The sequence below is a fragment of the Miscanthus floridulus genome, chromosome 8, assembly GCF_019320115.1.
Source record: "Miscanthus floridulus cultivar M001 chromosome 8, ASM1932011v1, whole genome shotgun sequence".
NCBI lineage: Eukaryota > Viridiplantae > Streptophyta > Magnoliopsida > Poales > Poaceae > Miscanthus > Miscanthus floridulus.
In genome coordinates this window covers 206,540,147-206,610,495 of record NC_089587.1, presented here as the reverse complement: position 1 = coordinate 206,610,495, position 70,349 = coordinate 206,540,147, and the positions used below count along the sequence as shown (strand labels likewise).

The following is a 70,349-nucleotide window of genomic DNA, read 5'->3' as shown; positions in this document are numbered from 1 at the left end:
AAAATATGCAAATTGACGAAGTCGCCGAAAAGTAAGTAGATGCAAACAGGAGTAAAAATTGGTTTTGATATTGATTGATATATCCTTACATTGCCCCTTACTCCTATTTATACCCTGATCTAAAGAGACACAACCAAACACAATTAGGATACCAATCCCATATCTAAAGAAACACGTGACTCTTACATGAATCATACTCTAACTAATATATAAAAAAGGAAATCAACTTCTATCTATCTCCCTGTCTGCCTCAATTACGATGGAAATCTCACCGTCCTCCTTCCCATCGGCATACTCCCTATCTCATCGGCAGTAGTCTTCAAGCCTTCCTTCATCGGCATATTCCTTGTTTCATCGGCAGTAGTCTTCAAATCTCCTCTCATCGGCATCGACAATAACACCTCTAACTTCATCGGCAACGCCCGAATCCAAACCAACCTTCCCATCGACCATCACCAGCTATCGGCAACTATCTTTACAAGCTGGCTTCCATCGGCTATCAAAGTACACAGTAACCTTCCCCTCACCGATTAATCCACCCCGATTACCATCACGTACAAAAAACGGTGTCAACACATGCCCCCCAATTTCGGAATATAAAACCATTAATGTTCCGAAATTTACTCCAGATAACACTTGCCTTTGCCCGATTATCGCAACTCATTCTCCAAGCCAAAACTTGATTTGTTATCAAATCCAATCAAATCTAATCTTGATTTACGCATTTCAGTAAATATCGCACAATCGCCAACCACTCTTGCCTTGATTATGGTTAAGATACCGAAACAATAACCCATCGGTAAGATCTTAACATGATAATGCTGCCATTTTCAGAATTAAAATATCCTGAATCGATATCCCTTCTAAGTCACGATTACTTGTCATCAACTCATCTGTACAATCCCCTGATTATCGCGCGAACAGTTACTATATCCTTCTGAACTGTCTCGACCTATATGCGCGCGACATAGAGATAAGTCCAAAATACCCTCACTCCGGGCGGCTTATAAATAGATTTCTCCGGAACCCTCATTTTCTACCTTCAGCCTCCAATCCTTGGCATTTTCTCTCTCCGGCGGCGACTCCGACGAACAACCGCGCGACTTCAACCAAGAAGAACTCTTCTCCGGTGCTAACTTCAAGTTTCCTCAAGACCATGGCCATCAACTTCAACGTCCCCGCGGTTCGCTCCACTTCCATTACCCTTTACTTTGATCTTTTCGCAAATTCATTCAGTTGGTGATTTTCCCTTTTTTTCTATTCTCTGGATTCTATAACCTTAGGAACTGCGCAACAAATTAATTATCCCAACCGATCAGCCGCACGTCCAATGCCTCGGACCAATGGGCAACCCAGATCCAACCGATCTGATCAATGCAGAGGTTAACAGAATCCCCTTTAGAGCCCAAAATTTCTCTCTGAATTTGTGGAAAGACACATTCCGATCTTGGCCCAAAACCACCAAGGGGTGGAAAGACTGGTACTTGAGAGTTAATAACTCGATGCAAGTATACTGGGCAGAACGAAGATTAGACCAATGTATCAGGCTCTCTATTGCCGATATGCAGAAAAATGAATCAATGATAATTGCAGCTGCTTATTTCTGGTCAGATACAACCAATACTTTTATGTTTGGACATGGCCCAGCTACTCCTACCCTTGCCGATGTCCACATGCTTACTGGCTTGGACATCTCAACTGCCGACGAAGGCTCCATCTATGGTAGAAAGCCTGAATATAGAGTGAATACCCGTAACATCGGCGGTTGGACAGGATATATTCAAGAATACCAGAAAACCGGGACACCTAGCCAGAGGGAACATGCCACATTCCTGAATATGTGGTTAGAAAAATTTATCTTCTGTGGTCGATCAGTAGGACCAACCAACGCCTTCCTCCCTGCAGCTGAACTTCTAGCTAATGGCGCAAGGTTTCCTCTTGGCCGATACCTTCTGAGCTCCACTTATCATCTTCTTCACCAAGTGTCTCAGAAGCTTCTGCTTGGCGAACCCATCGGCAACCTGGGAGGCCCGTGGTGGTTTATCAACATGTGGCTGAATGCCCATATGCACAAACGTTTGCAATGGGACTTTTTTGCTCAACAATTCCCACGAGAAATTGCTGAAGATTATGTGCTCGGGGATGATGAATCGGCAACACGCTCACCCCTCAATTTTGGTGAAGCCATAATCGTCCTCCCTGGAACAGAAGCCAACGAAGACCAAATCGGCAGATTCTTTCAAAGCTTCTATAATGGTCTTTCTCGTGATCATAGGGCCTGGGTACCTTATATCGATGAAGAAAACAGATTCCCCCTTCTTTTCAACTTTGCCGATGACACTCTGAATCAAGATAATGAGCTTATGATGGCTATCATCACTCCCAGGGCAATTCCAGTAAACACATTCGGCAGCGGGAAAAACACCAACATTACATATGAATTTTACAACCCATCGGCAGTATCCCGCCAATTGGCTTTTGGGCAACTGCCAATCAAACTCTGCTTTGCCGATGTGATCAAACCCAGGGAAACAATCACCTGCGGAACAGACTGGAACAAGGTAGTACAACTTTCTCCTGATGCCGATACCACAGATGTCGATATATCCACCTGGACACCAATATCTTTCATCACCGAGTCATACAAGCAATGGTGGCGAGAGTGGAAAGAGCAACTGTTCGCGACTTCTGTTCACACATATCGGCACATGATCGATTCTGAATATGCCATCCCTAACGACGCGGTAAGTTTCCTTTGAACTCCCTTCTGCTTTTCCTTTCATTTATCAGTAACTGATTCCCTTGTAACAGGTTAATAACCCAGCACCATTGGTGAGCAAAAGTGGGAAACCCTTCAACCTCCGGCCTGTTTCCCCAACATCGCCGATCGGCTACAACGCTCCCACCTTAGCCGCTTTGACCCACCAGAAGATTCGTACTAAGACCATCACTTCTAAGTCCAAATTGGCTACATCCAGGGCTACCCCATCGGCCGCTGCCACAACCTTGGTCAAAGCCTTTAAGGTAACAACCTTGTTCATTTTCACTTATGCCGATCACAAACTATATTAACCTTAATCATCAGGGGGTAAGAGCTGCTACGGGATCGTCATCGGCAATTCCGCCGATATCAAGCACCACTCCTTCAGAGGTAGCTTCTTGACTTTACATTTTATCTGTTAAATATCATATCTTACACTTGTTTTGCAGCAACAATTGGGTACATCGGCAAACGTACCAGATGCCCAAGCTTCACAATCAAGTGTCGATGCCCCCCAGCCAATCGTTGCCGATGTCCAAGCAAAGCGCAAAGCTTCAACAGATACTGAAGCACAGCCAAAACGACAAAGGTCTATGCCGATCCCTACATCCGCCCCAATGTCATCGGTCATCATACCTCAAGAGCCCACCACCGATGAAGTCATAGAGGATATCCCATCGGCAAGCTCAGCTGATCCACACGACATACTCCAGGTTGCTTCCTCCAGTCAAGCACAGGAAATTGCCTTGAAACAGGTAAACCGATTAACCTATCTGATTTTACAATACTCATACCTACCCCTGATTGATCTCCTTGTCTTTCTTTCAGGAACAAGATTCTCCGAACAGCCTATTTTCCTTTGCCATTGACATTTCTGACGACGATGGAGAGGAAACAAGTTCTTCCCTTGCACTGGGAACAATATCGGCAGAGACTAAATCCAAGTTGGAAACCCTCCTGAACTTGCTACAGCAAAGTACCGCCCAACTGGTAGATGACTCGGACCCCGCAAAGGCAATTTTCAAAACAATTCGTGGCCAGGTCCCTGCCGATGTTGAAGAAATACTCTTCCCAGCAGCTCACTTAGAAAGCCATCAACTGCAATATCAACGGGCTGCTCAGCGCATTGCCGATAGAGCAGCTCAAGCTCAACTTAAAGGAGAGATGCTACAACTGAAACAAATCGCTGATGAGAAGCACAAGGGCATCGTCAACTTGCAGACTTCGGGTGCTGCACTTAAGCAGAAAATCTTGGATCTATCGGCAAGGAAGGCAGCTCTATTGGCTGAATTGAAAGAAATCGATGCAGCCTTAACTCATGCTCAACAAGAAGAAAGCCAGCTACCCAATGCCGTCAAAGCCCTTCAGCAAGAAAGAGATATCCAAGCTCGCAAAGCTTTAGCCATGAAGAAGAAACTCAAGCCTGTGGAGGGTGCTGCCGATGACGATATCAAAGAAATGGAAGAAGCCGACCAGATTCGCCTGCGTGCGATATTAGCTATCCAATCCTTGCTGAACGTGTAATCTTATTTATTGTATCGGCACTTTATAAGACATTGATACTCTTGCATAATTCTAGCCGATAGTACTGTTATCGGCACTTATACTCTTATGCATCTGTCCAGATACTAGGGTAATATTTCTTTAAATATTTTCCATTTAACGCTCTGGGAAACACAACCCCTTCGAGGGTTTCTAAAATATATGCATTACCAGGAATAGACTGATTTATCCGATATGGACCTTCCCAATTAGGAGACCACTTTCCAAACTTTGAACTTTTAGTCCCAATCGGTAAAATCAATTTCCAGACCAGATCTCCATCGGCAAACTCTTTTACTTTCACCTTCTTGTCATACCATCTAGCTACTCTTTTCTTATTTTCTTCAATACTAACTAAAGCCCTTAACCGATGACCCGCCACATCTTCCAACTCATCTTTCATAAGAGTATTATACTCATCGGCTGTCAGCTGATTTTGAGAACGTATTCGTCTAGAGCCAACCTTAATTTCCCAAGGCAACACTGCATCGTGTCCATATACTAACTGATAAGGCGTTACTTTGGTTGCACCATGGCATGACATCCGATATGACCACAAGGCTTCATTTAATACTGTATGCCACCTCCTAGGATTTTCTTCAATTTTGCGCTTAATGAGTTTGATGATCCCTTTGTTAGAAGCCTCAGCTTGACCATTAGCTTGAGCATAATATGGAGAAGAATTTAAAATTTTAATTCCCATACCCACAGCAAACTCATCAAATTCTCCTGATGTAAACATAGTGCCCTGATCGGTAGTGATAGTCTGAGGAATACCAAATCGGTAAACAATATGCTCTTTCACAAAATCAATCATATTGACCGATGTCACCTTTTTTAAAGGAATTGCTTCAACCCATTTTGTAAAATAATCGGTAGCAACCAGGATAAATTTATGTCCCTTACTCGATGGTGGATAAATCTGACCAATGAGATCAATAGCCCATCCCCGGAACGGCCATGGTTTGATTATAGGATTCATAGCCGACGCAGGCGCTCTTTGAATATTACCAAACCTTTGACACCCCTGGCATCCCTTAAAATATTTAAAACAATCTTCAAGAATAGTCGGCCAATAGTACCCATTCCTTCTGATCATCCATTTCATCTTGAAAGCCGATTGATGTGCCCCACATACTCCTTCATGAATTTCACCCATCAAGCTTTTCGATTCATCATTGTTAACACATCTGAGTAAAACTCCATCTATAGTTCGATAATATAATTCATCATCGAGGAGCACATATTTGGTAGCTTGGAACCTTATACGTCTCTCAACCTTTCTACCTGGATCCTTTAAATAATCGACAATCTCTTTCCTCCAGTCATCGGTATCAACTGCCGATGTTAGCACTTCCTGAATAGGCTGATACCCTGAAGCATGCTGAGCTAGTCGATTAGCTTCCTCATTATGCAATCGAGAGATATGTTCAAGACGAAAATCTCTAAATCCTTTCAATAATTGCAAACACCTTTCATAATACGAAATCAAGGCTTCACTTCGGCATTCATAACTTCCAGCCAATTGATTTATAACTAGCATAGAATCACCAAAGATTTCAACAACATCGGCACGTATCTCCTTCAGCAATTCTAACCCTTTTATCAAGGCTTGATATTCAGCTTGATTGTTTGTTGCTGTAGCAACAATCGGCAATGAAAACTCATACTTCTTCCCTTGAGGTGAAATTAACACAATGCCGATACCTGCTCCTTCACCACATGTGGACCCATCGAAGAAAAGTGTCCAGGGAGCAATCCCCAGAGAATCCACCGTGTTACAATGCTGAGTGACAAAATCAGCCATCACTTGCCCTTTAACTGCCTTAGTTGACTTGTAGCGTAGTTCAAATTCTGATAATGCTAAAATCCACTTGCCGATTCTACCACTTAATATCGGCATCGACAACATATACTTGACCACATCGTCTTTGCATATGACCGTACATTCGGCAGATAACAAATAATGCCTTAATTTGATACAAGAAAAGTATAAGCACAGACACAATTTCTCGATAGCCGAATACCTTGTCTCAGCATCCACTAATCTTCTGCTCAAATAATAAATAACACGTTCTTTCCCTTCAAATTCTTGAATAAGAGCTGAACCGATAACTGCATCATCAGCTGACAAATATAACCTGAAAGGCTTCCCATGTTGAGGTGGAACTAGCACTGGAGGATTTGATAAATATTTCTTAATTTCATCAAGGGCTAATTGCTGTTCAACTCCCCATACAAATTCTTGATCAGCTTTCAATCTAAGTAATGGGCTGAAAGCCTTGATCTTACCCGACAGATTAGATATGAATCTTCTAATGAAATTAATCTTACCGATCAAAGATTGTAATTCAGTCTTATTGGCAGGAGCAATCACCTTGTTAATTGCATCAATAGACTTCCTACTGATTTCAATGCCCCGCTGATGCACCATAAAACCCAAGAATTGTCCTGCCGATACACCGAATGCACATTTATTAGGATTCATCTTCAATCCATGCTTCCTTGTGCACTCTAGTATCTTTCGCAGATCGGCTAAATGTGCTGTGATATCTCCAGACTTAATTACTACATCATCAATGTAGATCTCCACTAATGTGCCGATGTACTCATGAAAAATAAAGTTCATAGCCCTTTGATAAGTAGCACCGGCATTTTTCAAACCAAACGTCATGACTATCCACTCGAACAACCCCACATGTCCTGGACATCTGAAAGCAGTCTTGGGAATATCCTCCTCAGCCATGAATATTTGATTGTAACCTGCATTACCATCCATGAAGCTAATAATTTGATGTCCAGCCACAGCATCAATCAACCAATCAGCAATCGGCATTGGATAACCATCCATTGGTGTGGCTTTGTTGAGATTCCTGAAATCAATACAAACACGAAGTTTTCCATTTTTCTTATAAACAGGAACCACATTAGAGATCCACTCTGCGTATCGACATTGCCGAATAAACTTTGCTTCAATTAATTTAGTTATTTCGGCCTTAATGTCAGGAAGTACATTAGGGTTGCATCGGCGCGCTGGCTGCTGATGTGGCCGAAATCCAGATTTGATAGGTAACCGATGTTCAACTATCGATCGGTCTAATCCAGGCATCTCAGTATAATCCCAAGCAAAACAATCTTTATATTCTTTTAATAAATCTGTTACTCGCTGCTTACACTTGGAATCTAACTTAGCACTAATAAAAGTAGGTCTTGACCTATTACCATCACCAATATCTACTTCTACTAAATCATCTGCCGATGTGAACCCTTGACCTAATTTCCCATCATCGGCAAACCTATCCATTAAAACTCCTCTTCAGAACCGACTGCTTGGATCGGTGGAATTTCATAATCAGCAACTCTAAGGAACTCTTTTTCCCAAGCTTCTCCTGATATGCATTTAGTTCGCTCATAAGTATCTGATTCTGCCGATGCGATGATATAAGAAGAATCACCAGGGACGATCTCAATCTTATCCCCAATCCACTGTACGAGGCATTGATGCATTGTAGAAGGAACACAACAATTAGCATGAATCCAATCCCTCCCTAGAAGGAGATTATATGCACCCTTGCCGTTGATAACAAAGAACGTCGTTGGCAAGGTTTTGCTGCCGATGGTCAATTCCACGCACACTGCCCCTTTAGCCGGTGACACATTGCCTTCAAAATCTTTCAACATCATATCGGTTTTGGTCAAGTCTTGATCCCCCTTACCAAGTTTCCGATACATCACATAAGGCATAATATTAATCGCAGCCCCTCCATCAATAAGTACCTTAGACACAGGCTGCCCATCAACTCTGCCCTTCACAAATAAAGCCTTAAGATGCTGTCTTTCGTCATCGGTAGGTTTCTCAAAAACGGCCATCATTGGATCTAGTGTTAACTGAGCTACTTGATCAGAGAGAACAACTTCTTCCTCATTATCAGATAGTGCCAAAAACTCCATCGGCAACATGAATACCATATTAACATCTGCCGATGGACCCTTATTTTTGTGTTTTACCTGCCACTGCTGATGACCAGGCTTTTCATTGGAGGAATTTTCCTCCTGGTATAAATCCTCCTGACGCTCACGTTGCATCCTCCTCCTCTGCGTCTTTGTCAGACCCTCTGGGCACCATCGAGGAAACTTGGTTTTCCAAACCGGCTGATAACAAGTCCTAGTTAGTTCTACGCGACGTATATTAGGGTCCCTGTAGAATATCTCCTCATCGGGAACTCTTGCGTTTGCCATCTCCTCAAGCTCCTCTTGATTCCTTGGAAAATATCCAGCACGTTTACCAAGCCTCTCATGTACACTAAGTCTGCCCCCCAGCCGATCATGCACTGATGCTCTGCCTCTGATCGGTTCGTTGATAGACAAACCCTGATTACCACGTTGAAACATCCTTTCTGAACGATTGACTCCGTAATAACCATTACACTCAGGGCAACTTTCAACAGTTGGCAATTTAATACCTTCTTCCCAGCAATGGATGAAGAACGGACATCTCCAATGATCTTTATGTCGATTCCACTCTTCCTGACGTCTCATTTCTTGCTGTTGCCGATATCGGTCATTACGTTGACGCCAACCCTCCTGCTGCCTTCGATGAGTAATCACAATGCCAGGTCGAGGAGGTTTTTTGGAACTACTGCTTTCCCCTAGCAAACCCTTACTCTTTGCATCATCGGTAGTTATCCGATGTTGGGGGTCTACTGACGCGTTTTTCTCAGCAGCTTCTGATGTCAATACCTTGGTCTTTCCTTTGGCATCCAACATATTTGCTGGAAAAGGGTGTTGATCAATTTTCATCGGCTTCTGGGTCTTGGAAGTACCAAACTTAATTCTCCCAGATTCAATAGCCGATTGTAACTGTTGCCTGAATACCTTGCACTCATTTGTACTGTGTGAAGTTGCATTGTGCCATTTGCAGTACAAAATCTTCTTCAACTCTTCTGCCGATGGAATCACGTGATTAGGTGACAGCTTAATTTGGCCCTCTTGAAGCAGAAGATCAAATATTTTATCGGCCTTGGTGATATCAAAGGTAAACTTTTCTGGCTCTTTTTGACCAAAGGGACATGATATCGGCTTTTTATTCTTAACCCACTCAGCTAAGCCGATCACTGGTTCTTCATCAGAGTCAGAATCTCCTACCTCTTCAACAAATGATACCTTTTTACTCCAGTTCTTTTTAGGTTCAAAAACCCTAGTGTCCTGATCAGAGATCCTTTGCACAAGATGACTGAGGCTTTCAAACTCCTGAGAAGCATATCTGTCCTTAATATGTGGCAATAACCCCTGGAAAGCCAAATCGGCAAGCTGCCGATCATCCAGCACCAGGCTGTAGCACTTATTTTTTACATCTCATAGCCTTTGTACAAAGCTTTCTACCGATTCATCATTACGCTGTCTCAATTTTACTAAATCGGTAAGCTTCTTTTCATGGATTCCAGCAAAGAAGTACTTATGGAATTGTTTTTCTAGATCAACCCAAGTAATAATAGAATTTGGTGGTAATGAAATGAACCATGTAAATGCTGATCCAGACAAAGATGATGAAAATAATCGAACTCTTAATTCATCTCTGTTAGCTGCCTCTCCACATTGAATAATGAAGCGATTGACATGTTCCATTGTTGATGTATCATCTTGCCTAGAGAACTTAGTGAAATCCGGTACCTTGTACCGATTTGGGAGAGGAATTAAATCGTATGCAGGAGGGTACGGAGTCCGATAAGAATACGTATTGACCTTGGGCTTTATCCCAAACTGATCCTTCATAATTTCTGCTATCTTATCGGCCCAAAAAGCATCAGCTTCCTGCTGACGAACTGGTTGAACTTCTACCGGAGGTACCTGCTGACATCCCTCCACATATCTTTGTGGCCCACGATCTCTAGCAATCGGCATATTTGCCGTTACTTGTGGTCCATTAGCCTGTTGGAAAGGATTCATCGGCTGAGCTGCCGATGCTTGATTCTGGAAACCAGCTTGCATATGACCTTGTTGAATCCCTGCCACCTGCTGATTTCGCTGAACTGTATGTTGAACAGGTAACTGTCCTAACCAATCATTATTAGAACTCATCGGTACAAAACTTACCGATGGCTGGTAATTTGCCGATATCGTTGGATAATTATAACTGGTTTGAGGCATGAACTGAACCCCAGTTTGACTCATAGCAGGGGCTTTCTGCTGCATCGGCAGTAAGCTCGCCGATGGACTTGAATTGAATGTTTGAACCATAGGCATCTGGAAACCTCCTGGAGTTGGTTGCACAGAAGTAGTTGCGGCATATTGAGGCACTTGAGCCATCGGCGAAACGGCCGATGATATAGGCGCTCTTCCTGCTGCATCAAATACTTGAGGTAATCTAGGATTGAAAGCAGATGACTCTGGAGGCATGCCATATCCCCACCAATTAGTAGGAATCTGGTTATTCTGAGACACAGGGCCTGACATAGCTGATGCCGATAGATCTGTATTAAGCTGAACTCGCCCTCCTGGTAACACCTGATCTGATTGTATCGGTGTAGATTGTATATTAGGTGAGCCTGCCAATACTGGAGGGGAAGTAACTTCTGTACCCGCAACTGCCGAAGGAACCGATGGAGTTTTTACAGATGCTGGCTCTGGTTGATGATAGGCAGGCCCAACGTAATGTGGTGCCGCTTGTCCTTCTTTGAGAGTTCGAACCACAGCATTATGAACAGTATTGGACAACACACTGGAATGATTAATCAAAGCATGATTTACTGCAGAATTAACCATCTCTTGAAGTTTACCAGGATTGGAATCAAAGGTAACCTGCCGAGGTAACGGCAAATCTTGCTTCTGGATGACTTGTCCACTCTTGTTCAAGCTAAACGATCTCAGACAAAGCTGCTTGTATTCTTCTACAGCCTTTTCCATAGCTTGCCTCTGTTCTTCCTTGAGATCTTCTTCTGATACTGCGATGATGTTCCCCGAATCGATCTCGGAATTGAACATATTGATTGATTGGTCCCACCGAGCGTGCCAAAAGATGTGTTGATGCAAAAGTAGATCTGCAAACACAAAGGGCTAATACCCGAATCGATATCCAAAGCGTGCCAGTCGATTTGACCTGCTAATCGACAAGGATGAAGATACGAACACTTTGGTCCTGACAACAGCGATACGCCCGGAAGTCACGGCCAAGAGGTGTTCACGCGGAACTCGAGAATCGCCGAAGGTCGTACTGAAACGATGCAGCTCGCCGAATCAATGAGAACTCGTAAAAAGAAAGAAAATATGCAAATTGACGAAGTCGCCGAAAAGTAAGTAGATGCAAACAGGAGTAAAAATTGGTTTTGATATTGATTGATATATCCTTACATTGCCCCTTACTCCTATTTATACCCTGATCTAAAGAGACACAACCAAACACAATTAGGATACCAATCCCATATCTAAAGAAACACGTGACTCTTACATGAATCATACTCTAACTAATATATAAAAAAGGAAATCAACTTCTATCTATCTCCCTGTCCGCCTCAATTACGATGGAAATCTCACCGTCCTCCTTCCCATCGGCATACTCCCTATCTCATCGGCAGTAGTCTTCAAGCCTTCCTTCATCGGCATATTCCTTGTTTCATCGGCAGTAGTCTTCAAATCTCCTCTCATCGGCATCGACAATAACACCTCTAACTTCATCGGCAACGCCCGAATCCAAACCAACCTTCCCATCGACCATCACCAGCTATCGGCAACTATCTTTACAAGCTGGCTTCCATCGGCTATCAAAGTACACAGTAACCTTCCCCTCACCGATTAATCCACCCCGATTACCATCACGTACAAAAAACGGTGTCAACAGATAGGTTGGTATATGTAGGTCGGGGACCTGCATATGTCATGTGGTCTGGAATCCCCAGCTGGGTTTATAATCGGTTCGAATCGTCGTTGCTCCTCGGTTATGGAGACTCAACTCACTGTTCATCATCGTAGTATTAATAACTAGAACTTGAGAAAAGTTTGCGAAAGAGATTGATATGAAGTTCATGACCTCATTACGGATCATGGCAGATTCATATGTGGTACTTATAAAGTTTTACCTTTGAAGTAAAGAATTTTGTTAAAGAGCTTTTACGCAAAAGAACTTTGATTATTGTTAAAGTCATACCTTGAATCCCATGAGCCGGCATTCCTGAGTTCTATCAGTTTTATTTCGGTTAAGTCTTGTTGAGTACTTTTGTACTCAGGGTTTGTTGACCCCTTGTTGCAGGTGAGGCTCATGAGCAGATCTGTTTTGGATCGTGCTGCATGACGATTGTTCCTTGTGATGACGATGAGAAGTAAATGTGTGGCCCTTGGGCAGGGCAGTTTCATTATGTGTTTTGTATTATATTATAATGCCACTCCATTATTTCATTTTGTAATAATCATCGAACTTAGTTATGAGGTTTGAAACTACTGTTTTGTAAATTATGTTATTGTAAGACTTCCGCTGTTTTTACTCTGGTGTAGATATTTTAATAAATATTGTAATACTGCAATGACTCTGTAACATGATCCTGTTCGGAAATCGTAGATGATTCGGGGTTCCCCGAAGACACCCGACAGTCTTCTTAAGTTATCGAAAACATATGCACAGATGTCAAAGGTCGTCGGACAGTGACAGGTGCATGTGGGCCCTATAATTTAGGAGGTTCTGCCATAGATATGGTATGGGTATTGGTGGGTGTAAGAGGTTGTGTCCCTCGGCCAACGGGACATAGCTTGGTTACACTTTTTTTCCCTGTCCATGTCGGTTAAGGACTGGTCGTTGCATTAGATTCTAGTCAGGTCACAGACTTATTATCCTGAGCACATACTTATTTATGGGAGCAGGGAAGGCTCGTTGCTCTCTTATCGTGGGTTCTGACTCTTTCCAAACCGACTGATTGGAGACAGGGATGGTGGAGGTCTAAGCAGCACACTGAGTCCCGGAGTCAGGTGTGGGGGCTTAGAGTCTAAGTTTGGACGGAGACCTGAACCCCTTGACAGAAGAGTGATGGGTTGGTCCTTCTTGTGCCTGGGATACAAGCGGGGCGTTCTTTTTGGGGTACCCAGCTGGGCACATTGTTTTGTAAATCACTGGGTAATCCGGTACGACTTGTCTATAATCTAGCATCGTAGTAAGAACTGAAAAATGAAAAGTGGTGAAATGGATCTATTTGCTCAACTCTTGCTTGAAAGTAGAACAGGTGCTTACCTAGAATGGTTAGATAATGAACTAATCATGACTGCTAATAAGAAATATACATAAGGATTCACTACTAGTATTGCTTTCCGTAAAAAAAGAAACCCAGCAAACCAATAAGCCTATCATATCCTTTGGAGTTGGGAAATTAATCCCACTAGTCGGATAAGTCTTGCGAGTATATTGTGTACTCAGAGTTTATTTACCCCTGTTTCAGGTTCAGCTTGAAGAGTAGCTATTGTGTGAAAGATTCTTCTAGTGGGCACAGACAGATCCTTATATACTACCGTTAGATGTTTATTTTAATTTCGCTGTTTAATTTTCGCACTCTGAACTCGGTACTGTAATAATATATTTTTAAGAACTCCAGTTGTATAAAATGGACTAAGTATTGTAAACTCGTTCTCATTATTGGATCATGGAGGAAAAACGTGGATTATTCGAGTTTTCCCTTGAGGTGTGCTCGATGGAATCCACCGATGTAGCTTACTTTCGGAGTGCTTAGTGTCTGGTGGAAGACGAGCGCCTTTGAAGATGTGTTATTTCAGACGGTTCTACCACATATGTATAAGTTGTACCTAACTTGTCTTTTCATGTGTATGCTAGTTAACTTATTTGATTAACTTATGGTACCTAGTTATGTAACTAACTTGTGTTCTCATGTGTATGCTACCTAACGTGTTTGATTAACTTTTTGTTCAGAGTTATGTAACTAACCTGTCTTTTCATGTGTATGTAATCTAACTTATTTGATTAGCTTATTGTATAGAGTTATGTATGGTCAATTTACTGTACTTAGTTTTATATTTATCACCCTATGTTAGATTATCATGTTAGTTTTTGCTATTAAGTTATTTGTTTTTTGTTGATAACTTTGTTCTTTTTGTATTTATGATTTTTAAATATTAAATATTTTGCGGATCTTGCAATTGAAGACATAGATACTGAATATTATAGTTGTATAAGCTATGCAAATCTATTTTGTAACTTGTTATTAAAGTTTGCATCATCTCATGGGATTTTGTTTTGTAGTCTATGGTGTAAAAGTTACTTTTAATTTTCTCCCCCAGCTTTTTTAAACCCTTTTTCATATTTCCGAATGATTAGTTCCTGAAACGAAAAGAAAAATGCTGATGAAATCTAAACAGAATGTTCTATAACCTAGCACGCTTAACTATGCCGTGTAACTCAGTTTGTTTAAGGGGTGTTTGGTTCTTTAGTCGCTCCTAAATTTTATATCACATCGAATATTTAGATACTAATAAAGAGCATTAAATATAGATTAATTATAAAACCAATTACATAGATGGAGGCTAATTTGCGAGACGATTTTTTAAGCCTAATTAATCTGTCATTAGCATATGTTTACTGTAGCACCACGTTGTCACATCATGGACTAATTAGGCTTAAAAAATTCGTCTCGTAAATTAGTCGCAAATTATGTAATTAGTCTATATTTAATACTTCATGCATGTATCTAAATATTTAATGTGACCGGAATTTTAGAAGCGCATGTAGAAATCAAATATAGCCTAGCTTATGCGTAAGAGGAAAGAGAACGACACGTTCGCGTGCAGGCGCGCGAAAAGAAAAACAAGACTGACGCGTTCGCGTGTGCAAAAATAAAATAAAACGCCTGTTTGGAGAAAGTTGTGGGATTTGTTTATTCATAAAATGGAAATTGCAGCTGCTGCCAGATCGTTCGCCCGACCGTAATCGAGTGACCGTTCGCGATTTAGTCGCGTCGCTCCATAGGCTTCCTCCAGCCGGGGCCCATCGCTGTTGCTCGTGCACCAACCGCGCCGCCGCCAGCCGAGGACGCCGTCCTACACTCCTACTCTTGTCCTGTAGCTTGAACTTGTCAAGTGGCCGGCCTGCCCGGCCAGTAGGCAGTAGACTCGGACCAGGACCACCCGAACTGGCCCCGTCCGGAACCAACGACACACTTGATGCCCAGCTAGATGCCTTTGCTTGAAGTTGAACAGGCTCGTTCCGCCAGACGGAGCAACGACGATTTCTGGCATTTCCGCTGCGGATCGAATGATGAGCCCGTCAAGTTCTGGGCACACTGCTGACCGCAAACCACGCGAACATTTCGTGCTAGACTAGACGCAGCTGCTCTGCGCCTCCGCCGGCGAATGAAGACTGATGCACGTGCTTCTGCCTGCGAGCAAGTTGCTGGAGCTTACATCGGCGCATCGTATGAACAGTCCCGACGAGCAACGCTGTCCTGAGGCTGAATGTGAGGTTGCCGAGATGCAGACGAAGGATAAGAACTTATCCTCGGCCCTTTTTTACCTCTGCTACCACCAACCGAAGATCTTTTCACCATTTCCGGCGACGCGACGCGACCGCTTTGTCCCGTTGCTGTTCCGTATCCGCCGGTTGCACGTCCCGTGCAGCGGTGCACGGGGGGGAAAAATCACCGCGGCTCACCAAGCTTTCACCGCCGGGACCCGCAACCCAAGTAGCCAACGTGGGGGTCGTCGCGTCCACGAGAGCGGCAAACCAAAGCGCGGAGCGCGCGGTCAGGTCCTCATCCGTCTCGCTCGCGTGGCGTCCGACGCGGCCGAAAATTCCGCGGGCGCTGGGCCGTGGTTTTTATATCCGATCCGATCACCCTTCACCCCCATCCGGCGCTGCACAGGCGAGGCGACGACTTGTCACTGGGTTTCACGGTTCACGTCCATCTCTGCCGCTCGTAACCTAACGCTTTGACAAAACGGCGCCCCGAGCACACGTGGACACCAACTAGTGGCTTCCAGACTAATCCTCGACCCCTACTACAAACGTCAGCCGTACCCCTGCCCCCACAAGGCTAAAATTGCTTCGTAAGCCTGCCGACCTGTCGCAATAATTTTTACCGTCCCAGAGACAAATCTGGTGACGGTGTTATTATTTGTCCCGACGGGTGGCCGGGTCAAGTCAGTCTCCACGGCAAATTAAAATCGGAGGAAGGGGGAAAGGGCCATAGCATCGGCAGCGGAGGGGGTGTCGCCGTCGGCACGTCGCGGTGTGCCGGAGTAGGAGTAATAGTAGTAGTTTACTCATTGCGGCAGCGAGACGCGGGCGCACGCACATGCCCCCGGCCCCCGGCCCCCGGCCCGTTCTTATCGGCACGGCTGACAGCGGCGTGATGGGCGCTGCCACGGCGAGCGGGCCAGGAGCTGTCGCTGCTCGGGACCGGATCGACAGGTCAGTTTCTGGCACGGTGTGGTGTGGGCTGTGGGGTGAGTTCCTATTCCTGGCTCCTGGGTGGATGGACATTGCGAAACGAATCGCGAATTGCGTGTTCGTCTGATCTGGAAATCTGATCATTGAATGGACGCCAGCAGCTAAGGATCATAAACGATCGTGTATTATAAGTCAGAATAATATTTTTCTCTTCCACCAAACTAGTCAGCGGTAGTAATCCAGGAACATTTCAGCCGAAACGAACAGGCTGCCGGTTCTTGCATGTTTTCGGCAGCAAGTTGGAGATGCTGCGAGTACCTTGAGATGTTGCTGTCCCTGAGCAACTTTACCGCTTAATTGAGCAGTAACGATGAGTAGTAATTACTAACAGAGTAGCAGCATGTGTGAAACATTTTCTTTCTTCAATTGAACAGCTCCTCGTACGAGAAACGAGTTACTACTGAAATTTACATTTTTTGCAGTTACTCGAAAGAATCGTGAGCTGCTTTTGCGCTGATGTTCTCTTCCTTTCCCTACGAATCCAGGTCTGGTTTTGTTTACACTTCGTCGTTCAATCATTTGCCCGCTAAAAAAATAATCTGATTTATTTTACAGCGACGACTCCGGCCTCAGCCCTCAGGGGGTCAAGAAAGCACCGCCAGAACGCTAAGCCGCGCGGTGCGCCGTTGACTCCCCGGTGAGGGCGACCAAATCCGAGCTCCGAAACGCCGGGGCCCGGCCGGCCTGCCGCTGCACCGTGAGAGAGCCGTGGCGTGCGCACACGCTACCGTGGTGGCTCGCGCTGCCGGTCCTTTCTCACCGGAGCCGCCGCGACCTCCTCTCCGCCTATTTGTCGCCCAATCGTTCATAGAGCAGACTGCAGCACGGCGTGTCGCGCGACGAGCTGCTCCAGCGCCTCGCGCATCCACCAGTGTGGGCACCCGTCCATCACCTGCTGCACCGTTGCCTGTTCCATTCAATCGCGAGCGCACGGTCAGATGACATGTTTTATACTATGCATTGGTTTATTTGCACATTAACGGATTGGTGTGGAGGACGAGAACTCACCCAGGTGCGTTTGCGGGACGCCATCTCGGGCCACTGGTGGAGCTCGTCGGCGACGCGGAGCGGGAACATGAACCCCTCGTAGGTCTGGTCCACGTAGCGGCGGCTCTTGTAGTGCCAGAAGCCGAGGACCGGCTCGGTGTCGCCGAGGACGCCGGCCTCCTCGAGGGCCTCGCGCCGGGCGGCCTCGTCCATGGACTCGTCCACCTCCCACCCGCCCTTGGGGAACATCATGCCGTGCCCCTTCTGGGACGTGATCACCAGCACCTCCAGCTCGCCGTCGCACGGCCGCACGCGGTAAGGGATGCAGCCCACCACGATGCGCCCGCCGGTGCTCTGGCTGTACCGCTGCAGCTCGCGCCCCTGCCTCGCCACCAGCACGGCCATGGATGCGGATGCGGGCAGCTAGCTGCTTCGTTCGTTGGTTCTCGGGCTTGCTTGCTGCTGAAGCGGCTGGCCAAGTTGGAGCTCGAGAGTAGGATGGATGGGTGGATGGACGATGATGCTGCAGCTGCTGGCTTGCGGCCATGGAGCGGGGATCAGGGGATTTTATAGCGTGTCAAGTCAATGGAATGCTGTGGGTGGTGTAGGTGCCGAGTGATTAACTGAGTAACATGCGTGGGCCTGGACCTGGAGTATGGACGCGAGGACTGGCTGCCGACGTGGACAAGCCGAGCGGGTCGGATCTTCTGCGGCGTATGACGCTGCCTTTGCCTCAGCCTCAGGTTGGTCAGTGGAGTTTTCACTTTTCACTCCAAGTCTCCAACCAGCGCTGGTCTGAATCAGATATGTTCAGTTTTCGTACAAGGCTTATTAGTTTGCTGGATATTTTTGACTTTTTGTGAAAAGCAGTAGTAGCAAGGCTGATCAAGATCGCTGGCATTCAGACGACGTCACTGGACCAGAGACAGGAGAGCTAGGCACATGCCAGAAGCAAGGAAGATATGCTATCTCTGTGATCAAGGACGTGAAACCATTGATCATATCCTGGCCGAGTGCCCCTTCACCAGAGAGGCCTGGTTCCACATTCTTCAAGCCTTGCAACGCCCACTGCCATAACCAGCCGCAGCTACAACATTGCGATGGTGGCGACGGCTGCGAGCGGCATACAATGGTGTCCGGCGCCGAGGCATTAACTCACTGTTTGCGCTAGTCTGCTGGACCATCTGGAAGAAACGAAACGTCAGGTGCTTCAGGGAGGCATCCTCATTGGTGAACGAGGTGCTGCAGCTAGTCAAGGCCGAGGGCGATCGGTGGATTGACGCCGGCGCACGTGGACTTGAAACGTTAGCTCGCCTGTAGGTGGGATGGTCACCCTTGAATGTTGTTTGTTTCAAAATGTAGCGCTTGCAAAAACACTAACGTGGCCGAGGAACAGCTTGTATTGCTCAAACTCTTTCTACCTAATACAATGATACACATCGCTTGTGCGTATTCGAGAAAAAAAAGCTATGGCTGATTGGCATTCTAGATTTCTGTACTAATAATGGTCTTTTATGTTACTGGGCCACATGTTTTTTTCTCTCGAAAGGACAGCAAAAGCTTTAGAACAAGAAAAACAAAACGAGTAATTACAACTCTCTATTTACATCGGTTTTGGGTAAGAGTTATTATCGGTTTTAATCCAGATAGCGGGGCAAGAGTTCTCTTTGGGTAAGCCACTAATCTTGCTTTGACGTGTGTACATAAAAGGATAATAGTCAGAGTTATTTATTGCAAGAATTTATCGGCCGGCTTATTAGCTAGAATCTACAGTATTTATCGGCCGGCCCTGTTCACTTGAACTTATCGGTCGGCTTATCAGCTAGAATCTACAGTGTTTTTTTTTCTCACAACAAAACAGCTTCAGTCGACTTATCAGCCGGCTTATGTATCAGCCGAACAGACCCACACGTTTCATCATTTTTCAACTTCTGACGTTGTCTTGACACCCACATCTAGTTTAGTTCTTTTAGGTAATCGCGGCATCCACATCAGCTACTGATGGCAGTAACATTTTACATTTAAAATACAAAATACACTAGCTATAATGTGTGAAATCCGATGAATAAAGCCATGCGTGTACCAACAACTCATGGCTATGCCAAAAGTATAATGGTTTTCACATATAATGATCTTGTGGAGCTAGCTAGCATACATAAGAGACCGAACCTACTTTGGTATACTAGCTACTTCTAAAGGGTTGGGAACCTTTCGGTTTATCTTCTTGATCGTTATATTCAATTGGTGTGTGAACTGGTTGATCTAAATCACTAGCTGAGCCACAACAATTCTATTGTAAAAAAGCAGCCTTTTCCCCCGTTTTGTTTTGCTCCGTGGCCTTCGTTTTAGCCTATGAAAAAAGACACATAACCACCACCCAGAGGAAGCATCAGCATCATCCGATCCAATCAGGTCGACATCGCCGGTTCATATAGACCGTGTCCACCAAGGTCAGAGCAGAAGATGCCCATGCCCCCCGTCCCAGCCCTGAGAGCGAGGTGCTATTAGCAGATGATAGCGAACAAAAGCGCGTATCTGCAGGGCGAGTATGGCCGCGCGAACGTAACCCGCCCTTCGCAGTCGCAGCTCTCGTCGTCGTCGGCCGAGCCCTGCTCTCCTCCTCACCTGCGTATCAGGCAGCATGATGGCGCTTCCTTGCCTCAGTTGACAACCTGAAAGTCCATCTTTTCCATGGCTGCGGCCGGCATGCTCGCCCTCTCGTATAGTACTCCGTATCACTTCGTTCCTTCGTCGACCACATCTGTCCGCGTCGTCACTGACGTTGCTGCTGCGCGTGTTAGGTGGTGTTTAGTTGCTCCTCCTTAATTCGAGTTGTTGTCCTATAGAAGGTTTGACACATACATGGAGTATTAAATATAGACTAATTACGAAATTAATTACATAGTTTGCGACTAATTTACGAGAAGAATCTTTTAAGTCTAATTAGCACATGATTTGACAATGTTTTGCTACAGTAACATATGCTGATGACGGATTAATTAAACTTACGAAATTCGTCTCGTAGAGTACCGACGGATTATGTAATTTATTTTTTATTAGTATCCAAACATCCCATACAACATTCTCTCGATATACCTTCTAAATTTTAGTCATTTGGTCAAACACCACCCTACCCGAGGAGGTGATGCTTGCTTTGTTTATATATGGATTTATTTATTATTATTTCGTGGAAGTAAACCATTTGTGCTCAGTGATCATGCAAGTTGCATCATCGGTTATGCTATTGCTAGTGCTAGCTATGCATGCTCGTGGTGCCCACATCCACATGTATGTGCTCACTACTGTATGTGTTCTGTGTTGTGCTGTGCCCGGTTCTCCTTTTGGCTTTTGCTTAGGCCGCGTTTAGTTCGCGAAATGAAAATGTTTGATATCACATTGGATGTTTCGGGGATGTCGGAAGAGGTTTTTGAATACTAATAAAAAAACTAATTACATAGCTCGCCTGGAAACTGCGAGACGAATTTATTAAGCCTAATTAATCCATCATGAGCGCATGTTAGTACTGTAGCACTTATGGCTAATCATTGACTAATTAGTCTTAAAATATTCGTCTCACGATTTTCAACCAAACTGTGCAATTAGTTTTTTTCGTCTATATTTAATACTCCATGCATGTGCCGCAAGATTCGATGTAATAGTTTGGGGTGAAAATTTTTGAAAACTAAACCAGGCCGATGTGGAGAACTGGAACAGTTGCGCATGCAGCCGCCGGCCGATGACACGCCAATTCAAACGCACTGATGGCTGCCGACGTTCTTCCCCTTTGGAAGGCTCTTGGATCAAACGAACTTGCATTGGTTAGCAATGGCGCATGCAACAATTATAGTAATACACACACACGGTACTCTACTCTTCGATCGGTTGGCCTTTTGGCCACGTGAGGAAAATACGTACCACCGTGTGTACGTACTATCTAATATCCCTTAGCCGTCACGTCTCCCGGCCAGTAGGATGTGAAAAGCCGTTACGTACTGACGACGAGACGCACGTGCGAGTAATGCATTTGCTCCATGGGTGCGAGTGTGCGACGATTATCTGTCGTCATTTCTGGCGTTGTCACTGACGTTGCGGAATTGAGTAGAAATCGTGCATAGTTCGTGTACACACGCCCATGGAAACTGGTGGCTATGTTGCAGCCAGGTCCGGGACGATAAAGCCTAAAGGCGCGCACAAAGCAATCGTTGGAGTTTCCCACAGGGTTGGTGGCAGTCGGGCCAAGCAGCTAGTCCTCATCCGGTCTTCCTTCTTTAACTCCGTACGTTGCTTGAGACAACTAAATTTTTTTATACTAAAAATATAAGATAATAATACTGTTAAATTAAATATCGATATTAAAGTAATATTTAATTTAAAAAGCAAAGTTTGTGAAATTAACATAGTCACGGAGAGCGCGGCATCGCAGGCTCATAAATTCTACTGTATAGACTTTTTCGTGATATGGCCAAGATAATATTTTATATCGATAGAAAGAATTCTCCGATATCCATTTCTTTCATGCGTCAATAAATCCATGAATAATTTTCGCTGCATCTCCATATAATCCTGTATACACAGGTTTGAGTATATATGTAAATATTAGTGCCTGTCACATGGATAATACTGTGTGTCTTAAAAATCTCTCATAAAATTTTAAAATAAAGTATATTATACTCATCGTATAAATATGTGTGGCTTTAAGACTATTCCACACAGACATATATTGTAGAATAAGGTATCCACTTGAGTGTCTGTTCCAAGATGTTGAACTATGTGTTGTAATTTTTAATTTCGACATATTTTTCAGGTCAAGGCAACCAATTGTGACACTTTTTTTAGTGGTGCATAATTTTATGGTGTACCTCTTGACTATCTGAGTAAGGACAAGTTAACACTGCAAAGGCTCAGAAAAACTGCTGAGAAGGTCAAGATTGAGTTTTCCTCCACTATGCATACTAAAACCTATGTCCCCGTTTATCATTGTCGATGCTTTTGATGCAAAGCAATTCAACATTATCATGATCAGATATAAGTTTCAGTCTCTTATGAGCAATCTCATAGAGGGACTCTCATTCTTTATGTGATCTGCCTCAAGGATATTGGCAGGACGATGGACCCATGTTGAAATGTCGCCCCAAAAAGTGTCAACGTTTTGTTCACGATTTATTTCCCATGAATACATGTGGGTACTATGATAACACTAACTACACCAAATGAAAAATTAGAGAGAATTTACATTGTCTCTAGAAGAATTTATTTATTAAGTTCTTTGGACTCAACAGGTAGTTTTGAAATATCTATTTGCATGTCTTACCTCATATCCTAATTCAAAATTTTGTAGTTTAATTAGAATATTTAGGTGATTGTATATATATATATTATTCAATACAAGAATAATCTATACACGATCTTCTTGAAAGATTTCTGCAGTGTAAAGATATCTTTATTTTTTATGCATGCCCATGCTAACACTACGGTACCTAGTATAAATATAAAGAACGAAAAAGATGACAAGAAAGATTGACATTAGTCCAACTTCTTTTGATTCTTTATAAACACGTCTGAAAGTTAACATGGGGCTGTGGGCATCAAATCAAAACAAAAAAAGAATATGGATTCGACGATAAGTAGCATTTGACCTCCTTTTTTTGAAAAAAAGAAAGGTACCGCAGAGTTACAGGATTGTCAATCTTATTAGCACCATTAATTTTTTGCAATTGTAGAACTCAACCAAGACACCCATTGAAGTACTACATCCCTAGCTCGCAACCCAATTAAGAGTAAGTTCTCGCAAGACTAGCTCCCCAGTTATTATTAAACTGCATGAAGGGCTTCGAAATGAAGACCACTATTTGAAAAATGAGTAAATGATTATTGTTTCATTCCATGCATGATTATTATTTTCTTTTATGTATGATTATTGTTTCCTTCCATGCATGATTGTTTCCTTCCATGCATGATTATTGTTTCCTTTCATGCATGTGGCCTTAGATGATCGATTTGTTTCCTTCAAAGCAGGCGGGGATCGCAAGCTTGGAGGAGGTCCCACCTGACGACACCACGGGATCGCAGACATGGATAGATGGACGAACCAAAACAAATGTCGCACCTAAATATATACGCTTTGTAAGGAGATTCGGTAAATGGCTGGCTCCGAAGTTGCAAGAAAACAATCACCAAAACCGCACCAAAGCAAGCACGATGTGATCCATCGAGTGTGACGACTGACGACCCAGTGCGCGCGAAATCTTTGCCGAATTCGCCGGTGGCAGCGCGGAGCAATAGACTCGGGTGTGCTAGCATTTCGATAGAGAGCAGACGGGACAGCGAGCTAGCGATCGATCATATCGCGTCGTCATGCAGGGGAGCAAGCCGGCCGTTCATCAGATCGGTCAGGGGGACATGCCGCGCGGCGCTGCGACCCAGCGGCGCGACCGACGCGGACGTGCACGCGTCCGGCCGATCCCGGCCTGCAGCTCCACCCACCGGAATCGAATTAAACACCGCCGTCGCCGCGGCTACCAATCGACGGCGCGGCCGGGTTTTGCGCTCTCGACAGGCCATGCGTGCCAAAAGTTGACCCCCGGCCCGGCCGGCCGGCCAGCAGCCATGTCGATCTGGGCCAGTTGGCGTCGTGAACGGTCTCCGCCACCGCGGGCATGCAATGATGGAGGCGATCGAGATTGATGGCTCGATTGGCCAGCCGGCCGGTAGCTGCTAGCTGCTGATAGATAAGCTAAAGCCCCAGCGCTGTGGGGACACCGGCGTGCGTGCAGCTGTTCGATCAGTTGCTAGGGGTGTATCTCCGCTTTGTTTCCTTTCAGTTTCAGGTCATGTCCATCGTGCCTTGGATAGTTGAATGTGTCATCGTCGTCTACGTGTGCTCTCTCGTTTATTCATTCGTTTCTTTCCATTCTCATGAAAGATGAAATCTCACGCCTTGATCCAGAGCTTTTTGGGTATATGCTGTATTTTTGTGTGCTGGAAGCAGGACGCTGTGCGCTAGAGAGTACTCTAGCATTTGCGTGCTAGGACAGATGACTGTTAGTGTAGATGTAATTTGGGTGAAGTCTGACGCGACGACGACCGACGAAAACACATAGATAGAATTATGCAATGGCGCACGTTTGTTGGCACGTCCGTGCCGGGCGTGTGAACGCGACGACATGTATATGTGCATGCATGCGACCAGAGCTGGAATATAACCGCAGAGCGGCCATACTGATTTGTAGTCCTGCAGATATAGCTGCATTTTGTTATGACGCTCACGATTCGTGGCCAGTGTCGATCAGTTCATATATGTATGTATCGAGCCAACAGAGAGTCTGAAAGTCCAGCTCGAAATTGCGCCGCATGTACAGCAGCAGCCAGCAACTCGTCGGCTCATGCATACTCACAGGCATGCATGCACCACTCAGAATGTTCTTTCCCTTTTGATTACCTCGACATGTATATATCTCGGCACAGTCAGCCTGTTCGTTTGGCTGTGGCTTGTCGTAAACGATCGTAAATTTTCAGCCGGAACGGTATTTTTCTCTCACACAAACCAGCCAGCAGTACTTCTTCATGAACCAGTAACAATACGAACCAGCCAACCAAACAAGCTATAGATAGGTCTCTAGGGTCGTTGGCCGATCCAGTGCCTTTTTGTCATATCTTACCTTAGCTTTATCAGTTTTTCCACAGAACCTTCCATTATCTTCAAAGTTCTCTGGACACAACAGTCAATCTTAAGTAGTCCCATGCCTGGTGATTGTCGTTCTCAACTCACACATGCAGACTACTGATCACCAGCCAACAAATAAACGGACTGCTGGTGCTGGTAGGTTTTGTTCACTTATGTTTAGACCCATGCATGGTGTTTGAACAGTATTAGAGCATATTTCAAAGAACGGCAGCTCCGTGGGGGTAGCTAGGTTAGGCGCTGCTTGCGATTGTGCTGCATGATCAGTCATGGCCTGAAAACACAGTTGTTTTCTTTGGGAGAATCTTGATTAGTCTCAAGGTTCATATTTTGCAAATCAAAGCCTTTGTTTAATCCCACCGAATTTCGTAAGAATCTCAGCACGTAGGTCGTTAGGGAGGTATAACCACCCAAAATGCATGATAGAACTAGTTTTGAAGCTAATCGTCCATTATTTTGGCGATGGATTCGCGCGAACTAACGATCGCTAATGATGCAGCAACAGTAGCCCTACATGAGTGAGATTCGGTCAGACCATCAGTTGTTCAATCATTGGTAGACGCCGTGGGGGAACCTTAACTGCTCATTTCTTCATGACTTCATATATACTCGATTGATGAGCTTGTTCAACACATCCAACTTAAAGAAAGGAAATCTCTGCATGTTAGTGACATTTACACATAGGATTTTCTGAATGAGCACTGGCCAGGTAGCAACTCCTGTTGTCTCACTCTCATGTAGTATACGGTAATGTTCTCCATACACACTTGCACGTGGGGTTGTAGTAGGAATCCAGGTTAACAGACGTACGTAACTTGGGCTAAGACTAGCTGAGAAAGTGGAGCATGCAGAAACTATTTCGACAAATTGGCTGAAAGTGGCTGGTGATTTTCCATGAAACTGCAAAACTAACAATAATCAATCTATCATGGATGATCGCAAGAATATAATGTGAGTCGAGGTCAACGAGACATGACGAATAATGATGGCGATCGATGGAGCGAGCTAATATATATATTGTATGGTTTTGCGAGTAACATGAGTTTTTAGTCGATCATCTTGGCCGGAGTCCCTGATAATCAGAAATCACAATCGGATCCAATTAATAGTTTAGCGACCCATGTGAGTTACTTGGAAGGTGATATGACGGCCTGATTATATTCCGGGGGTTTTTTTAGTAGAGCCTGATTATATTCCTTTGCCAGTGGCCCTTAGAAGCACATTGAGCTACTATACCATATGCCCTGTATTTTACACACGGCAACAGCGCCATGCATAACATATGCACTTCATCCGTCTTCAGATGCAAACTGTGCAGATCTTGACCGTTCTGATTCACACCGATCTGAAAGAAAAATGGTGCCATTATATTGAATATTTCCCACACGCATTTCTAGGTGCATCACTGGCATGCACTAGGCCGTATGTGTTTCAGCCTAAGGCCTGGTTTAGTTTAAAAAATTTTCACCCTAAACTATCACATCGAATCTTACGGCACATGCATAGAGTATTAAGTATAGACGAAAAAAAACTAATTGTACAGTTTGGTTGAAAATCGCGAGACGAATGTTTTAAGACTAATTAGTCCATGATTAGCCATAAGTGCTACAGTAAATAACATGCGCTAATGATGGATTAATTAGACTTAATAAATTCGTCTCGCAGTTTCCAGGCGAGCTATGTAATTAGTTTTTTTTATTAATATTCGAAAACCTCTTCTAACATTCCAAAACATCCGATGTAACGTCAAAAAAATTTTATTTCGCGAACTATAAACACCCCGTAACTAAGGGCGTCCCCAACCCAACGGTGGAGAAATCACCGGCTCTCCTCAATTTCTATTGGCTGCAGAGGACTGACAGAAACTAGCTAGCGCTTCTCTCCTCGCTGGTCTCGCACTTTCTCCCAGAAAACTCTCTCCCAGCAGCAGCTAAACGGGTCAGAAGAATATCAGATTGGCGATTTAAAAAGCCCGTTGGGGACGCCCTGACTGGTGAACCTCACTGAAGAATCTCAGATTTACTATGGGGCCCGGAGCTGTTTTGTGCTGCCAGTGCCAAACGGGTCAGAAGGAAGCAGCTCCGACGAAAGAGCCGTGTGATTTGCGCTCTAACACGCCAGGCGTGTCGGTTGGAGCCAAAGTGTTCGGTGGGTACGGATTATTTAGTGTTCGTGTTGGAAAACATTGCTAATGCTGAAATGTTACCAGAGAAAAATATTGCTCCGCTAGAAAAATAAACCGAACAAATTGGTTTCTTTCCCAGCCGAACACAGCCAAGCTTCCATCGGCTCCTTGTCAGGAACGCGTGGGCCATGGCCTATTTGGCCGTGGATGCCCCTGCCTTCTTCCATGCGCGTGGGCACGGAGCAACGTCGACATGGGGAAGAGCAGAGGCGGCGCGGCATTGGCCTTCGCGGCCACGGGCGCGTGCGCCATGCTGGCCATGCGTGCTCGAGCTCCCCTGGCCAGCCGCACGTGCTTGGGCTACTCCGGCGAGCTGCCGCTCATGTCTCGGTCCTCGTTCTCTTGCGACGTGGGGAGGCGGAGGCGTGAGGAAGAGGAACAGGAGTCCACGGGACAGAGTAACGAGAGGATAAGGCAGAGAGTAGCGAGAGGATAAGGCAGGTGTCAGGCGGGTCTGCGTGCATTGCCGCATTGGTGATAAGGTATAGAGAGAATAAATAAAGAGAAATAAAAGGAGAGAAAAAAAAGAAAAAAAAGAAAAAAGAAGGGTATTGTGGACACTTTCTTCTTTTCAACAACAGGGAGAAAAACTGTTTTGTCAAATGGTTCAAAAAACTGTTTTAACTCCTCAAATGAATCTGCTCCCCTAATAAAGCTATAACTGAAGTTGTTTTGACATGAGCCGGAGCTCTACCAAACGGACACCAGCACGTTTGAAGAATTCTCTCAAGTTTGTGCCCCCTTTATTGTGGACTAGTCATTGCCGCTCGCCCTAGTCTCGACAATAGCTCTTCCATGCTGAAATACTCGGCAGTGTTAGCTATAATTAGCTACCACTTGCTGACTGTTCAGTAAGAAATGGTCACATCGATCGACGCATGTTCGGAGCCACATGGATTGTTTGACAATCGCGGCTACCTCATTTGCCTAGCATATGGGCCGGCGGCGTGTGCAGCTGCAGCTAGCTAGCTACTCCAATCCCGCTAGAGAAGAGACCAACACAAACACAGCTGTGGAGCTGGAGCATCCCAGTTGTAGATAATCATCGTTGCGCTGGAGGGAAACAAATTAACGGGATACGTATATATCTGCAGAGTAGTCATCTATCGCTCGTCGATCATTCACCAGAGAGAGAGAGAGACCCGCAACCACACATGTGGCTGTAAACCAGAGCGACACGGTTCCCTGATCGATCGATCTGGAGCGCAGCGTGGCAGCGAGCAATGCAAGACCCGTCACTGATCCTGACCTGACCACTGTGAAGTGTGAACGGCGCACAAGCTCGAGAAGGATGGACGACACTGACCCTCATGTTGTTTTGTGGGTGTCGTTGTTACTGCACGCCCTAGCTAGCTACCTCGACGATTTCTGACACGTCTCCATTTATATTACGAAGATAAAATAAAAGAAGAAAATGACAGCAAGCCGTTCCTGATACGAATAGGCGAACAGCGACCCAGTTGAAGGTTCGAAGCGATCGCTTTCTTTGCAGGCCATGATCGAGGGAGGAGAATATTCTCCGCCGCAGCTGGTTATTTCCGTGCATATCGGGGATCGGAGCTCGCCGCTCACCACAGAATCGCGTGGCTCCCGGCGCGCTCACGTGGCCGCGCCGCGCACGCCGCATGGTCGATCTGGGCCAGCTCGTCGCTGCTCCGCCGCATGTGACGGCCCCGTGGAGTCCATGTCATCTCCACGCGCGGCGCGACGCAGCGGGCCATGCATTCGCAAGGAGCCGGCGGAGGCAACTACCAGCAGAATCCTCGCCGGAGAAAGGTTCGGTTAGTTGGCGTCGAGACAAGAAGAGGCAACCAACACGTTGGGCACGTATCTGGAATTCTGGATTCTGGAGCCGGATAGGACAAGTTCCGCAGTGGGCAGCGGTAACGATGGCAACGGGATGTACCCGTCGGGTCGTCGGAACGTTCTCTTCCTCGCTACGGAGAATTCATCCCGTCTCCGTGCCTGTTAACTGTCTCGGGTATAGATTCTTACCCATCCCCGTACCCGTCAGGCATCGGTCGGGTAACAGATACCCGACAGATACTGCATATCCGATAAATAAGGACACTTGGGGTCGTAGCTCTGCAATCGGAGACGTTTCTTCTTTACCCGGGTATAAGTGTTAGAGTCTCGGAGATGCCGAGGACAAGGAGCGAGGTTGCGAGGAGGACGAGCAAAGATGGCAGAGAGACCGAACTGATGAAGCAAGGGGCAGAGCGCTCGTGAGGCAGACGTGCTTATGCTGCTGGCGGAGATGGTAAGAAAAAATTGAACTAGGGTTTCTAGAACACAAACTATATATATGATTGTTTAGATTTGGACAAGATATCTATGTTGAGCTTCTTTGGGTCTAATACTCGCATGACAGCTCAAATAGTCGGGTTCCCCCAACGAGTAAACAGGGAACGTTTCCGTACCCGCTATACCCGTCGGAGATTGATTCTTACCCATTTAAATACCCGCGAGTAAAGATATGATCCTATTTCTGTCCCCCTAATGGATCAAATACCCGTCGGGTATCGGGTATCGGGACCCGTTGCCATCTTTAGCCAGCGGCGCAACTGGAACAGCGCCTGACCATTCGGCTTGGGAATTGAGAATTTGAGATAGGTTTGCTTTCTACAGCTTGCTCGAACGGCTTTGCACTTTTCAACTCCTCTGAAGCGAAATCAATGCGTGGCGAACGGAACGGCCTGTCTTTTGTGGGCGGGAGAAATAACCCCCCTAACGCCTCGGGACGAGGGCTTGTCAGTCTGTTTACTGGTTGGTTTCTGGACTGATAAGTCCGACTAATGCTGGTTTATTGGGAGAGAAAAATAATGTATCATGACTGATAAACTCTGGCCGAAACCGACCAGCGAACAGGCCGAAACCGATAAGTGTGTGGATTTGGAGACGACGACAGGCGAGGCGAGCGATGCGCAATACGGCGCGGGTAAAGCCTTTTCAAGTTTATTTACATTTTCTTGTTTGTTTGATTGAGTCCTTGTTATCATGGTGAGTTGGCTACAGCTGCTGTTGGTGTATGCGTGTTTTTCTTTTAAAAAAAATTCTACTCCTCCTACAGGAAATGATTGTTACGCTATTGGATGTAGTAACCCATACGTATAGTACGTTAGTTGATGGCTGCTGCCTCACGCTAAGAAGTTGTTGCTTTGGCTGCTTCCGCAGATGAAGAATGCGCAGGAGAAATCCGAACACGAGAAGGAGAGGAAGAAGCGCAGCTGCTGAGTGAATTGGAAGACGCCACAACTCCAACTAGCCCATCTTGTCCCTAAGAGAGAACTCTTGTTGGGGTCTCTTCTGCTAATAAACAATTAAATAAAAAATCGAAGATGATTGCATATGCATGGAGGGTATGGTGAGGGAGCGAGAGCATGAAGGGCCAATATTAATTAATTTAATTTACCTTTTGTAACTATATTCAAACCCTCTTAAATAATTTATAAAATTACCACGTAAGTGCCGCACGTGTATTACCACTAGTTTTTTTTTAAAGTCTATGAGAAAATTTCCATCCATCTCTAACCGTATCTGTCCATCCCTCCGCACTTGCCTCTGTTTCATAAGTCCCTACTTGCTTCCAGTCTCTGCTTCCATTTCTCACTTTGACCGTTTTCACTTTCACATATGGGCTATGGCACTCGGGACGTTCTTCCCTTGCTGCTTGAACCGTAAAACTTTCGCTGGCACCGCACCATCAATGCAGTGGCCTAACTGTCCGAACTTGTGGGCACTGCGAGTTTGTGCGCGCATGGGCATGTCACCTTCACCCACCACCTTTGTCAATATCAGAACAAGTGTGCACTGTAGCAAACTATTTTAAGCTGAAACAATGTCTAATCTGTTCCCCGTATATATAATTAGCCATGAACTTGTTTTTATTGTGAGACCTGTAATTTGATTGATTTAACTGAAAGAGATTGGACCAGACCTAATTAAATCTAAGGTTCAGCCTCCAGGTATCATGTAACGTCTTCGTTACATTCCACGTGTATGTTTGTTAGTATATTTTTATTTAACTATAGTGTACTATATTATTTGAGATCTAACTTCAAACTAAACTTAACGAGCCGAGTTAAAAGTTGAAAGTCATGCAAGACCACCTAATTTTGATTTTTTATAAAAAAAGGGATCTAATCGAAACAATCTTGAAACGTGGCGCCAGTTGAACTTGAACCAATTTTTTGTCCGGCCCAAACGGACGACTCTCGTGCAGAAGCAGGCCGGGCGTGTTTGTCCACGGGGTTCCGTATGTGGGCTGGAATTTCCGGCCTGAAAATCCCCTCGAAGTTCATAGGAACAGGCCTGTAGATCTAACGCGGACTATGGATTTACAGCCCAGTTCTTCGTTTCCCCTGTTTATTCTTTTGATGATGAAGATCGGTCTAGGTACTTTGAGCATCGATTTATTACGTAAATCAGAAATGTGATCCTAATAAAAAAATTCATAAATCAGAAATTTAAATTTTGCTTGTACTATTTTTTTTTTCAACGCAATAGCAGGAGCTCTGCCTTTCTTTTCAACGCAATAACAGGAGCTCTGCCTTTCGATTACTCCGTAAGTAAGAGGCAACTTGGTACTACCTCCGTCCTCAAAAGAATATAATTTTAGTACATTGTCACGTTTCAGTACCTTAAGTTTGACCAATTATAGATAAAAAAATATCCATGTTTATGATACCAAATAAATACCATCAGATTAATTACGAAATGTATTTTCATAATAAATTAATTTAAAGACATAACTGTGAATATTATTCAATAAAAACTTGGTCAAACATGAATCACTTTTCGTGGCACGCAACCCATAGTTGCATTCTTTTCAGGACGGAGGTAGTACTAACTTGAACATCGAAAATTTCACGAAATCCATCTCACAACGACTATATCCATTCCCGTCCTTATATTCACCCGTGCCAAAAAGCGAGCCCCAGAAATTTAAACTCATTCAACACATTTCGCCAGAACACTGATGATGATGAATGAATAAATAAATGGATCAACGCATCCGGCACGTTTGCATCGCAGCAAACGGCTCTCTCGCCTTTGCCCTGTCGCACTCGTACGGGCGGTCGTAGCCATCCAGCAGCGACGTCGGCGGTGAGCCGATCCAGGCGATCGAGGCCGTTTTTCTCGCTCCAGCTCGTCCCTACCCGGATTTCCCACGTTTTCCTCGTGTGGCTCGTGCCAGGACTCGCGTCACGCCATTTTCTGAACTCCTCTCCTCCGGCACTAGCCCCGGCTTTAGTGCTTCACCTCTCGCAGCCCGCACAAGCCGATGCGCCCCCCGTTTTTTTTTTCTCTCTCTCTCGCGGCAACCCGCATGCATACATGTGCATGGCGTGATGGCAAACGTTTCCCTCGCCGAGCCGAAAAAGACGCGGCAAGCACGCATGCCGCACACAGTGACAGGACACGTCCGCGCGCCGATCAGCGCCGTCCCGTCCCTGTCAACGTTAACGTGTGCACTGCTGCTGCGGCACACATGGACGAACGCGAGTGCCGGCGCCGGAAAATGCTCGTGGCTGGAGCGGCCTCGATCGGTCAGACGCGACGACGCGACGCAGATCTGGTAAACGGCCGGGAGGGGAGGAGCGAGGACACGTGTCCGCCGATCCTGGCCCTCGGGCGCGGACGGGGAGGAACCGATCCCTTCTCCTCTTAGTTGCCCCCTAATATTTATACGTCCCACGATCGAGTTTCCCTTTCCCTCCCATGCGCCGCGCCGCTCCGCGTTCATCCAAATTACAATCCAAATGGTACGGTAGAGATCACCTTCGTCTCTCGTCTCCGAAGAAGAGATTAGATCTTAGCTAGGTTACTCCCGTGAAAAATAAAAGGCTGGGCTGCCGAGATAAGAAGATAAGATGATGATGGAGAAGCAGATCAGGGAGCACCAGGAAGCAGGGCGGCAGCAGCAGCAGGTGGTGGTGGTGCACAGCCAGGTGAGGCGGATCAAGCAGGAGGAGGACGAGCGGGCGAAAGTGCACGAGACGTACCAGCACCAACACGTCTCCGAGATGCGCCTCGTCCTCCGGGACCTCGACAGGCAGCGCTCCCGCTCCCCGCTCGGCCGCGTCGCCCGCACCGCCATCTCCATCGGCGGCGACTCCTAGTCCTATGGAATTAATTCATTCAAGCCGATCGATCCCCTCGGTGAGGCGGGGTGCGGGAGAAGGCGGGCGTTCTCGGTCGGCGGCGATCGTGGTCGGCTTCTCGCCCTCGCTCTTCCCTCGTTAGGGTTGATTGATCGATCGTTGTTAGGATCCGTTTCGTCGTCGTCTTGTTCTTGGCATGGTCGGAGTGCTCGTTGAGATGCACGCAACATTTTTATTCTATTGTTTTTAGGGTGATGATATAATGGATCAATCATGTAAATATATTTTCTTTCATCATTCGATCGATCTACAGGGTGATGAACAATTCTCTATTTGCTTAGGTTTCGGGGAGAAAATATGGAAAGATTTCATTCTTTGAGGGCAATTGTTTCTGTTTTCTTGGAAATATTTTTTGCGGTTAGCTGGGTAGCTACAGTTTTCTCTAGTCATACCGTGAAAACATTTCTTTCTATATGAAGCACCCCAGTTAATCGAAAGAAAAGGAACTTCAGAATCAAGAACATATGGTTCTGCTTCGCTTCATTACCGTTACACTCTTTCAAGGCTTTATTATTACGAGAAAAAATGTCCTAGGTTGCTACGGATGACCATATGTCAAGCCATACCTTGTTTCAAGTAAGAAAACATAAGCGTGCGTCGCTACGAGAGAAAAAAACTATCAAATGTTCGATATATTCACTTCTATCAAATGTTCGATATATTCACTTCACTTCAGCTTGCTACAGCTGCAACAGCCACGACAGTTTAATTTGTATAGGTGCTACTACTTTGATATTGTGGGTGGTTATTGCAGCAATTACAAATGAACGGGAGAAGGGCTTGTAGCCTATAGTGTCTATAAGAGCATCAGTAGCACCTATGGTCCTGGGTTTGACTCCTCGTATTCCAGGATTTAACGGCACTGTGATTTCTGTGGTAGGCGACGTTGACGTCGACAACGAGGCGTTGGTAACTTCGTCAATCTCGTCTTGAGGATTTATCGGCCCAGTCTTCGAAGGTACTCATAGGAGTAGGGTTTACGTACGTGCGTTCATTCGGGTGAGTGAGCATGCGTTATGAGTGTTTATGTTGTACTTTGTAATCTCTAAACAAATCACAAACGAATGGGCTCATTAATGGAAACAAGGATGACAATAATTAGATAAAGTTCTATGGCTTCTTTTGAGGGTCCATAAAAATATATAATTTTAATATTTTATTAAGGTGGGTCAGGATTAGTCGTTACCGTGTCTCGATTTTCACATATCAGCCTTTTCGAGAGTTGCCTTGTTATATGAGGACAACTTAGAGATTTGCACTGACATCTGTGGATAGCTTGAAGAAACATTTATTTTTACTGGTTTGGGTGAGAAAGTGTTCAAGATTTAAGTTTATACGGTTTGATTAGTTTTTTTAGAGCTCATCGACTAATTCATGTTATAATAATAATTTATTTCTTATTAAACAACTTAATAAAAATAGAAACATTTGTTTATTTTAAGTAAGGGTCAACGTTTTAAAAGATTTGTAATGCTTTATTATTATTTATCTTATTTTTACAATATAAAAGCAAGATTAATTCATTAGAAAATAAAAAATAAAAACAAATAAAAGGAAGGAAAGTCACGGCATCATCCAGGAGCTGGTGCGGCACCTTCCTAGCTTAAGACCCGGACGCACGAAACATCTACGTGCCAAAAAAGGAGAGAAAAAAAGACAAAACAGCCCAAGAAGAAATAGAGATGGAAACAGAAACAAAACCTGGCTGGATGCGGATAAAGTACCGGCGATTAGGTTGGATGAAAAATTATAGGTGGCAGAAATTTTACCTCTTTAGTATTAGGTATAGATATAAGACTCTTCAGGAATTTCAGACTCAAGAACATCATGGTTCTGCTTCATTTCCGCTACACTCTTTTAAGCCTTTATTATTACCCTTCAGGTAGACATCAGTTGAAACTTGCGCAAAACATTTAAACGTGTTACACACAGAGAAACACCTTTGAACAGCCAAGAAGATGCAACTAATCCATGTTCGGCACACAGAAAGTAGGAAGAAAACGAAATGGCACAAGAGTCAAAACTGGGGCTAATTATTATACGCAATAATCAGTACAGGAAACTAATTGATTTTTCGATGCAGATGTAACTTTTCAATGTCAGGCATTGGAAGTTCGATGACAAGAATATGGTACAGAATCAAAACTGGGGGCTTGTGTTATCTGCAGTAGCCAGTACAGAATAGTAATTGATTGTCTGACGACAAACTAAAGAACTACGCGGCGGATTTCTGCGGAGATAACATCTTGATTCTCTTGCTGATATTCTGCATCACGTCAACGATCATGAACTTCTTCTGCAATCTAAACTGGACGGCCAGTTCCGTGGTAAGAGGCGGCCCCCCTCTTAGAATGGCCTCGTCGTCCATTATCTTTGTGTGGAAGTGTTGGAGAGCAATCGCACAAAGGGCACGAACTGTTCGGAGTGCTGATGCTTCAACAGCGGGGCCTAAAGGAACTTGCACATCAAGTGACATCAGTGTTTTCAGGTCATGCTTGTGCACAGCCTCTGGATCATCCGCAAGAAGTACCCTTAGAGCAGCTAACAAGCGTCCATCAACTATGTCTGCGCCTCCTAAGCTTACCTGAAAGAAATCACATGTATTGCCCATAGCATGTGTGAGACTTAACACACATGAATACTGCATTCAATATTAAGTAGACGTGGACTCAGCATGTACCACAAGATATACGAGCAAGTTAAGAATGTGAGAATAACCTTTAAAATGGCACCCTCTCCATGTAGATTTAGCTGTGACAATATATCTTGTTGCCACTTGGCTGGCGCTGAAAAGTTGGGAGAAGAGACTCCTGCTGCCATGCTTGCAGCATCAAGAAGGGTTCCATCATAACTTAGTTCCACTTGATCGTAAGGATTCGATGTTATCACAAATCCATAATCAAGAAGAAAGAAATCATTTGGGTGGCAGTCATAGTTCAGTGTTATTGCTGCATTTTGCTCAATCTTCTTCTCAGCAACAACCTACATAAAGCAATATAAATGTGCAGATGAAGTGAATAGACTTATCTTGCATATTACACAAACAAGGAAATTGTGGACTAAAAGCAATATGCTCCTGGTAAATCAGTTGACTAAATGCACTTTAACGTGCCACAACTTTGCATTTTTTGGTACTAATCGAGAACATTAGTCACCTATAGGTTCAGACTTCAGAAGTGGCAAAGTCTTTATTGCAGTATGGCATTGCTCACTAGATGAACAGACGCTAGCAATGGCACATGGATAGCTTAAAGTAGGGTGATAAGTAGATTTAAGTGTTGCATGGCTAACAAGTGCATTCCAACATGAAATTGTATGTGAAAAAGAGTAGCGAAGAACACAACTGATACATGGATGTTACAATTGTGCACAGAGATGTAAGGAACGAGTGCACCAAATGACAAGTAGAGATCAAAGTAGAAATTTTGTGAAAGGCAGATATTTTCATAGTAATAAGAATAAGAATATAATATATCCAATAATACCACCCCCATTTGAAAAGTGGATATGAGAAAGGAAAAGGATAGCTTGATTCTGGAACAGAATTTTCAGGAGTGTATAAATGGAAAATTTAGCAGTACAAGAACATCACAGGATACTAACCTTTACTGACATGTCTAAGCTGTTTACACTTCCTTCCTGGACAATCCTAGCATTTGGGTTGAAACTATGGTTGCACATATCAATAAGAGGCAACAACATTGGGATTTCACCATGCAATCGGAATGCACGAGAAGAGGCAGCTGACATAGCCCATCCAAGGGAAGATGAATTTACATCTTGTCCATAAAAAGGATGATCTTCCAAGGGCACAGTGCCAAGCTTCTGCTGTACCTCTTTCTCAAACTCAAGAAGAAAGCGACATCTTTTATTGACCTGAAATATAATCAGTTAGAAAAGTAAGAGCAAAATGATAGGCCTCATCTAGATACGACCATATGTGTTTAACAACCTGGTGGAGGAGAGGAGCATACTGCAAGTTTTTTATGTCTTCCCCAGGAAAGAAGATTGGAACGGTAAATGTCTCTGGCAAATTGGCAATATATGGCCACCAAAATGAATCAGATTTGGCCCTTTCTTGAAGCAACCTCAAACCCAGCTTCATAGCCCATAGTTCCCCTGTAAAATGATTGAACTTACTCCTTGTTCGAAATGACATATAGAAATCCCCTTATATATCTAAAAGAGGGGTTGTGGTAAAAATGACACATTTCAGCATCTGTAAACTCAACAGCATTGTAGCACCAGTTACACACACAGATTATCGAGCAATACAATACCAGGAAAACCTCAACACAATCTTGTTCAAATCAATATACTATCTCTGGAAAATATATGGATAAAGAAGTATCAAACTGAGAAATGCCTGTAATTCCATTTTGAGCAACGGCAATATGATGTTTATCCTCGAAACCACTTTCTAAGTACTAAAACTGAGTTCATTCAATGGAAAAGAGTACACACTGCAGATGTAAACTACACCTACTCATACACTTACTAGGGGCCTAATTCTGAAAATTTGGATTCACTTCAACAATTTAACATATCTCCAGCCCCCACAACATTGATGTAAGCATGAGGATTCAGTTAGTGATTCCACAGTTGGTGGCTTCCAACACCAAACAGACAAACAAAAATAATTCAGGACAAACCCTGGATGACATGTTCAAATTGCCATTCTTATATTACAATAACATTATCATACTACACAAAAATAACTGTTCACTGCTCCCAAAGTCCCAACTCCCAAGTGCAGAAGTGACCAGGTGAGAAATTCAACGCTTTAATTTAGCATTAAAGCTTAATTTCAGTCACTTCAAAGTCATTATAGAGGCTCGGAGCATTACAACCACTAATTTACCACGTTTGATGCATTCACAGGCTCACAGCTACATACGTTGCCGCACAAGCAACTGAATCAGAAAGGACATTACCCGGGACTTGTTGGGCGAGCTGCACAAGCACGTCGTCCGCGGCACCAGTGGGGCGGCGTAGTCGTAAAGGGAGCCGGCCCGGGAGCGCGATGAGGACTTCCCCAGGGGGGATGTCGCCGTCGGCCGCGGCGGCAGAGACCCCGAGCCCGTGTTCCGGGTGATTCGCGACGCGGAGGGCAGGGTGGACGAATCCACCCTCGCGCTGCACCCACCGGACCAGGTCCGGCGGCTGCGGCGCTAGGCGCTGGGCGGCGGCCGACGCGGCAGAGCAGGAGAGGCTGCGGCTGCGGCTGCTGCTGCCACGTGTGAGTGAGGATGAGAGGAGGGTGACTGTAGTGGTGAAGAGGGCCTTCCTCGCAGTCGCCGGCGTAGCCCCCGCGGCGGCGGCCCCCATGGGGACGCGCTGGCTGGTTGGATGCGGAGCGGGCAAGGAGGTGCACAGCACACCACCTTCGATAAGAGCAGGTGGTCAGTCCAAACTTTGAGGACAACCCGCTAGATCAATTTACAAGGATTTTAGCTGGTCTTCGTAAGTATTTGACCCAAATGAACTTCAGGCCTTTATAAAACTTATTCTTTAAATATTATTAACATAAAATCAATTTCTATATTTTTACTCTCTAATAACTTTTCTATATCTTGTACGCGCTCTCGAGAGCTATTCTCATCTTTATCATCTTCAAGAGTTTTTATAAAAATTATTCTTTAAATATTTGTTTCAATAAAATCAATTTTTATATTTTTTACCTTTAAGTAAGTTTTCTATATCTTGTATGCACTATAGAGAGTCATTCTAATTTGGTACACAAGAAAGAAATTCGGAATATAAGATATTTGGACACCAAATTAAAGAGGTTGTTGTATTAAAATTTTTACTAAAATCTCTTCCTATAAATTAGGAAAAAAATTAAATAATCTGTTGGAGTTGTTCGTACCCCTTCCCCCCTTTGCAAATATAGGGCGTTTAGCATTAAATTTTTTTTACTAAAAATCTCTTCCTATAATGATCTAGTACTCCGTCTATTTCAAAATATAAATTTGACTTGTGATAGCCTCCAAAATTAGCTTGCAAAACTTCTATACCAAGAACCTTTGTGCCACTTCCGATCCAGATCTATCTCACTGGTAAGTATTCATTGATAATCATAATATTAATAATAATTCTAATACCTCCTAGGTCTTTGGGCCTTCTAAACCATTTAGCCATATCTGATATTCGACTACTCATGATCACTTTCAACATATGCTGCAAGTTAACACTTTTTAGTAGTATTGTACACTTCAGTCATATCAATGGCTTGTTTGACATGTCTCCTCTTTATTAAGTGCTCCTCCGGAGCGGTCGGAGCAATTGAGGAGGAGTCACAAATTGCAATTCTTTCTCTAAAATATTTAGTACAACTCCTCTAAATCCTTGTAGAAGCTATTGTCAGAGCTAGCCGGGGTTGAAACCATGCTAAACATGCTACAAAAATTGCTAGGCTCATACCGCTTGCTTGTCCAAGGGCATTTAAAGTTGTTGAGACGACCTTGACACTAATAATCGGGAAATCGGAAAACGGAATTTCTATCCATCATCCGAGTGATGGATATTTCCGTTTTCATCCACTGTTATTTGGTTGTCGTTTCTGTATTATGGGCTCAATTACATCTGTTGTCGTGGCCCATTTGTATTTGTATGTCACGTTCAATTTTCAGTCTGTGGACATCTTCGTCTTCTGTTTTCAGTCCGCAGAGAATTCAAATGGGCCACGTGGATATTTCTGTTTTTAGTCTACGGGAGTGAGATCTCGGACTGACCGGTGGGCCGGCCTCGGCTCCCGCCGCTCGAGCTTGCGTGTGCTGTTCATGCCGTCCCGGGCCGCGCCGCCCCGCGTGAAAAGGCTGGCTGGTGCTTTTGCGTTGATGGGCCTGGTTTAGTTGGCGATTTTTTTAAGAAATGGTACTGTAGCACTTTCGTTGTTATTTAGTAATTAGTGTCAATCATAGTCTAATTAGGCTTAAAAGATTTGTCTCGAGAATTTCGTCTAAACCGTGTAATTAGTTTTGTATTTAATGCTTTATGTATGTGTTCAAAGATTCGATGTGACGAAAAATCTTAAAAAATTTTACAAAATTTTGGGAACGTCATCCCGCGTCGCGCCGCCCGCATGAAAAAGGCTGGGTGGTGCCTTGTGCTTTCATGCTCTGGCACGGGAAGATGGCAACTGCCGAACAGGAACAGGGGCATGTTCGGGCGTGAGGGGTGAGCGATGCTTCTTTGAGATCTAGCTGAGTGGCTGGTCCCTCACCTTAGCCCTACTCTACATACGACATGTTCAATTATAATTCGGTATGTTCGTTGGTTGGTTTCTGGGCTGATGTAACACCCCGGTGTTACGATCTTATTTAGCACCATGATTTAGGCCTAAGTAAAAATTTTCGAAACAAGTTTCTCGGGTTTTTAATTTAAAACGTGATTGAGGCGATAAATAAATCCTGGGTGACATAGTTTCGCGGACTCAAATAAACGTCCAGGTTAAATTTCAATGCGGAAAAAATATTTAGGAACGTGGAACGATAATCCTGGCAAATAAATAGCGAACGATTTGTTCTATTATATTAAGCAGGAAAAACAACTTTTATAAATAAAATAAAATCCATTAATAAATAGAACGATATACATATATAGCGTTTGACTCAAATTTAAATTCGAGCTTTGCTGAAATTTTCCTGTACCTAGACGTTACAATTTGTGTGAATTAGTAAATCGTTATATATATATATATATATATATATATATATATATATATATATATATATATATATATATATATATATATATATATATAGGGTAAGGCTATTCTGTAGCTGGCCATAGAATAACTTATTCTATGGCCACTTTGATTTATTCTATGGCCACTTTGATTTACGATAATGTTTGTATCAATTTACGATACTCGTGTTACTACAACTCACGGTGATATTTACCATAATATTATAGTAAATCACTTAATAAGAAGTTATTGTAATCTCGTAAATTATAATAGTAATTATCGTAACTCAAAGTGACCACATAATAAGTTATTCTATGGCCAGCTGCAGAACAGTATATATATATATATATTATGATCGAACATGCGGTTGCTGCTCACTCTGCTTCTCTTGTCATATCTGTCTCCGATTGTTTTTCCACGCTGAGCTGCTGCTGCTCTCACTCTGCTTCTCCTGTCATGTCTGTCTCCAATTGTTTTTCCACGCCGAGCTGCTACCGCCTGAGCAAAGCTCCAACTTGCGAATTCCCACGTCTGCCTACCTTGCTGACGCTGCTTGTCCTTGCTCCACTATTTTCTCTACCGGACAAGCCGGCCGGCCACTCCACTCCGTGCCGCTGCTGCTGCCTACCTTGCTTCTTGAGGACGACGAGTTGCTGCTCGCTCTGCTTTTCTTTGCCACCGACTGCATGCACGGGCGCTCACTCATTTTCCCTCCGCGGGCCTCGGCGTGTGCACCGATGCCTCTGCTCCTGCGTTTTCCTCCCCGCCGGTGCCGCCCATTCCTTCTCGCGCTGGGCTTACTGCTCCACGCCGCTCCCCTCCGCGCCGTTCCATCTCCGCAGCACCTCACCGCCTGCTGGTGCAGGCCCTCCCCAGCGCGAGCTCCACCGCGCTGCAGTTCCAAGAGCCTCCTCTGTAGCCTCCGTCATCCGCGCGGCCCGCCTGCTGCCGTGGCCGGTGATGCGCCCCATCACCGCAACAGCTCGCACCGCGGTCCGCCGTGAGCTCTGCCTCCTCGAGCCACTCGGCTGTAGCACCGCCTCGTCGTGGCCGCTGCAGCGCCGCTGCCAAGCCACCGCGCGCGAGCGCCCCTTGGTCACTCGGGACTGCTGCCCGGGTCCAGCGCCACGTTCCGCAGCGCTGCAGCCACCTTTGCCGTCGCTGGTGCGCGCAGACTACCCGCTGTGGCCATCGTCGGTCACTGGCGGGAGCTCCCCATTGCCGGTGCTCTGCTCGGAGAATGAAGAAGATGAGTTCGAAGGGTATGCATCCAAGCCGTAGTTTCATACATGGTGTTTATTGCAAAATACATGACTCGACTAAATAGTGTCTGTGGACCTTGAGTGGAATAGAGGTAAACGTAGGGATGTTTTTGCATAATCGCTGGCTGGTTTGGGCAAGCCACGCGCTGGGCCGGCCTGTCGCTGGCTACTGAGCCTCGCTGGGCCGCCCGCGCTATTGCCGCAATTTGATGGGCCGCCGTCTGCTCCGCTGGTCGTTCGCCCCCGCTTGGGCCGGCCTGGTGCCGCCCGCGTCTGGGCTGTTCGGCCGCGGTGGGCCGCGTCCATTACTACGCCGCGTGTGGGCCGGTCGCCGTGGTCCGCGCGTTATGTCGGATTGGCAGCCGCGTTTGGGCCGCAGCGTGCGTGCCGGTAGGCTGCCGGCCTGGTCGACTACCGCGCGTGCCTGGGCCTTTTGGCCGCCCACGTGGGTCACGCTGGCCGAAGCCGGCCCAGGTGCCTCTTTTCTTTTTCTAGTTTTGTTTAAAAGGACTGCAACTTGTGAAAGTAATGTAAAATTATGTAGGTGTCCAAAAATGATGAAACTAGTTTTGTTAGTCTCCTAAAATCATGATCTACTTGTAAGTATATTTTGTTCACATAGTTTGATAATATTCTTGGAAGCTATATAATTAATTTAAGGTACTTAATATTGTAAAATATAAACTTGTAGGGATTTCCATGATAAATGGGTAATATTATTGAATCTAAAAATTGTACAGTAGACTCCTAGCAATATTATATACTCCCTGTAATTTTGGTAGCTCTAGAATAATTAGTGTGCTAAATAAATAATGATGTCCTATTTCGAATAAAGATTAAATCGATAGAATAGAACAAAGAAACAACTTGGGTTTGTAAAACTAAAATAATTGTTGGGAAATAACGTCTTATTCGATAACATGGATATGTAGCCTAAGTACGGCCATCGTTAGATCTAGCTCATTAACTTGAGAGGCGTAAATTGTATTTTACGAGTCACGATTGTAGTCGATTAATTACGTCTTTGCATTGCATCGTACTGCATATCATATAGGTACGATGATGGATCAACGGATTAGTTGAAGGATGATTGAGAATCCGAAGATGGTGTAATGGTATTCTCTCCAGAAGATGATGCAATGGGCTTGCTATTCAGTTGCTAGTGGATGATCTGAAGATGCAGATACTAACTTTTAATATATCTTACACAGGCAAGCCCCGGTGCATAACCTCTACTTTTCTGCAGTTTAAATTATATTTGTGCATTAAGTTTTAAGGAGTTAAATGGGACCCACTTGCATATATATATATATATATATATATATATATATATATATATATATATATATATATATATATATATATATCTTTATCCTATGAGTCTTACTAGTTTGACAGGATCGTGTAGATTGCTATGCTACAGGACTCCGATAGAAGTCGAGTGATTGCCTGTCACTCGCGAGAGATAGGAAATATATTATTGGATTATTATCACTTGAAAAATATAAATGGTGGAAAAGAAAAATGATGACCGGGCAGGGATATGGTTTGGGTATTGGTGGGTGTAAGAGGTTGTGTCACCGTGGACACGGGACATGGCTTGGTTACACTGCTTTCCCTATCTGGTCGGTTAAGGACCGATCGTTGTATAAGACTCTAGGCAAGTCACAGACTTATTATTTCGAGCACATACTTAGGTATGGGCACTTGGAAGACTTGTTGCTATCTTGTCGTGGATCCGGCTCTTTTCAGACCGACTGTCAGGGTTTTATTTTGGTGGAGGAGGTCCTTGCACCGCACTGAGTCTGGGACTCAGGGGCGAGGCTTGGAGTCCCAGTTTGGACGGGGACCTAGACACCCGAGACAGGAGAGTGATGGGTTGGTCCTGCTTGTGCCTGGGGTACAAGCGGGACGTGTGTTTTTGGGGTACCCAGCTGGGGGCATTGATTCATGAATCACCGAGAAATCCGGTACGGCTTGTCTGCGGTTGAGCATCGTAGTAAGAACTGAAAGATGAAGGTTGGAAGATGAAAAAAGGAACTCTGATTGCTTACCACCTGCTTGAAAGTAGCACAGGTGCTTACATAGAATGGTTAGTTAATGAACCAATATGGCTATTAATAAAAAAATCGAATATAAGGACGCACGCTTAGTAATGCTTTCTGCAAATGTAATAAATCCATAAGCTAGATAGCCTTGCATGTCCTTGGAGTCTTTTCTTTCCTCCTGTCGGGTAAGTCTTGCTGAGTACAATTGAGTACTCAGAGTTTTATTCCCCTTGTTGCAGGTGATAGGTGGATGCTAGCGCTGACCCTTGTGTGTGGATACCTCCTGGTGGGCTCAGCGGGGATTTCCTTTACGTTGCGATCGTAGTTTTTTATTTATAACTCTTACCAAATATTTTTATAAATAAAAGTTTATAACCTGTTGTCATAGTTTACATATCAATACTTTATCATGTCATTAATAGATATTTATTTCCGCTTTAACTCTGTTCAGTTTATATTTCGTTGTTCAATTAAATTATTCATAACTCTGATAATATGATTACATCCCGTTATTATAATAATAAATGTTATACTCTGATGTACATGTAAAGTGATGTAAGAAATGGTTAAATGATGTAAGCTTTATTCTCCCATTTGTGATCCTGATGGCAAAAATGTGGATTTTCGGGTTTTCCCCTAGGGTGTGTCTGACGGAACCGAATAATTTAGTGTTCTCCTTTGGGTGTTTAGTGTCTAATGGAAGACAAGCACTCCTGGGAGGCATTAGATTAGGCGATTCTGCCACAGCTGATAAGTCCGGCTGGTGCTGGTTTGTTGTGAGAGAAAAACACTGTTGACTGGCTGATAAACCCTAACTGAAACCAACAAGCGAACAGACTGATTGGCTCAAAAAGTGGATGATAATTGATACAATTATCAGCGGGGTGATGAGTAGTCACTCCCATCGAAAAATCCCGATGTTGCTCAAGTTGCTCCAAGAAATCTTCGGGGCAGGCTTTAGAAACATTTCCAATTGAACGATTTGGCAAGTTCTATATATAGAAAAATGCCTATAAAAAAGTTGTATATACAAACGGGACAAAAACTCTCGACGATCGTGAAAGAAAATACCGACGTTGCAGAAGTTACTCTAGGAAAACTTTTATTTTAGATATATTTCGATTCTATTTGCAATCGAATAATCTGATAAGTTATTATAGCCCAAAACCTTCTCAAACCCCGAATAGGCGGCCAACAGCCCAAAACCCTGCTCACCAAAACGAGCGAAACCATCCCACGCCGACGCCGTCACACGGCAGCAATGGGTCTCGTCGTCTCCACCACCGCCTCCTACGGCGACATCTTCGGCCGACGCAGCTCCCCAACTACACCTCCCCCAACTCCTACCCCCGCAGGTAGCAGTAGCAACCCACCACCCACGGACACAACACTGGAGCCAGAGCTCGTCCGTGTGTTCCACCACTTCGACGCGAACGGCGACGACCGCATCTCGGCGGCCGAAATGCGCGAGTCCTGCGGGTGCACGGCCGCGGAGGCGAAGGAGATGGTCGCTGCCGCGGACCGCGACGGGGACGGGTTCATCAGCCTCGAGGAGCTCAGGGCGCTGTTCGAGGATGGCGACCAGTTGGACACGCTGCGCGCCGCGTTCGCCGAGTATGACGAGAACGGCGATGGCGTGATCACCGCGGAGGAGCTGCGCCGCGCGCTGCGGAGGCTGGGGATCGTCGGGGAGGAGATGACGGCCGAGCGGTGCGTGGAAATCGTCGCGGCGGTGGACCGAGACGGCGATGGGGTCATCTCCTTCGACGAGTTCAAGGCCATGATGGCTACCAAGCCGGCGGCGTGAGCCATACGCGTTCGGCGCCCCCACACCACACGTACGTGTATGTCTTCATCTCTGATTGTTCGTCGGCGACATGATGCACGTACGCGACTATTGTCGTAACCCTAATTAGCAGATGTAAAATACTCCATTAGTTTTAGGGTTTCACGTTTTACACTTCTACTGGTCGGTTCTAGTCTAGTTCGGGATTAGTTTGTGAAGCCTTATTGCTCGGAGAAAAGTTTGAGTTTGATGTGAGGGCAGTAAACTGAAAATTTGGAGGTATGCAGTTCAGCAGTTCGGGAGACCGATGTGAAAAAATAGCTTTACTTGTCCTCGCCCATGATATCTCCTAATAATTTGTGTTGTGATCGATTGATTTCGATCCTTTCCTTTAATTTCTCACCCGTTTATAATTTGTGTTGTGATGTGCGCGATTGATTTCGATCCTTTCCTTTAATTTCCCGAAATGCTATACAACACACATGTATTTTAGCGAAAAAACATATGGATGTTTTCTTTTTTTCCCTCCATTGTGCTGGCGCGGGCACAGGCGCTGCCAAAGTTCCGCTAGGCGCTCGCCTAGGCGCGCCTAGGCGCGATTAAGCGCTAATCGACGGCCCTCCGCGTAGACTAGGGTGTAGTCACAGTCCTAGGCGGGAGCAGCGACTAGGCGGCGCAAATCGGCGCCTCGGCGGCGATTCCGCGGCGTGCAGGCGCGCAAGGCGGCGCGTAGGCGGACGACCCGCTCAACGGCGAAATTTTTGTCCGCCGCGGAAGCGCGCGCGCGCTTATGGCGTCTGGCGCGGGAAAGGATGCGCGCGGGAAGGAGAAGAGGGAAAAGGTCTGCTCCCGCTCGATTCTTGCCTTCCAGGTCGCTGATAGCCGCCCGGCCACTCCCGCTCGTCCTCTCCTCCTGCGACGGCGCGCTGGAGGGAAGCTCCACCCGCCGGCCCCGCCGGTCGCCCTGCTCCCCACGACCCCGCCTGGAGGCTTGTCCCGGCCGGCCTCCTCTGCCCCGCCTGGAAGCTGCTGCCCCGCCTCCTCTGCCCCGCCTGGAACCTGCAGCACCAAGGTCAGGCCCCTCCCCTGCTCCCCGTGACCCCGCCTGGAGGCTTTTCCCGGCCGGCCTCCTCTGTCCCTCCTGGAAGCTGCTGCCCCACCTGGAACCTGCAGCACCAAGGTCAGGCCCCTTCCCTGCTCCTCTCCTCCATGACCTCTGTTTTGAATGCATCCCCTGCTTCTCTCCTCTGATTTGAATGCCTGTGATTAGAACAACCATCCGGCACTGGCAAATTGTGATCATGCCTATATCTAGGTACATGAAGCAAAGTTTTTATGTACAGATCACAGGTTTCTAATGACATTACTAGACATTTGTTGATTTTTTTCTCCATAGCAAGTGATGCACTGAATAAGTGATGAACCATTCCTAGACATGAAGAATGCAGAGTCTAGAACTCAAAATTATCACAACAAAATGTAGCAAGCAGTTAGTAACTAGCTAGGGAAGAGATGTTCTAATCTCATTGTAAATTGGATGTTCCAAGCTCCACTGCTTGATCACCAATGAGTTGATCTGATTTTGCCTGCTGTGAATGCCCATTGTCTAAATGTAGGATGTCTACAACAGAGGGTGCACTAGGTGAGGGAGAAAATAGTGAGTCAACGAATCTCCTGAAAAGGAATTCGGATGATGTTGGATGGGAGTATGGTGTTCTTGTTGATCCTAACAACAAGGACAAGGTGAAGTGCAAGCTTTGTAAGAAGGAGATGAGGGGAGGGATTTATAGGTTGAAGCAACATTTGGCTCATGAGGGAAAGAATGTGAAGAAATGCACGGCTACAACAGTGCAGGCCATGGAGGCTAAACAGAAGTGCAAGAAAGCACTAGATGAGGCAAAAAGGAAGAGGGAGGAGAAGACTGTTCGTGAGCTAGAACTTAGAGAGGAAGTTAATGTATCTAGGATTGGAGAGTCAGATGAAGTCACTTGTGTTGGAAGTTCAGAGCCTCACAAATTAGGACCCATGGACAAATGGACACGTGCTATTCATCCTAAAGCTACCAAGACTAATTCTTTGAAGCAACAGCAGCTGAACAAGGAACTTTGGAAAGAAAGAACACATGAGGTGCATAAGTATATTGCAAGATGGGCCTATACACATGGTAAATTGCTAGTATACTCTTCTGTACTTACATTACATGATCACTAATTCATTAGATGTTATTCCTGATCACTAATTAGGCTTTTTTTAACATTGGCAGCAATACCTTTCAATGCATGTGACAATGATGAGTTTAAGCAAATGTGTGAAGCAATTGGTCAGTTTGGTCCAGGACTTGTACCTCCATGTCAAGATTCACTTCGAGAGAGATTGTTGGAAGAAGAATATGAAAGAACCAAGAGTCTGCAGCAGGAACGTGAAGCCAAGAAGATAAAAAATGGGTGCTCTATTATGACCGATGCTTGGTCAGATAGGAAGAGGAGAAGCATAATGAATCTGTGCACCAATTGTGCTGATGTAACCTCCTTCATCAGCTCTAAGGAGATGTCACATGTCTCACATACCAGTGAGGTCATCTTTGATCTTGTGGACAAAGCAATTGAAGAGATTGGTCCAGACAATGTGGTGCAAGTAGTGACTGACAATGCCTCTAACAACATGGGAGCAAAGAGGCTATTGGAATAGAAGAGACCACACATATTTTGGACCTCTTGTGCAGCTCACACAATCAACCTTATGCTCCAAGGAATTGGCAACTTGACTCGGTTCAAGAAAGTGGTTGACCAAGCAAAGGCATTTACCATATTTGTCTATGGCCACACAAGGACATTGGAGTGCTTGAGATACTTCACAAAGGGGAAAGAGGTAGTGAGGCCAGGAGTGACTAGGTTTGCTTCAAACTTTCTCACTTTGAGTAGCATGCAAGAGAAGAAGGACCAGTTAAGGAAGATGGTGGTTCATAGTAGGTGGGACTCATTGAAGGATGTGAAATCAAAGAAAGGAAAAGAGGCAACAGCAACTATATTGAGTCCAAGCTTTTGGAAGGATGTGAAGCTAACATTGATTGTTTTTGAGCCATTGGTCAAAGTCCTCCGTTTGGTTGATGGGGATGTGAGGCAATCCATGGGTTTCCTTTATGGACAACTACTAAAGGCAAAGAGACAGATCAAAGAGGCCTTTGGAAATGTTGAGGCTCGGTTCAAGGATGTAATAGCTGTTATTGACAAGAAGATGAATGGAAGACTTGTTTCTCCATTGCATTTGACAGCCTATTTGCTGAATCCTCACTATTGCTATAGTGACCCATCAATCTTTGATCAGCCCAAAATATCAGAACGGTTTATATCTTGTGTTGAGAATTTTTTTTATCATGATGAGGACATGCAGCATATGGCTGTCAACATTGAACTAAAGAAGTTTCAGAATAGAGAAGGACCCTTTAGCAAGAAGCTTGCTAGGAATTTTGAAAACTTTGATTACAACCCAGGTAGAGGTACTTCCTATGGCTCATGGCTGTTTGTTGTTTGCTGTTTTCTAAACTAATAGAGGTGTTTTTTTATTTCAGCATCATGGTGGAGACTGTATGAATATGAAACACTAGCTTTACAGAAGATGGCTACAAGGATCCTATCTTTGACATCAAGCTCTTCTGGTTGTGAAAGAAATTGGAGTGGGTTTGAAGGGGTTAGTACCTAACTACCTATCTATTATGAACATGTTTCAGGCTTTCAGCAGCATTACAATTTAATTGTAGAACTGAGAATGCTCTTTTTAAATTGTAGATACACACTAAGAAGAGGAATAGGCTTACTACAACCCTCCTCAACAAGCTGGTGTATATCCAATTCAACTCCAAGCTGCTTAGTAAGAGAGAAAAGATCAAGTCAAACAAAATCACTGAGATACTTTAGTCTAGGGATACAACTGAAGCTCAAGGTTTTCTCCAAGAGGGTGGGGATGATTGTGCATTAGCTGACTTTAGAGATGGGGAGGAAGATGAGATGGAAGGTACCGGGATACCTTGGTCTGTCATTGGAGAGGCAGTGGGAGCAGATGAACAGCTTGAGTTGCGTAGAAGTGCAAGAGTGAGGGAGCTCTATGAAGAAGAAGAATTTGAGTCTGAAGAAGAAGAGTATGACGATGAGGATGTGAACTACAGTGACGAAGAAATATGAACTGCAGCTTGTATTGTACTGTCCTTTAGTTATAAATTGTGTTGTGCAGCTTGTATTGAACTACAGTGAGTGAGGGAACTATGTGCTTGTGCTGTCCTTTATTTATAAATTATGTTGTGCACTTATATTACTGTCCTATCCACTTATATTGTAATTACCAGCTGCTGATATGGTGTGCTCATGGATGGGAGGCTGCTGAAATCATCCAGATAAGTCACAACTTAGTGTTTTCTATTTTTTTGGATGACCAGCTAGCTGTCTATTGACTAATTTACTAACTACTAGCTGTCAAAATGTGTTGCAGGAGGCAGGAGCTAGGAACATGCAAGAAAGCAAGAATAAGCCAGCTAGGAATCAGATATGTCTACTGTCCTCTTTTTCTACTTACTCATTACTGTGACTCATATAGTCATATATAGTAGTTATATACATATATATAGTTATATACATAATATATATATAATTTATGGCTATATTGCCAAAACACCTAGGAAAACGCCTAGGAGCGCCTAGGACCGAGTACTCCCGACTAGGCGCTAGGCAATGGGTCAGCGCCTAGATTCCGCCTAGCGCCTAGCTGAACTTTGGGCGCTGCCGTCGCGCAGGACGCAGGCGCGGGTCACACCGCCCAGGATCCGCTCTGCTCGAGGCCGGACATGGTGTCAGGATTTACCTCTTCGCTCGAGACTGGCTGCTGCTGTGCTGCAGCTTGCTCCTTGCTCCTTGCTCCTGGGTAGCGGTGGAGGAGTCTGGCCGCATGCGTCCTCTAGCAGCCTCTCCTCCTCCTCCTCTGCTGTGATTTGTTCTTCTATAGAAAAAAATAAGTAATATGCATCGTTGGCCCTTGAACTTGTCTTGGGGTGCCACTCAGGTCCACAAACTCTTAAATCGTACTTCCAGCACCTTAATGTTGTTTAAGTATGCCACTTAGGTTCATAACTCATCAGAACAAGGTTTTTGTCGACGTGGCGTGGACAGCGTGGCGCAAGCGCACGTGAGCCGCGCGTTAGCCTGCTTTGGGGCGTGCAAATAAGCGGAGAGCCGCCGTTATCCAGGCTCAAGAGCTCTAGATCCTTTGGTTGCAACTACACTATGGATTTGTGGTGCCATTGATCGAGCCGCGCGTGCATGTGCACGCGAGCACGGACGATGCAGGCGGCAGGCTAGCGCGCGCGCCCGCGTCGTCGCGACGTGATCCGGCGATGGACTGCGCGACATCCACCGAAGCGCGGCGCGACATGGTGTGGGTCGGCGCCCACGCCCACACGCGGCGGAGCTTGTCGCTGCCCTCCGTCGACATCTAGCGTCTACGACTGAGGCCGTGTCGATGCTCGGCACCCTCGGCCTCGCCGGCAGCGCCCGTCATTCCGGCTCGTGCAGGCACGCGACGCTGTCGGTGGAGGAGATGATGAAGGGCGACAACGACCACGCCGCGGACGCGGTGCTCCTCGCCGACGACGCGGCCCCTGAAGCTCCGCACGTCGACGTTGATGCTGCCCAACTAGCCCGAGGTGATCAACGCGTGGGAGCTCATGGCGAGGCTCGACATTCCGTACACATCTAACATCCTACAGCGACATCAACAGTATTAAGGGGCGTCAACCATTATCCAGTTTACATCACCGTAGGCAGTAAGGCTTAGAAATATCTATACTCTCCCTCCCTCACCTGTAAAGCCATCCCCTTCATCTATAAAACGGGATACGCTCCCTCCAACGAGGGGAGATCGACTCCTTCAAGCTCAGACTCACTAGATCGACATCAATTCCTTACAACCGCAGTACCACCGAGTTCCGACCGCAACCCTTTCGGTCGGAGCCTTCCGAACCTCTTGTATACCCCCTCCTTTCTCCTTCTCGTTTGTAACCCACTACAGACTTCGAGCACCCGGGCTCAGGAATAAAGTCGCCGACCGACCCCGACTGGACATAGGGCACGTTGCCTGAACCAGTATAAATCCTGTGTCATTGAGTGCTAGGCCACCTCCGATCACAACGTACAGCAAAACTACAAATATTTATTAGTTGGTCACTTTCTGCTCCGACACTTTGTTGTATCTGAAATGCATCTAGGACATGATTGGAACGTCTTCTTGCACATAGAAGTTGTATTCGAGACTTGAGCTAAAACTCGTTTCATACGGCTCGCCTCACAATTCTAGTTTTAGAAATGAAAATGAAAACAACAGCTGAAGGAGTTAGCAGTAGTCCCTTCTCCCTTGTTTATATGCCTGTCAATGATCCGCCAAACAAGAGTGGCAAAGACAAACCAAAAAAAGACGGTAAGCATAGTACTACCACTATCATTAGCATGCAGTACTACAGTCTATAGGTACAGTATGTACAGTACAGGGCCCTTGGTCCTTGGTAGACTCCTTGGTAGTGCTGTTGCAGTGCTGCTGCCCGCTGCCAACGTAGTGTCGTCAAAGCACATCTTGGAAGTCGATTATTATATCAGAGCTGAGACTGCGTCTTCGTTACCCCACATACTGGTCAAAGGTTCAGGGCTCAAAACCAGGGCCAGGACCCAGGTCAGGAGCATCGTTCTCAACGATTTACCGGGCACAGCGGCACAGTTCAAACACAGGCCTTGACCGTTCTTGCCTTGTACGTACGGTTCTGCCTCTTCCACCCGGGCTCGGTGGCCGCGTCCCAGTCTCGTCGCTTGTCCTGTCCCTGTCCTGACTGAGATTCTAGCTGAGTAGCGGAGCTTCACAGGTTGTAGCGAGGATCGTTCAAAGGGTGAATCTCTCGAGAGGAACACATTTACACAGTCTCTTTCTCTCACTGCCGCTCCCACAGTAGTAATTGTCAGCGTGTCACCTCACTCTATCCTCGCCGGAAGGGAAGAAGACGATGGACGGTGACGCCGACATGATCCCCTCCTCGCTCTCCGCCGAGACATCGCCCTCCTCGTCCGATGTCGCCACTGAGGTTCCTTCTTCTTTCTCGACCATTGTGCTTATGTGTGCACGAGCAGAATCTTTGAAATCCTGGTTTTGGTTTCTGTTGCCAGTCCACGTGGTCGTTCTTTCGGGACCGGAGCACGACGCTGGGCACGCTGATGGGCGTGTCCCTCGCAGACGAGGAGCAGGAGCAGGTGCAGGACCACCACCACCATTCAGGGCAGGATGCTGTGGAGGGGACGGGGACGCCGCGTGCTCCGGTGCATGAGGGGGAGGGGTGGAGGTGGCGCCGCAGGTGGAGGCGCCGGCACTGGCGCAGCGCCGGCGGCGGCGGGTGGTGGAGGCTGTGCAGGGACGACGTCCGCGTGCCCACGTCGCTCGGCCACTTCCTGGACGTGGAGAGGCGGCTCTCCGGCGCCGGGCTGCTGTGCGGCGGCGACGGCGCGGGGGAGCGGGACGCTGCCGCGGCGGCGGCTGTGGCTGTGGCGGCGGATGAAACGGGGAGGTGGAAGCTGCGGAGGCCGGCGCAGGGGACCTCGTCCTCCTTGGCGAGGCTGCCGGTGCTGCTCACGGCAATCTGCAGCGGTGGAACCGCATAACCTGCCCCGCTCCCGAGTCGAGCGGTTCGGGTATTCTTTTGTTTGTCATGCTCATCACCGGTTAATTTGTCAGTTCGTCACCTTCCGAATCAAGGGCGAGTTTGGTTGCCGAAAAATTTAGCAAAACGTTACTGTAGCGTTTTTGTTGTTATTTGGTAATTAGTATCCAATTATAGTCTAATTAGGCTTAAAAGATTCGTCTCGTGGATTTCGTCTAAACTGTGTAATTAATTTTATTTTTTATTTATATTTAATGCTTCATTCATGCGTCTAAAGATTCGATATGACGGGAAATCTTGAAAAATTTGGCAAAACGAAGTGGAACTAAATAGGGCCCAAGTCGTTCAGCAGTGTCGGACACCTGATGTTATGCCTCTGAATTTTTTATTCAAAATGTACTTAGGCCTTGTTTAGATCCCATCAAAGTTCCAAGTTTTTTCACCCTCTTTCAATCACATCAATTTTGGACGCATGCATGGAGCATTAAATGTAGGTAAAAAAAATAACTAACTGCACAGTTTGGTTGTAAATCACGAGACGAATCTTTTGAGCCTAGTTAGTCCATGATCGGACAAAATTTGTCAAATACAAACGAAACGTGCTACAGTGTCCAGATTGCAAAAATTTGCAATCTAAACACGGCCTTAGTAACGAGTGTTATAACCGATGAAACTTTGACATGATGCATGCGGCCCCGTTCGCGTGCCCTTAAACCCGACTTAATCCACTTCTTTTTTCATTTGAAACCGTGTTTTTCTCACACAAATTTCTACAGAATTCCTCCAAACCATCTAAATTCCTGTAGAACCGTGCAATCTAGCATGATGCAGTCAATGAAATATGCGGTTGCTTGTCGCCTTTCTATACTTCAATCCTGGATTGTTGGAAGCGCATCGCCTTTGTCAGAGTCAGGCTCAGCTTACGCATTTCGATTCGATCGTGCGGCCGTGCTCGTGGCCGTGCACGGCAGGGGAGATTCGCAGACGCTTCAGCCATCCGTGAACTCGAGGGCAGTGTGGCAGCTACATTGGCACATGTGACCTACGGCTCTTTGTCGTGCCTAGCTCGGTTTTTTCGGAGTAGTACAGCTACAGAGTCACATAATATACTCAGACAAAGCGTCACGCACTTGGCGCGCAAAACACCGTACACAAAATGGCACGCAGTTGACGTAGCACAACCTAACCTTACTACTAGTGTATATAACCTTAATAGTTGATACTAATACAATCTTGGAGGGAGCCTACCAATTCCTCTTCCCTGATCTTTTTTTGCAGGTAAGGGAGTGGCTCTGGTTGACTAGTTACAGCTACTCGTACGGAACTACGGATACACGCACACTCAGTACACCACCAGGCAACAACAATGGCACCCCAAATCGGGCTCGAGCAAGACAAACCAAAGCCCATCCAAGATACCCAGGCCCATACGTTCGTCATCCCTCACTTCCCTTTCTAGTCGCCGCCCGACTCAGCCGGGTTTGGGTGGGCCGAGAAGTAGGCGAGGAGGCCCATGAGCGGCGCGTTGATGTACGTGGTGGGCTCGGACTGCTGGAACACGGCGCGCGCGTCGGGGAAGGCGTCGGAGGCGTCGCTGGGCCCGCCGACGACGGCGCCCACGAGCAGGTTCGGGTTGGGCGCCGGGCTGGCGTAGTAGGCGGCGCCGGCCTTGCAGCCGATCCGCGCCGGGTGCGCCGCCACGGAGGGCAGCGAGCTGGCGCGGTGGTGGATCCGCCGCGGGAACCGGGCGCCGTACCCGACCATGTAGGACATCCGCAGCGGGTTGTCGCCCAGGATGTAGTCCACCTGCCGCTTGGCCACGCGGCGGAGCTGCACGGACGACGCCGACGACGAGCCGCACGAGACGCGCCCGCCGGCGTGGCTCAGGTAGTTGGAGTAGGCCAGCAGCAGGAACGACAGCTGCGTCACGTGCTGCATGTTGCTGCTCCCGACCTTGAACAGCAGCCCGCCTGTGCATTGCATTGCTTGCGGTTAAATTCATTATTCCCGGTCAGATCGATCGATTCGATGCGGTAGAATTCGAATCGGATCACGGTAGATATGATTGTGAAGCGAACGGACCTGGGGAGTACTGGATCTGGGGGTGATTGGAGATGCCGGGGAGGAGGGTGCACATGAAGTTGTCGGCGTTGACACGGAACGACTGGAAGTACTCGTCCTTTCCCATTAGAACCTCCTGATTATGAACAATAGAAACAGAGTTAGTGTTGGCTCGTTGGTTTTCAGTCACAGTCCAGAAATCACCCAGCTAACATGTGGACCGACTGTTGAGGGCATTTTGGGTATCGTTTCGGTACAGTACACACGTGAAGGCTCTGATAAGGCTTCCTTCGCTGGAACCCTGCTGCTACGCTACCGTGCGCTAGCTGCTCGCGTCGCGTCGCCTGCTCCGGCATCGTGCGGAGCACAAGGGCCTAGGAGGAGACCGATATTGCAGCAGACAAGCATGTTCCTACACAGCTCATGATGGGTAGGTTGATGAGTGCTGATTCTACGGAGTATAATAGTAAACTGATGAGTTGTTTACTGAATCTTCAGACAATTTTTAAGCTAATCTGGCCATACTACTAGATTCAGTAGCCCGCCTCCGCCGTCACAGACATGTGAGAATGTTGGCAAGATCATCACGCGGATGCGTCTGGATCCAAAATCTAAAGCTAGAAAACAGCACTGCAGTACAATCGGTAAGTAATCATATCACCCACCCAGCGGTTTACGTAGCTTTTTTACGTTCTTTTCGGAAGCAGGACGCAGGAGGATTCAAGCTGAAGCAGTATGGGATGCTAGACATTATTCTCTAGTGCTAAGATAAAATAATGCCATCGAGGTTTTCTGCTAATATTGCCAAGTAGCCAAGGACGTGCAGTGTCTGACATGCCCCGAGCCCACCGAAAAGCTGATGACACCCTCGATGGGGGCGAACCATGTGCTCGCCTGTTGCCCGGTACGCAACAGAGATATTGCAGCATTGCATAGGTATAGAAACGGCCAAAATAAGGCACACCGCCCGGTCTTAACACCACGCTGACCAGTGCTGATGACGGTCTAATAGTAGCAAAGGATTTGGATGTGGCCAAATGGCCAATGCTTCTGTCATCAGCGAACAGCCCAAATTTGTGGCACTCCGTCTCCCTCCGTGACACTTGCACAGTAGGAGTACTCTACTTCCACTTGGGTGCTCCACTCAGGGAGCAACACACACAGCCAGAGTTAAGTAAGAGTAGTAACAGCTCATTAACGTGGCAAGGCAATGGCAAATGTTTGCGCAAAAAGAAGAGGCGATGGAGAATGGACCTTTGAGATGAGGACGTTGATGCCGGCGTGCTTGTTGTCCCAGCCGAACTCGTTGATGGCGTCGCTGGCGCCGAGCACCACCTCGTTCCTCTTGATGTACTCGCGGTACTCCCGCTGCCGCGACGCCTTGTGCAGCCACGCCGCGCCCCACAGCAGCTCGTCCTGGTACCCGGAGTAGTCGCAGTAGCAGGGGCACACCGCCGCGTGGAGGCTGCTGCTGTAGGGGCCCCGGTACTTGTCCGCGAACTCGAACACCTACGGCAACACGGCTGAGTTGTCATCGGCCAGAGAGAGTAGCTCTGCTAGGCTAGCTAGCGGACATTGACGCTCTCTTACGGCGACGGCGCGGTCGAGGAGGCGCTTGGAGTAGGCGGGGTCGGCGTCGCGGAAGACGATGGAGCCGGCGGCGAGCGCGGCGGCGGTCTCGGCGGCGACGTCGGAGCCTGGGTGGGACGGGTCCACCTTGTAGACGGTGCGCGGGGTGTCCATGTCCTCGGGCCGCTCCCAGCACGCGTGGTCGCGGAAGGCGTCGCCCACCTGCACGTACACCGTGTTGGGCTTCGCCGTCGCCTTCATCAGGTAGTCCGTCGCCCACCGCACCGCCTTCCGGGCCTCCTCCCTGTGCGGGCCGAAGCTGCGCCCGAAGTCGATCAGGCCCCACGACATGAGCGTCGCCGAGAACGCCATCGGGAACCCGAACTTCACGTTGTCGCCGGCGTCGTAGTACCCTCCGGTCAGGTCCACCTGTGTTACGACGTTCGTCACGACTCACGACACGACCAATGGCGCAATGCTGACATCCCTTGCTTGCTTGAATAACTATAGAAGCCAAAGGAAACTAGAGTCATTTATTATTAGGACGGGGAAGGTGCACGTACCCCGGCCGCGGCGCCGTCGTGGAGGCCGGAGTCGCGGCGCCAGCGGAGGCGCTGGTCGGGTGGGAGCCTCCCCGAGCGCTGCCCCTCGAAGAAGAGGATGCACTTGTGCAGCGCGTCGCCGTAGTCGTGCTGCGCGGCCGCCACCGCCACCGCCGCGGTCGAGAGCAGCATTGCCACAACGGCTGCGGCCGCCGCCATTGCCCTGACACTCCGCGCCGCCGCCGGCATTGCTGCTAAACGCAAGTGAAAGCTAGCAATGGCAATGGCCACTGACTGAGTAGTGAAGAAAGCTAGCTGCCGCCTGCCCGTACACACACAGTTGGACGCTTCGGCACGACGGCAGGAGACTGAGGTGTGCGCAGCGGCGTACTAGCTGCACTGGCCGTGCTCGGCAGCAGTCGGCAGGGGAGCTTAATAATGGGCGGGGAGGCGAGTGAAGTGGTGGCCGGCCGGCCGAACGGGAAGGAGGGAGAGGGGTAAATATGGCACGTGAGCGGCCGCAGACACGGGCCGATGCATGGAATGCGATGATGGGTGGGGAAAGAAGGCCTAGGATGCCGGAGCGGCAGCCAATGCGGAGGCGCCGCGTGGACGTGGCGAACGTTGCGGCGCCGGAGGCCAGCTCGGCATGGCTGGGACCCGAGACACTGCGGGGTAGGGCCAGCGCAGATGGCTATTCTGCCGTTGTTTGGTTCGTTTTGGCTGTTGGTCTGTTCCTGTACAGAAACGGTCTCCACACTCCATCCAGGGTCTCAGCGTGGCAACGGTTTTCTTTTCTCAACGCGACAGAAAAGACGCATGGCCCATGCTCATGGTGGGTGTGCTATCTACTACTAGTACCCTGCACTTTAGCATCAGCCTACCACCGTATAAACTGTCAGTGGAATGGTGTATGGTCCTATGGTGAGCTCCACCTCCTCCACCCATCACACGTACGTACCAGTGTATCTCACTTGGTCTGGGTAGGCCCAGGACAAGACCACAACACATGGAGGACATTTGTCGGTGTTTTCGGACCAACGACGAGTAAATTTTTATTTGCATGTTTGGCTCAGATGGTGTGTTCGGAGAACATAGTTCGGGCGAAACGTCCCTACGTCCAGTTCGCTGCTACTCGTGTTGTCGGCACTTGGTTTGCAGTAGGGTTACAAACAGACGAGAGAGGGAGAGGATCCTAAGTCTCTGGTGGAGGGGATGAACGGGTGCTGAGAGCTCGCTTGCCGCTCAGCCGTGTGCTCGTGTCCTGCGCTTGTGATCCGATTTCGTCCGGATCTCCATCCCCCTTCATGGGGCGCCCTGCTTTTCTTTTTATAGGCGAAGGAAAAACGCGGGTTAAGCGGAGGAAGAGAAGAAGAACGAGAGAGAGAGAAAGAGAGAGGGAAGAAGGCTTACAGGGTCGTCGGGTCCTTCTTCTCCTTCATGCGGGTCCCGCCGATCCTGTAGATGTCAACAGAGACAGCTCCATGTCGCGTCCATGTTCGTCACTGGCGCCACGCGCAGGCATCATCTGCCGGTCATGGCGTTTCACTCTGTCTCGGCGAACGTCGTGGTGAACTGACGCGCCTGTCAGCGTAATTACGAGGGTTAGGCAGAACATCACCGGCACGCTCGACACTGTTCTTGATGCGAATACCCAGGTATGGCCCGTCATGGCCACGGGTTATATCGAGGCATGCCAGTCTTTTTCCTGGTGTCAGCGTTTTGACCCAGGCCCATACGCTTGGACCTAGAGTGGTTGGCGGTGGTATGGGTCCCCATTGGACGAGACATAAACCGCATCCTTAGGGTCGGGTGAGACGGAGCCCGCACCCAAGGGGTGGGCGAGACGAAGCCCGTGGCCTCGAAGTCGGGCGAGACAGAGCCTGCGGCATTGGGGTCGAGCGAGACAGAGCCCGCGGCATTGGGGTCGAGCGAGACGGAGCCCGTGGTCTTGGGGTCGGGTGTGGGGATATTAACCCCTATACCCTTACGGCTAAGCTTGGACTGGCCCGGATCGATGGGTTCGGTCCACCCGAAAGACGACGTGCGGCCCAGTTAACCTGATCGGAGTCCCGCACAAGGAATCAAGACGGATTTGGTGACCAAGCAGGATCCTGGTCGGTTAGAATAGGAATCCTTATCCGGCCACATATGGCAATTATAACTGACTAGGATGAGTTTCTAGATCTGTAACCCTGCCCCCCAGACTATATAAGGCGGGCAGGGGACCCCTGTAAAAAACATCTCTCATTGACATACAGCAATACAAATCAGACACAGGACGTAGGTATTACGCCTTCTTGGCGGCCGAACCTGGATAAAACCTCATGTCTGTCTTGCGTCACCGTCTTGTTTGGAGCTTGCGCATCTGTCTGCCGATAATCTACTACCTTGGGCATACCCCTAGGTAGACTGCCGACCATATTTCGTCGATAGTGGCGCGCCAGGTAGGGGGTGTGCGTACTGCTCTCCAGGCAAACAAGATGGTCATCATCTCCGGCTCCGTGGCTACGCCCAACGGCCTCACGTTCACCGTCGGCCAGATCACCTGGACCACCGGCGCCAACGACTCCATCGCCATGACCACGGAGGAGGCGTGGATCCAACCTGCGCCGACGACTACTTCACTTGCATCGGCTACGGCTCCGACCATGGCGAACACGGCTCCGACCACGATGGATCTGGCTCCGATTACGGTACATCTGGCTCCGACCACGCCTACAGCCACGCCGACAACCTGTCATCTGCTTCCCCGCTACAGAGGAAAGCAGATCGACAACACCGACCTGCTCGACTCCATCGACCGGGTCGGCATCAAACTTGCTGAAACCCTAGCTCTGGTAAGTACGATTCAAAGCCAACCTAATGAGCAGGTAACAGCTCCCCACAATAGATCTATCCGACCAGCTCGGACCAGTCATCCTGCGCGACTTGGAACAGATCTCGTGGTCGTATCTACTCCTGAGGGGCGCTTCGCTCGTCGCCAGCCAGCCTTCGCGACGAGTCTCCGACTCTGCGAGTACGAAGTCCCGACGGAGAACCACCAGGTCCAGCCCTATGGCCTGCAAAACGCTGCCTCCTGCTACGCGGGCAATCTACGACGCCGCTCGGATCTGTGTCCTATACATCGATCTCAGCCGAAGCCATGCAACATCGTCAACATGGTCCGGATTAAAGATTATCAAGAAGGGTCCGTCCACACAGTCCGAGAGGGCGACTCCAGCTCCTCATCCGGCATCGCATCCAACGCATCTGTCCACACCGAGCTTCAGCGTCACGAAGATGAAGGCGTCAAATACGATCTGGATCTACCAGACCACGCCTCGGGTTTCCCCCAATTTCCGTCTTTCCCGCCAAGACGAGGGGATTTGATCCATGTTGTCAGCAATGACGAGCCACCAGCAGTCGGCGAAACAGAACAAGAAAAGACTACACGCGAAGCACGCAATATTGACAGGTTTAATCGCCAGCAAATCGAAGCTGAAGCAGACCAGGAGGCACGACGCATAAGGGTCCAACCACGTGACCTCAACAATGCTTTCAACAGGGTCGGGGACAAACAAGTCTTCAAGACCCCAAGCGCCAACATAGCCGTCGCCATGGCGACAATGCAGCGGCTGCCCAACACTCCCGAGACCCAAGCAGTCCGTGATGACATACAAGCTTATCTGACGGCTGCTATGGCTCAAACCACAGAGATGAATCAAGCCCGAGCTCCATTCGTTTCAGTTGAATCTAGCCACAGCCGCTAATACTCAAGTCGCTCACAGCCGCTCAACCGACGCGGCTCGCACAACAATGACCCGTCGGACAACCGTCAAGGTGGAAACGGTGGTCATGATGGCGGTCGGGACGAAAACCACCGCCGGGAGGATAACCGCCATGACGTTCGAGGTGACAACCGCCGAGATAACCGCGATGATCGCCGTGATAACCACGGTCGCAGGGCTAATCCAGATGGCAATCGAGATCGCCGCGATGGCAATAACGATCTCCGCCATTACCTCGGTGGACGTGATCTGCGTGCTCGCATCAACCAGAGAGCCGACGATCGTGCATCCCATGAAAGCTATCGCCGTATGGAGTATGACACCGCCCACGGTCCGCCGGGTCTAAAGCAGTTCACTCCACACCTTCGCCAAGTCATATGGCCCAAGAATTTCAAGCTCGAGAAACTTCAGAAGTACGACGGCAAGGAAAACCCCGAATTATGGGTCATGCTCTACGAAACTACGTGCCGATCAGCCATGGCTGACGAGCACGTCATGTCTAACTACTTCCCAGTCGCTGTTGGTCATGCAGGTCACCAATGGCTGGTTAGCTTGCTGCCGAACTATTTTGACTCTTGGCAGGAGCTCAAGCAGGCCTTCATCGACAATTTCATCACTACTTGTGAACAACCCGGCAACAAGTATGATTTGCAACGGATCCGAGATCGGAAAGACGAACCACTACGTGAGTACGTTCGGCGTTTCTCGGAGATGCGCATCAAGGTCCCATCAATCTCCGACAATGAAGCAATCGAGGCTTTCCTCACCGGCCTCCGCTTCCACGACGCCCTAAGAGACAAGCTCCTCCGGAAGAGACCTGAATCAGTCACAGTGCTTTTGGCCACCGCTAAGAAATACGCGGACGCTGACGACGCTAAAAAGATAATCGTTGAAGAAGCAGCAAAGGTTCCACGCTCCGACCACCCTCCACACCGCGACGATTACTGCGGCAATCGTGGTCGGAAGGACAATTTTGACCGCCACAACCCGCGCAACGACTCCCGCGACCACCGTGACCAACGTAATCAGCGGCACAACCGCCGTGACGATTACAGGAGCAAGCGCGCTCGGGAAGACGATGGCGAGGTCAATACCGTGAAAAAGGGCGGCGGACGTCGTAACTACGAGGACGACTACGCCAAAGCATTGAAGGAGCCCTGCCAGCTCCATCCTAAGTCAAACCACACCATGGAGAATTACCGCGTCCTCAAGACTATCTACACGCATCAACAGGCTCCGGATACGTCCGACAAGCCTAACGATGCGGGGGAACAGCGCAACGAGGACAACGACAACGACGATGCAGACCCTCGTCATAAATACGTCAAGCCGACTGATCGTGTGCACACCATCATCGGCGGCAAGGTGTCCATTGAGACCAAACGAGAATGCAAGCTGCTCGCCCGCGCTTGCTTGAACGTGGCAAACACCGACAACCTTCTCACCGATCCGCGGCTCCCTCCGTGGTCTCACCGTGAAATCTACTTCAGCAGGAAGGACCAATGGGCCGCCATACCCGAGCCAGGGCGTTTCCCCCTGGTCCTCGATCCTTGTATCAACAAGGTTCAGTTCGATAGGGTACTGATCGATGGCGGCAGCTCCATTGACATACTGTTCAAGAATAGCCTGCCCGCTCTAAAAATAGCCCAGGCGGACCTGAAGCCGTACGAGGCATAGTTCTGGGGTGTTCTCCCCGGACAGAGCTCCACACCTCTCGGGTAGATCACGCTACCTGTGCAATTTGGGACTCCGGACCACTTCCGCACCGACTACGTCAACTTCGTGGTCGCTGACTTCGACGGCACCTACCATGCTATTCTTGGTCGACCGTCGCTCACCAAGTTCATGGCCATACCTCATTACAGGTATCCGGTGCTCAAGATGCCTACTGAGAAAGGAGTTTTAACCCTCAGGGGCAACGTATACGTAGCTTATACCTATGAGGACGACAGCTTCAAAATAGCAGAGGCCCACGACCTCTCTATTCACATGGCCGAGACCATGCTCGATGCTAAGAAGACCTCGGCCGACCACCTGGAGATCCCAGAGCTCGAGGCTCCGCGCAAGAACATCAGGTCCAAGGAGCACAAGACGATCCAGCTAGTCGATGGCGATCCTAGCAAAACAGCCCTCATCGGGGCCAACCTGGATCCCAAATAGGAAGACGCTCTCGTCAGGTTCTTGAGGGGCAACGTGGACATGTTTGCATGGAAACCTTCCGACATGCCCGGTGTACCTCGGAACTTGATTGAGCACTCCTTAAATGTCAACAGCAAGGCCAAACCAATCAAGCAGAAGCTACGACGGTTCGCTCGCGACAAAAAGGAGGCGATTAGGGTAGAAGTTACACGGCTTTTGGCAGCCAGATTTATCAAAGAAGTGTATCATCCAGAATGGTTAGCCAACCCGGTTCTTGTACGCAAAAAGAATAATGAATGGAGAATGTGCGTTGATTACACTGATCTCAACAAACACTGCCCTAAGGACCCCTTCGGCTTACCTCGCATAAACGAGGTCGTAGATTCAACCGTCAGTTGCGAGCTGCTTTCCTTTCTCGATTGCTACTCTGGTTATCACCAGATCGCTCTCAAAAAGGATGACCAGATCAAGACATCTTTCATCACGCCTTTTGGCGCCTACTGCTACACGACTATGTCGTTCGAGCTCAAAAACACCGGGGCTACCTACCAACGAGCTATACAGGCCTGCCTCAACGATGAGATAAAAGACGGCCTCATCGAGGCCTATGTGGACGATGTAGTTGTCAAAACCAAGGAAGCACGTACCCTTGTTGATAACCTGGAACGCACCTTTGCAGCCCTCAATACATTCCAATGGAAATTAAACCCAAAGAAGTGTATCTTTAGCGTTCCTTCTGGCATACTGCTCGGCAACATCGTCAGTTACGACGGCATACGCCCTAACCCAGAGAAAGTCAAAGCCGTCTTAGACATGAAGCCTCCAAAAAAGGTGAAAGATGTCCAGAAGCTTACCGGATGCATGGCCGCTCTAAGCCGTTTCATATCAAGATTAGGAGAAAAAGGGCTACCGTTCTTCAAACTGCTCAAAGCATCCGAGAAGTTTGAGTGGTCGGAGGAAGCAGACGCTGCTTTCACGCAGCTAAAAGAATACCTCACATCACCCCCGATACTTACTGCTCCCAGAGAAGACGAAACTCTCCTACTTTACATTGCGGCAACCGATCGGGTGGTTTCCACTACAATGGTGGTCGAGCGTGATGAACCGGGCCACACCTACAAGGTACAGTGGCCAATTTATTTCATTAGTGAGGTACTCAATGAATCCAAGACTAGGTACCCACAGATTCAGAAACTGATCTACGCCATACTGATAACATCCCAAAAGTTGAGACATTACTTCGACGGATATCGTGTGGTGGTCATGACCGAGTATCCTTTGGGGGACATCATTCGCAATAAAGATGCGAACGGACGCATCGTTAAATGGGCAATGGAGCTATGCCCCTTTTCCTTGGAATTTGCAAGCCATACTACAATCAAGTCTTAGGCACTCGTCGATTTCATCATCGAGTGGACAGACTTAAGCACGCCTGCCTCTCCGGGATCCGACGAATATTGGACGATGTACTTCGACGGTTCTCTCAACATTGACGGTGCGAGAGCAGGAGTTCTTTTCGTGTCACCATCCAAGGAGCAGCTTCGGTACGTCCTCAGGATTTATTTCCCAGCATCTAATAACACTGCCGAGTATGAAGCATGCCTGCATGGTCTACGCATTGCGGTTGAGCTTGGTGTTAAACGTCTCTATGTCTACGGAGATTCGGCTCTGGTCATCAACCAACTCAACAAGGACTAGGACACGACCAGTGAAAAGATGGACGCATACTGCAAATCGATAAGAAAGCTGGAAGGCAGGTTCTATGGCATCGAGTACATACACGTGGTCCGGGACAAGAACCAGGCAGCGGATGCGTTGTCAAAGTTAGGATCATCCCAAGCCAAAATCCCACATGGCGTATTCGTCCAAGACCTGCTCACGCCTTCCATTGAAGACGAAGATTCAACGACCGACAAAGCTTCAGACCAGCAATTAGTGGCTACGGTTCCGGCAACAAGCACAACCGAGCCGCTTCCGACCACTCATGAGCCAGACTGGAGGACACTTTTCATCAAGTACTTAACAGATGGTAGCGGTTATACTGATCGAACAGAAAACGAACGACTGATGCGTCGCAGTAAGCAGTATCTGCTCGTCGATGGCAAGTTATGGCGCAAAAACGCAAAGGAGGAAATCTTGATGAAGTGTATAACCTAGGAGGAAGGTGAGCATCTCCTGGACCAAATCCACTCTGGCTCCTGTGGCAACCACGTGGCCTCAAGAACACTGGTCGGTAAGGCTTTCCGAGCAGGGTTCTATTGGCCGTCAGCAGTAGCCGACGCAGAGAAGCTAGTCCGCCGCTGTGAGGGTTGTCAGTTCTTCACCAAAAGAATCCATGTACCAGCACATGAGATCCAGACGATTCCAGCCTCTTGGCCCTTCGCGTGCTGGGGACTGGACATGATCGGGCCTTTCAAACCGGCTCCTGGGAAGTTCACATGCGTCTTTGTGCTAATTGACAAATTCTCTAAGTGGATAGAATACATGCCTCTGGTATAGGCATCCTCAGAGAAGGCTATCACGTTCCTCGACCAGGTCATCCACCGTTTCGGCATACCCAACAGCATCATTACTGATCTGGGTACTCAGTTCACCGGGAACGCCTTTTGGGACTTCTGCGATGAAAGGAGCATAGTAGTAAAATACGTCTCGGTGGCGCACCCTAGGGCTAATGGACAAGTCGAGTGGGCAAATGGCATGATCTTGGACGCACTAAAGAAAAGGATATACAGAGAAAACGACAAAGCTCCCGGAAGATGGCTCAAGGAGTTACCAGCCGTGGTCTGGGGCCTCCGAACTCAGCCCAGTCGTAACACCGACGTCTCACCATACTTTATGGTTTACGGCGCTGAGGCAGTCCTCCCACCAGATATAGCTTTCAGATCAGCACGGGTAGAGAACTTCGACGAGGGCAAGGTCAATGAAGTACGGGAGCTAGAAGTCAACAGCGCAGAGGAGAAAAGGCTCGATTCTTGCGTACGAACGGCCAAATACCTTGCTGTTTTGCGCAGGTACTACAACAAGAACGTTAAAGAGCGTTTCTTCATGGTCGGGGACTTAGTCCTGAAGTGGAAGACGAACCAGGCTAGTGTCCACAAACTCGCAACCCCATGGGAGGGACCCTTCATGATCAAGGAAGTCACACGTCTAACGTCTTACAGGTTAGCTCACCTGGACGGCACGAACGTACCAAACTCGTGGCACATCGACAAGCTTAGACGTTTCTATGCTTAACTACTGAGATATGTATTCTACTTGTATTTTTGATTTACTTTAATAAAGCAATTATGATTTCTCCGACCACTCTAATGTGTCACTTTGAATTTTATGGTTATTCTAACTTAGCCAGTACAAGCCGACCACCACACCTTTTACGGTTTTCGGAGCAGGGCCTGTCTCCGGTTCCTCCCAACACGTGCATGGGATCCGCTCTCTACGTTGCGGGTGATTGGCATGTCCCCCCTGGTTTGACTTGTTTGCGTCCATGTGTGCACAGGTCATAGTACCTCACACTCCGACCACATACCAAACTAGGGTCACACAAACTCTTCGGGATGATGTGTCGAGCAAAACGGTACAACTAAATAGAACGTTAACACGTTCCCACTTAGTTACACCAACAACAAAAAAATTCAAGCTTAAATACATTTTGTATAAAGCAAACAAGCTTATAATGATATACAGTTACGTTATTACAAGCTTGCCTGAAGAGGCTCAAGTTTACAATAACACAACTATGTCCTCCTTCTATAGCTCTAAGCCTATTACATTGGCTGGTCAGGGCGCATGGCATTTACTGCTCGCCGCCTCTGATACCCTACTCGAGTCTCGGGGACTCTTGAGCTAGTCGAGCTGAAGGGGATGGCCCCGCCGGTGCCTGGCTGGTCGAGACCGCAGGCTTCGTTGGTTGGCTTGCAGCTGATGGCATTTCCAGCTGGCTTGTCGATGGCATACCCTGTACAGGTGCTGTCCCACCTCCACACAGGTTAATATCGTCAATTATCTTTGACGACAAGTCCAGCTGGGTCGTCCGAAGCTCTTCTGCCTTGTCTGGGTCTATCTCCTTTGGGTACCCAGCCTCCAGGCGTTTGAGATCGATCAGGGGGTAGTGAGCACGCACCATGCTTAGCACATGGGCACCTGTGTACTCACCCGCCTCCTTCACGAATTCTTGAAACCATCCCCATGCTTGTTTGCATCTCTCGACCAGTCCGAGCTGGGGCGTCCTTAGCTCTTCCTCTGTGAGCGCCGGGTCAATAAGGTCGAGGACGGGCACAATGCCAGTTGCCATTTCTTGGCACCGCTTGTTCCACGTGTCCCGCTCCTCGGTAGCCTTGAGGCATCATGCTTTCCAGTCGTCACGCTCCTTGATCATGGCCTCTAGGTGCCTCTTGGCATTGACTTTCAAAACTGAACGCAGTACAAGACATCAAACGTGATGACACGACAAGGCAAGGTGGGCAATAGAATGAGAAAGGTGGTCTGGAATGCTTACTTTTCAGGTCATCCTTCATTCTGGTAGTGTGGTCTTGGAGTTCAGACTGGCTGCGTGCTAGTTTCTCGTTGTCCTCCTTCAGGCGACCACATTCTGCGGTCACACGGCTATTTTCCCCCTGGAGGCGGGTCACTTCAGCTTCTAAACCTGCATTACAGCTGTTACTGCCAAGAACACAATAACACAAGTCCTGCACTTGCTATGATACGGTGAAAACTTACTTGTTCTCTCCCGCTCTTTGTTATTGAGCTGGCCGACCAGGTTTTGGTTCTGTGCGTCTCGGTCTGTCCTCTCCTGGTCGGCGGCTTCAAGTTGGCGCCGTAAGCGTTCCACTTCAGCCGTCAGCTCCTTATTGGTCGCCGTGATTCCTTCTATCCGGTCGAAGCACCTTTTTCGGTATCTTGCAGTTTTCATCAAGTCCTGCATACAGACAAGCTACGTCAGATAGTTCGACTACACAACAGGGTCAAGGACTCAAGCCAAATATACCTGGACTTCTGTCACCAGACGCTTGGCCGCCCGTTCAACTCTTAAGGTCTCTTCGACCTCTGGGATTTCCTCGTGCATGACCCATTCGTCGTTCAGATAGCGCGACACATATACATGTTGTCGCCTATCTTGGGGACGGCCCAGGACCTCTTCCACTTCTTCCTCTTTAGCCTCCTATTCAGGAGGCGGCGCTGGTCTGGAGTTTGCAGACTCCACGACCACTAGGGCTTTTCCACGAGCCGTCGCATCGGCAAAAACGTTCTGGGCCACTTCTGGCTGCTGCTCCTCGGCTAGATCCAGCTCCCTTGGCGCCATGGTATTCGCCTCAGCAGGGTTCGTGCTCGGAGCACTTGTACTCTGCTCGGTTGTCTTCTTGACCAGCTGCTCGGGGACTGGCGTCTGGTCGTCCGCCTGCTGAGGCCTAGGCGGAGTCCCTACTATGGGCTCCTCCACGGCTGGCTGATGGGCAGTTTGACCCGCCGTTGTTGGCGAAGACGTGCCGCACCTAGTTAGCTGGTCGGGGCTCTCGGTGGATGCCGATCTAATGCATCAGAGACATATTCAGAAGATAATAGTATCCAATGCAAAATGCAAGCTTACATAAAAAATATAGATACTTACAGCTTCGACTTGCGGAATGATGTGCCGAAGGAACGTCTCCTCGACCGCCCCTGCTCCGCTTGCTCGGCAGTTTCCGACGGAACTCTTTCCACCTCCGGTACAGGCGTCGGGGTATGATGCTTGACGTTTCCTTCGTCTATCCTCTGGGTTGCAGTGGTCGGTGTTGTGACCACTGCCGGCCCAGAGGAGCCACCCTGCTCTGTCGGTCCCACCTGCCTTCTCCTCTTTTGAGGGACGAGCCGGAATATGTCCGCATCCTCTGCTTCATCGTCCGACAGGGGGAAGATAGCTTGGCGTCGTTTGCTGGCAGCCGGACGCTTGCCAGCGGCTCTGGTCGATGCGTCCTCTACAGTCTCGAGTACCGCCCAGTGAACGTCGTCGGTCCTGGCGCTGGTCTGGGCGGCTGGGCCGGTAGCTTGCGGCCATTCTACACCGAGGGGAGG

General features: G+C 47.4%; 7 protein-coding genes and 1 long non-coding RNA gene across 8 annotated transcripts; 5 read left to right on the top strand and 3 right to left on the bottom strand.

Moving 5' to 3' along the window:
- The first annotated feature begins 2,878 nt into the window (after positions 1-2,878).
- LOC136474710 (uncharacterized) lies at positions 2,879-3,402 on the top strand. The gene is made up of 3 exons (XR_010763000.1): positions 2,879-3,024; positions 3,086-3,151; positions 3,211-3,402. It is a non-coding gene; the product is annotated as an uncharacterized lncRNA (long non-coding RNA).
- A 13,677-nt stretch (positions 3,403-17,079) lies between these two features.
- On the bottom strand, positions 17,080-18,281 carry LOC136474709 (nudix hydrolase 18, mitochondrial-like). Its single transcript, XM_066472275.1, has 2 exons — positions 17,745-18,281; positions 17,080-17,643 (listed from the first exon to the last, which is right to left on the bottom strand). Exons 1-2 carry the CDS (start codon positions 18,126-18,128, stop codon positions 17,542-17,544), a joined length of 486 nt encoding a protein of 161 aa, XP_066328372.1. The 5' UTR covers positions 18,129-18,281; the 3' UTR covers positions 17,080-17,541.
- A 15,002-nt stretch (positions 18,282-33,283) lies between these two features.
- Positions 33,284-34,072, top strand: LOC136474708 (uncharacterized). Its single transcript, XM_066472274.1, has one exon. The coding sequence runs from the start codon at positions 33,463-33,465 to the stop codon at positions 33,709-33,711; it is 249 nt and encodes an 82-aa protein (XP_066328371.1). The 5' UTR covers positions 33,284-33,462; the 3' UTR covers positions 33,712-34,072.
- Positions 34,073-35,766: 1,694 nt separating this feature from the next.
- On the bottom strand, positions 35,767-39,143 carry LOC136474707 (uncharacterized). Its single transcript, XM_066472273.1, has 5 exons — positions 38,688-39,143; positions 37,706-37,872; positions 37,357-37,629; positions 36,472-36,735; positions 35,767-36,337 (listed from the first exon to the last, which is right to left on the bottom strand). The coding sequence occupies exons 1-5, from the start codon at positions 39,079-39,081 to the stop codon at positions 35,969-35,971; spliced, it is 1,467 nt and encodes a 488-aa protein (XP_066328370.1). The 5' UTR covers positions 39,082-39,143; the 3' UTR covers positions 35,767-35,968.
- Positions 39,144-46,014: 6,871 nt separating this feature from the next.
- Positions 46,015-46,836, top strand: LOC136474706 (probable calcium-binding protein CML20). Its single transcript, XM_066472272.1, has one exon. The coding sequence runs from the start codon at positions 46,015-46,017 to the stop codon at positions 46,558-46,560; it is 546 nt and encodes a 181-aa protein (XP_066328369.1). The 3' UTR covers positions 46,561-46,836.
- A 2,625-nt stretch (positions 46,837-49,461) lies between these two features.
- On the top strand, positions 49,462-50,717 carry LOC136470544 (uncharacterized). Its single transcript, XM_066468354.1, has 4 exons — positions 49,462-50,035; positions 50,108-50,226; positions 50,325-50,377; positions 50,459-50,717. Exons 1-4 carry the CDS (start codon positions 49,462-49,464, stop codon positions 50,715-50,717), a joined length of 1,005 nt encoding a protein of 334 aa, XP_066324451.1.
- Positions 50,718-53,499: 2,782 nt separating this feature from the next.
- Positions 53,500-54,306, top strand: LOC136474705 (uncharacterized protein At3g17950-like). The gene is made up of 2 exons (XM_066472271.1): positions 53,500-53,650; positions 53,733-54,306. The coding sequence occupies exons 1-2, from the start codon at positions 53,573-53,575 to the stop codon at positions 54,219-54,221; spliced, it is 567 nt and encodes a 188-aa protein (XP_066328368.1). The 5' UTR covers positions 53,500-53,572; the 3' UTR covers positions 54,222-54,306.
- A 1,085-nt stretch (positions 54,307-55,391) lies between these two features.
- LOC136474704 (endoglucanase 6) lies at positions 55,392-58,882 on the bottom strand. The gene is made up of 5 exons (XM_066472269.1): positions 58,414-58,882; positions 57,872-58,279; positions 57,536-57,790; positions 56,303-56,417; positions 55,392-56,190 (listed from the first exon to the last, which is right to left on the bottom strand). Exons 1-5 carry the CDS (start codon positions 58,639-58,641, stop codon positions 55,676-55,678), a joined length of 1,521 nt encoding a protein of 506 aa, XP_066328366.1. The 5' UTR covers positions 58,642-58,882; the 3' UTR covers positions 55,392-55,675.
- Between the last annotated feature and the right edge of the window lie 11,467 nt (positions 58,883-70,349).

Coding starts and splice junctions, on each gene's coding strand:
- LOC136474709 (XM_066472275.1), bottom strand. CDS start 18,128: ATGGCCGTGCTGGTGGCGAGGCAGGGGCGCGAGCTGCAGCGGTACAGC. Junction 17,644..17,744: donor CGTCCCGCAAACGCACCTGG/GTGAGTTCTCGT, acceptor TGAATGGAACAG/GCAACGGTGCAGCAGGTGAT.
- LOC136474708 (XM_066472274.1), top strand. CDS start 33,463: ATGATGATGGAGAAGCAGATCAGGGAGCACCAGGAAGCAGGGCGGCAG.
- LOC136474707 (XM_066472273.1), bottom strand. CDS start 39,081: ATGGGGGCCGCCGCCGCGGGGGCTACGCCGGCGACTGCGAGGAAGGCC. Junction 37,873..38,687: donor GCTCGCCCAACAAGTCCCGG/GTAATGTCCTTT, acceptor ATCATTTTACAG/GGGAACTATGGGCTATGAAG. Junction 36,338..36,471: donor GAGAGGGTGCCATTTTAAAG/GTTATTCTCACA, acceptor GATTTCTTTCAG/GTAAGCTTAGGAGGCGCAGA.
- LOC136474706 (XM_066472272.1), top strand. CDS start 46,015: ATGGGTCTCGTCGTCTCCACCACCGCCTCCTACGGCGACATCTTCGGC.
- LOC136470544 (XM_066468354.1), top strand. CDS start 49,462: ATGCAAGAGAAGAAGGACCAGTTAAGGAAGATGGTGGTTCATAGTAGG. Junction 50,227..50,324: donor ATTGGAGTGGGTTTGAAGGG/GTTAGTACCTAA, acceptor TTTAAATTGTAG/ATACACACTAAGAAGAGGAA. Junction 50,378..50,458: donor ACCCTCCTCAACAAGCTGGT/GTATATCCAATT, acceptor ACTTTAGTCTAG/GGATACAACTGAAGCTCAAG.
- LOC136474705 (XM_066472271.1), top strand. CDS start 53,573: ATGGACGGTGACGCCGACATGATCCCCTCCTCGCTCTCCGCCGAGACA. Junction 53,651..53,732: donor CGTCCGATGTCGCCACTGAG/GTTCCTTCTTCT, acceptor TTCTGTTGCCAG/TCCACGTGGTCGTTCTTTCG.
- LOC136474704 (XM_066472269.1), bottom strand. CDS start 58,641: ATGCCGGCGGCGGCGCGGAGTGTCAGGGCAATGGCGGCGGCCGCAGCC. Junction 56,418..57,535: donor TCAACGTCCTCATCTCAAAG/GTCCATTCTCCA, acceptor GTTCATAATCAG/GAGGTTCTAATGGGAAAGGA. Junction 56,191..56,302: donor CCAGATCCAGTACTCCCCAG/GTCCGTTCGCTT, acceptor TGCAATGCACAG/GCGGGCTGCTGTTCAAGGTC.